Genomic DNA, 70,979 nt, shown 5'->3' with positions numbered 1-70,979 from the left:
TACGGAAGTTAGAAGAGGCAGGCTTTATCAGGGAAGTCATGTACCCGCAGTGGTTAGCAAACCCTGTATTAGTCAAAAAAGCCAATGGCAAATATAGGATGTGCATAGATTTTACTGACCTGAATCAGGCCTGTCCTAAAGATTGTTATCCCCTCCCTGATATTAATAAAATGGTCGACTCTACGGCCGGTTTTAATTATATGTCGTCTTTGGATGCTATGTCTGGGTATCACCAAATTCCAATAGACAGGTCGGATGAAGAAAAGACCTCGTTCATAACAGAAGATAGGACCTATTGTTATAAGGCCATGCCTTTCGGGCTGAAGAATGCCGGGGCAACATATCAAAGACTGATGAACAAAATCTTCAAAAATCAGATCGGCATAAATGTAGAAGTGTATGTAAATGATATGGTGGTCAAGAGCCCAACCTTCCAACATCACATGGTAGATCTAAGGGAGGTATTCGAGGTGCTCGAATAGTACAGAATGAGGCTGAACCCAGCGAAATGTGCTTTCTTCATCAGGGGAGAAAAATTCCTGGGGTACATGGTAAGTGGAAAAGGCATTGAGCCCAATCCTGAGAAAGTAGAAGCTATCCTGAGTATGCCAGAGCCAACTTGCGTAAGAGATGTCTAGAGACTTACCGGAAGAGTGGTGGCGTTCAATCGCTTCATGTCGAGGTCGGCTGAAAGATGCTTGCCATTTTTTAAGAAGTTGAGGAAAGTGCCGGACTTCGAATGGACCGAGGACTGCCGAGAAGCTTTCAAAGAGTTCAAAAGTTATCTTAGCTCGCCTCATGTGCTCAGCAGTCCGAGGGAGGGAGAAGAGCTCCTGATTTATTTATCAGCCTCAGAACAAGCCGTCAGTGCCGTGTTGGTTAGGGTGGAAGAAGGAGAGTAGAAGCATGTCTTCTATGTCAGTAAGGTGATTAAAGATGCCGAGATCAAATATTTAAACATCGAGAAGATTGCATACGCTTTGTTGCTAGCAGTTCGGAAGTTCAGGATCTATCTGGAAAGCCACCAGGGAGTAGTAATGACAAACCAACCTCTGAAGAAGATTCTGCACAGGCCGAAAACCTCAGGTCGGATGCTGGCTTGGTCCATTGAGATTAGCCCTTACTGTCTAGAGTACCGACCTCGGACCGCTATAAAATCTCAGGCCCTGGCTGATTTCATAGCAGAGTGCACATTCAATGAAGAACAAAAGGGGCCAGGTAAGCTAGCTTCTGAAGCATCAGGAGAGGAACAAAGTGCACATTCAATGAAGAACAAAAGGGGCCAGGTAAGCTAGCTTCTGAAGCATCGGGAGAGGAAACAGAGGGGCAGTCCTCTCAGGACTTCGACTGGAAACTATACATAGACGGGGCATCAGACGCCGGGGGCAATGGCGCTGGAATACTGCTGAAGGGACCTGGAGAATTTAAGGTTTGCTATGCCCTACGCCTAGAATTCAAGGCCTCCAATAATGTGGCAGAGTATGAAGCCCTAATAAATGGGATGCTGGTAGCAATGGAGGTGGGGGCGACCGACCTCGAAGTGAATAGTGACTCCCAGCTGGTGATTAATCAGATAACCGAGGCATATTAGGCCAGAGACCCAACCATGCAGAATTTCCTGGCAAAGGTAAAAGCCATAGAAGCCGAGCTCAAGGGTCGGGGAGTCACAGTTAAATCCTGAAGAATACCTCGAGAGAAGAACGAGGAAGCAGACTTGCTCAGTCGGTTGACCAAGGAAGAAATAGAACAACTTCCTGATGAGGTATACATACAGTATGTCAGCACGCCTGCTTTTAATAAAACAGTCACTGTATTTCAGGTGGAGCAAAACCAGAACTGGATGACCCCATACCTAGAATACTTAGAGAAGGGAAAGCTTCCCGAAGATGAGAACAAAGTAAAAAAGATAGCGGCCCGAGCTGCCAATTATCAAGCCATAAGGGGAACTTTGTACAGAAGGGGGAAATCCAGCCCGTGGCTCCGCTGTGTGAGCCCGGAATAGGCAATAAAGGTGATGGAAGAAATACATAGAGGAATGTGCGGAGCCCACGAAGGAGCAGGAATGCTGGCTAATAAGATATTCAGGCAAGGGTACTACTAGCCCACCGTTAAGAAGGAAGCAAAAGAGTTTGTCCGAAGATGTGATGTCTGCCAAAGATTTGCCAACGCCATCAATGTCCCAGCCACTCCTCAATCCAGCATCTTCAGCCTGTGGCCGTTCTCGCAGTGGGGAATAGACATCCTGGGACCCTTTCTCAAGACCACGGGGCAGAAAAAGTTTGTAGTAGTGGCTGTGGAGTACTTCTCGAAATGGCTAAAGGCGAAAGCAATCCCCACAATAACAGCCCATAAGATGATAGATTTTGTATGGGGGAATATCATCTGCAGGTTTAGAGGACCGAGGGTGCTCATCTCAGATAACAGCAGACAATTCGACTGCAGTGCCTTCAGAGCGTTCACAACAAACATGAGCATATGGCACAAATTCTCCTCAGTTGCTCATCCTCAGACCAACGGTCAGACGGAGGTCACCAACAGAGCTATCCTCCAGGGGTTAAAGAAGAGGCTGGATGGGGCAAAGGCAAACTGGGCAGAAGAACTCAATAGCATCTTGTGGACACTCCGAACTACCCCCAGGTCGTCCACTAAAGAAACGCCTTTTGCACTTGCATTTGGCACTGAAGCCGTAGTCCTAATTGAGTTACAAGTCCCTACACATCGGGTCCAGTTTCATGATAAGAACACGAATAATGATAAGCTGAGAAGTAACCTTGATGCCCTGGAGGAAGTCAGGGAGGAAGCCCAAATCCGAACTGCCGCTTATCAACAAAGAGCTGTCCGTTATTACAATCAAAGGGTCAGGGAAAGAAGCCTGAAGGTAGGGGACCTGGCCCTGAGAAACCTAGAAGCTATAGGAAAAAGAGCGGCGGTAGGCAAGATGGCACCGACCTGGGAGGGCCCGTTCAGAATAGCAAAAGTAGTCAAGCCAGGGGTATATCGAATATAAGATATGCAGGGAAACCCTGAGCCTCACGCCTGGAATATCCAGCACCTAAAGAGGTACTTCCCTTAGAATATTTGTAAAAAGAAATTCTTGTACTATGAAAACATGAATGAATGGAATAACACCACCTTTTGACAAAGCAATAATTATCTCTATTACTGTGAGTATTAACTCTCTCAAAAAAAGAAAAGAACAGATCTCAGAAGACCTTAATGAGGTAGGTGACCGGGCTGTCTAAGTACCCCCGCCACCACAAAACTGGCAGAGATGACGAATCGGCAGTAAGGCCACAGAGCCCGAATCTTACAGAACACCTCAAGGAAGTACAAGACCAGGATCCCCAAGATCTCCTGGCACAAAACGGCCGGTGAGATCACCAAGATCTCCCGGAGCAAAAACGGCCGGTGAGATCACCAAGATCTCCCGGAGCAAAAACGGTCGATGGGATCCCCAAGATCTCCCGGAGCAAAAACGACTGGTGAGATCCCCAAGATCTCCCGGAGCAAAAACGGCCAGTGAGATCACCAAGATCTCCCGGAGCAAAAACGGCCGGTGGGATCCCTAAGATCTCCCGGAGTAAAAACGGCCGGTGAGATCCCCAAGATCTCCCAGAGCAAAAACGGCTGGTGAGATCATCCAGATCTCCCGGAGCAAAAAACGGCCGGCGAGATCTCCAAGATCTCACGGAGCAAAAAACGGCCGGAGAGATTCCCAAGATCTCCCGGAGCAAAAAAGGCCGGTGAGATCTCCAAAATCCCCCGGAGCAAACAAAAACAGCAGCATGCAGTGACAACATGCAAAAACAACTCATGAAAATACAGTAATGGGCCCAGAATCACCAATGAAAGACCAGATCATGACCTCCCAAAGGAGCTCGGGACCTGAGAGGAAGAGACTCTGATCTCGCAACCAAAGGAGGCAAAGTGTCGTGCCGACCTCAAAAAGATACTAAGGCAGAAATAAAAAGTCTAAATCCGAACTCAGATTACAAGCTATTAAGACACCGACCCCCAAAATTAACTGATGACACTGAACCAGCTCGACTAGCCTAGAGAAAGGTCTAAGCGGCAAAGGACCCAGCCGAGGCATACCCGAGAACTGAATCCTCAGACGAAAGACGACAAGGGGCCAAAAATGCCGACCTGAAAACACGAACTCAGAAAACCAAGCAAAAGAAAGCCGAGCTCAGAAAGCTCAAAAATCAAACTGAAGAAAACACACCTCCTATAAGCTAAGAAAAAGTCCAATGGCGTGAGAAGATAAGGCCTCAGCCTTAAATCCTGTCGGGACAGAACTAAAACTACGAAGGCCAGCCCTGTTTATCCCCTTAAAAGGTACATGATCCATTTTACTTTGATTATACAAAGGCTATACGCCTGAGATTATATGCATGAAGTAATGAAAAGAAAATTGAGGACGACTGGTCAACTGTTAAAAACCGAGCTCAGGCTGAGGACCTAATGGGGTCAAAACCCGTAAAGGAGCACAGCTCAGAGTCTTATCCTTACGGTAAATCCAGCTCGGAAAAAGCCTATAGGTAAGAAGGCCCCGTGAAATTGAAGAAATTTACAAGACAGAAGTCAAGTCTTGGGCTAAGTCTTCAGCCCTGGTTAGCTTAAAAGCAAGCGGTAAGGGTCTGTGTGCTCAATTCCTTATGAATTACGGGGAATAGTTTGAGTATTTCATTCTGAAAAAATTTTGAACAAATTGTGCTTGTAATAGTTTAGATAGCTCGGTGGAGTATTAAAAAACAGACAAAGGCAAAAACAATTCAAGCATAAACACAAGATATGAAATAACTCAGGTATGAACATGAAGTAAGAGACAGAAATAAACTTCCATTAAAAGAAAAGTATATTACAACCTATTCTCATCACCTACGCGGAATAGAAGGAAGACCGTCCTTAAAGGACTTACATGCCTAAGGGGGCTATCATCTACATAATATGCATTTATACTATCTACATTGCTGATTATGGGAGACCCAGCGCTCTCTGGCTCAGACCTCCCAGTACCTTCAAAAGGAGATTCAAGCTGGATAAAAGAGAACCTTCAACGACAACAGATGGGATATGACACTTGGCAAATTCAATAGCGTTGTCACCCTTTTACTTACTTAAAGCAGCACAAGAAAGTCGGTAAAGCATTTTGAAGGGCAATGGGACAAGTGAATATTGCAAACCTATACGCATACTATGTCGGACTAATTTTTAGCAGATTACCCTTGCTTCCTGGTTTAAATATAGCCATCAACGCATTGTCCTTACTTGCATATTTGTAAGCTAAACTTTGAATATCACGGAACACATATCGGAAAGCATCAACGGAAGCTTGACTGAGTGCAGCAAATCTCTGTTTCTCATAGCACAAGCGCTCTACATCAGAATCAACAGCAAACTGATCATCTTCACCATTCCCAGCAAGAAAATCCTGACACGAATCTACCATGATCTGCTTTATATTACATGTGTGAGTCGCATCTTGTATTCCATAATAAACTTCAGAAATCATGTTATTCCCTGAATTTGAGTCAGGAGCAGGCATCAAAGGCACCACGGGAGCGTCCTTTTTCTTCTCAAGAGGAGAGAGGACAGGAGCCAGTCTCCTAGAAGCCCGGGACTCCTTTGGAATGGGAACCGGGGCAAGCACTTCGGTAGGGGCAGGATGCTTGCCTCCAACCTCCTCTGCTACACTCCCGCCATCTGCAGAATCGGACTCCCTCTCCTCTATAATCTGAACACCCTCGACTGGGGCCCCCTAAATATTCCCCACAGGCGCGATCTTAGTCTCACTTGCAAGGGCCCTCACCTCAGCTGTGGAGGTCTCAAGTCCCCCTCCGAGAGCATCACTAGAGGGCAAGGCAGGCTTCATCCCCGTCAACCCGGAATTCTCGCTCGATCTCGAAGTCCATGGAGACCTAAGGGCCTGAACACCTTGAGTGGTCGAGCCCGACTTACTGCAGCTTGACGACCTTGAAGGTTTAGCATCTCGAGGGCTCGGCTTCGGAGCTCGGGCAGGAGCATGGGAAGGAGGCCGGAAAGACGACTTGGACGATCTTACTTCGGCCACTTGTTTGGAAGTCTCCCTCCTCGATCGCCTCGCTGGGAAGGCACCCGAGGCAGTATTCATGTCTTCCCAGGAAAGCACGAAATTCTTAGAGGGCTTAATCTGATCCATTCATTTCAGAAGCTGCAAGAAATCCAAAATCAGGGCAAGTCAGAAGACTTCTCAGCGAAAATCACAAAAGCAAGATTAAAACGGGCCTCCATGAGGGACAAAGTAATAAGATTTTTTGCTCGTCTTGACCCCCTTGAAGAAGGCGATGAACAGACGCGCCGTGGGTGTGAACCCCCAACTCAGACAAACAGATTCGAAGGAAGACAAAATCAAGCTCACATCTTTTTGAGAGTCGATTAAACCAGAAGGATGAGGATCGAGGAGAAAGATTCTCCCCTTCCGGCAAGGGGCACTGACGTAAAAAAAAAAAAAAAAAAAAGAAGGATATCCAAGTATTCCCTGGAAATGAAGTTTCAGATGTTAGACGAGGTGATGCTAAACTCTAGGTTGATGACACCCGAGAGATTAGAACTATCCCTGGTAAAAGAAGAAACGTACCGTGAAAATAAAGACAGGGGAACGCAGATAGCAGCGTGCACGAATGATCGAGGAAAGCAGGAACTGGGAGAAGACGGAGAAAATTTGGAAATAGATATGACGATAAGGTGAAAGGGTGTTATGAGGCAAACTGTATTTAGATGGCGCGGTCATAATGATTCTCGGTATTTACCCCCTCATCAGTCGGGCAATAACTGATGAGAAGGTAAAGGGGCATTTGATGACCGCTGGATTTCTCCATCCCATTACGAGGCCGGGCCGATAGTAGCAGCCCACAATCAGGAAGCTCCTAAGCCCCCGAATAAGTCAGGCCCAACCCGTTCATCCTCCTGATCGGACTCCTATTTAAGTCACTCAATTAGACCGGCCCGACCCATTCCAGCCTTAAAGCCAGCCCTTTCTTAGGTTTCAGTCTTTTTCCCTCAAACCCGGTCATAAGAAGAAAAAGACTGTGGGTTCTGTCATTTCGCAGCCCTGTCCACTCACACGCCGAAGGAAATTAAATGTTTGTCTGACACAGGGAGGGTCCGGGGGTTACCTGTACGTACGGACCTGCACGAAGGGGTAGGTGGTCCTATAGCGGAGAGGCCATCTCGTGTGAGGGGGAAGAAAGAGGATAAAATGGAGGAAACACTCTCCTCTAAGACTAAGTTTTTTCCAAGTTCACAAAACTCCTGTAAAACCCTATTTATCTGGATCTCAGATCATCTAGTTCGATTTTTAATTTCAAAAATTTTGATTATTTCGATTCGATTCGATTTTGATTAGAAAAAATAAAAAAAATCTAATCGAACTGATAATGATAATAATATATTATTTTCAATAATATGGAGATGATATTATACTAAGGTTAAAATATTTTAATTAAATTTTATAACACTAAAAATAAAGTATAAAAAATAAAAAATTTATTAAAAATTCAAACTGATTAAATCGAATTGAATTGAACTGAATTAAATTGATTCAATTCGATTTAATTTCTAATCAAAATCAGTTCGATTCAATTTTAATAAATATTAAAATTTTAATTTTCAATTTATTCGATTTGATTCAATTCAAAATCAAACTGATCAAATAGTCACCCATCCCACACTCTCCAAGCATTCCATCAAATTACATTATTTTTCCGTTAATTTTTTCAATAATTAAATGAGAGAGAAATATTTTAATCTCTTAAATATTCTCATTTTTCTTTGTATTAATTTTTTAAAAAAATATTATTTAATTTATATAATATGAAAATATTTATTTATTAATATTTTAATTTTTAAAAGTATAGTAAAATATTTTATAAAATTTTAAAAAAATTTATTAATTAATTATTTTATTAATATTAACGGTTAAATATTAAAAAAAAATTAAATATTTTTAATATAAACAAATTAATTAATAGATATTTTTAACACATTATGAATATTTTAATATATTTTTAAAATTAAAAAATTAATTAATAATAAAATTTTCATACTAAAAAAAAGTAGATAGTAACATATTTTTTCCCTTAAAAATAGTTTTAATTTTCATACCATAATTTCAAATGGGCGATAAAATTAAACATTCTACCCAGTAAAGAGGTTTTCTTACATGCTTTTTATCAACAAGAAGTTTACTTCATTGATAACAAAAATTTCATAGTAATAATTTAACAATCAATTTAATTCAGTTTATCACAGGAATCTGACTTGATTTTATTTATATTTATATTTCAGTTTGATTAATAAGTAATTAATTTTATTGAGTTAGATTATTTCAATTGTAAGAATGGATACACAAATCTAATTTGTAATGAAAGCAAATTTAAAAGGGATCAAATTTAAATATAAATATTTAATTTAAATAATATTGTCCAATTAAAAATAGCAATACATTTTAAAAAAATTATGTTGTATTATTTTTTCTAGTCTAGTAGGTAAACGAGTCAATATCAATACGTGACCAAAAGATCAAATAAAAATTCAAAAGACATAAATATAAAGGCCAAAATCTCTACAACTCTTAGCTAAAAAATATAGTTCTAGGAGCCAATAAAAAAAAAAGCTCATAACTAGAATTTATGGTACCGAAATAATAGTATGCATACGCAGAATTTGAACCACCATAAATATAAAATAACCTATCGAATGAGAGGACAATCTATATATTAATTGGCATTGATCACCATTTGGTGAAGTTCTTTCAAATAGAGAAATTTAGATGTATGAATATCCAAATATATTGAGCATGGAATAAAAAAAATTAATAAGTACGGATTATATTCGATAATTTTATTTTTTTAACATTTTAAAAATTGAAATACAAATCAAGACATTAACTATGATTATATGAAATTTTCCGAAATAATTAACTATCGGCTCTCAATAATTTAGTAGTAAATACATCAAAATAAAATTGAGAGATTTTAGATTTTTTACGTTCCCAATTCCCTTGTTTATAATTAAAAAAAAAAAATAACAATACCATTAAAACAATCATTTTGAATTTGAAATTTAGAGTCGATTAAAGATAAAAATTCTTATATTAAGCTAAACAAACTCTAATTTTAGTTTAATTCTCAACGTTTAAATCCAGATGCTAGACCGTGGATATTTTGTTTAGGGTCAATAAATTTGAAAAAAATAATAATTTACTATATATTTTTATTATTAATATCCACCATTTTTGGATAAAAATTAGAAGCGGAATTACCTATATTTAATGTATAAAAATGTTAAACATGAGATTCCCATTCTCAATATTTTAACGTTAATAAGGTTCAACAATAATTTTAAAAATAATTTTTAATATTTTTATTATAAAAAATCCACTAATTAATACTAAAATAGTTATCCACTTGCAGCAGAACCCTAATTGTAATTAGAAACACATGCAACCCAAAGACCATGCAATTGCAAAGACTAAACTATTGGAAACCGTCCAAATTGGGCAGCCTTCACAATGCTTTTACAAAATGGAAATGCACCTACCTCTAGGCTCTAGCCATTGGTTGGTGAAGTGGGTTTCTGAATTCTGCCACTAGTGGCTAGCCACCACATTTTATTAAGAGATTTAGGAAATAATCAAGTAACCTTTTTTCTTCCCACTATAGTTAGTGGATCTGTTCAAAGTTAAACCTTTTTCTTGTTTAGCTTTTTTTTCTAATCATTTTTTATTCTGTAACTAGTGGGTTCTTTTATAAATTGTTTGGAGTCTGCCGTCTTGAAATATTTTGAAACTTAATTATGATATAGCACGAATGAATAAATTTTTTCAACTATAAGTTATTATTAACCTTCATTAATTTTAAATTAAAAATTATATATTTTCAATTTAATTCATTGCTTGTGGATGTGAGATTCAGTATTTTTTACTAAATCTCAAGGAGCTGAGCTCCACAAATTGTTGATAAGCTATGTTTAAGAGATAGTATACCTTTATTGTGGTGCTTATAATCCTAATTTTCTAGTGGTTTTATTGTAATTTTTTTTATTACAATGCAATTTGATTGCAAGTACCAAAAAAAATGGTTAGAACACTTTGCATTATAAATGATGTGTCCTGGTCATACAACTTGCAATAAAATTGCATTTTCCACAAAAGTGGCTGTGATTTCGATTAAGACTAATTAGCTTAATATGAGATATTATGAAATACAGAGAATAGAATTTATGGTGTGAGTGTAAACTAAGATGGGAGGAAGACGTTTCTCCCCTTTTATTTATTTTTTTTTTTGTCTACTAGTGACGTCTAACGGTTTTTCTATTACAGTGTCACCTGTTTCTGTTACCTAGGTTTGTATGTACGGGCGTGTCAGACTCTTTATTCATATCATTCAGTCATTTTATTCTCTCGGCGCGTATGCGGGTAAGGGTGCGAAGTGACTGAACTAGCTCCCTTTCATGTCACATCAAAGAGCTGAATTCCTTCTTACCGGTCCTGAATTTGTGATCGATCCGGTCTGTTCCGTATATTTAGACTGAGACTTTAGATGTTGGACCGGTCAAACGAATGAAAGTTTTATAGGTTTTGGATCAGAATCATTTTTTTGGACCTAATCTCGCCCAGAATATATGAGACAATATCTAAATAATGGATCACTCAAAATTATCCAGTGAGGTTGAATATGTCCTTATAAAATAGTGATTAGATATTTTTTTTCCCAACAAAGTGACTAGATATTTATATTAAAATAAAAAAATTAATATTTTAAAAATTCCAGATTCACTCATCATTAATCATAATTTAGTTTATACTTTTTCAAAAATAAACAATTTACAATCTTAAAAAACATAATTACAATCCAAGTCCGAAAATTTATCGAAACTTATAATTTAGTCTATACTTTTTTGATAGTAAATAATTTAGTTCCAACATTTCATTTTGCTAAGAAAATAATATTTTTGTTAAAGTTTAATCTTACTATTTTAATAAATTAAACAACATCGATTAAATTAAATAAATTTAAAATTTTAATTGAATTTGATTCGGTTAGATTTTAATTTTTTAAAAAATAGTTATTTTATTTAGATTCCATAAAATCAAATTAAATTGAATATTTATTTTTGAATGATTTTGTATGAATTCATATATACTCTTTGAATTTTTTAAATTTTTTTATACTTTTTAATTTAAAATTTATTATCTTTTTTTATTTATATTATTTAGTGGTTATTATTAGAAAAAAATTAAAATTAAAACTCTTCAATTGAATTTGAAAATATTACAAATAAAGTATAAAATTAAAAATTTATTAAAAAATCCAATCAAATCAAATTAACACAGTTCAATATTTTTTATTTAATTTGATTCATTTTAATTTACATAAATTTTTAAAATTTAATTTCACGTATAACCGAATGCTCATTCGCGCTTAAATAAATTAAATCACTTATATAATTTCACTTTTCATCAAATGCTTAAATTAAATTACTTATGATAAAAAAGTTAAAAAAAATAATTTAATAATGAAAATTCAATTAAATATTTTTATATTTTATGAAAAATTCTAGCTATTTAGTTTATTTACCATCAAATAACACCCTTGAGTATAAACACAGTGGTGAAAAAAAATTCCACATCTACATAGTGTTTTTTTGAACTTATAGCGTTTTGAGTGATAAAAAAATGTCAATTTTAAAATAATAAAAAACTGTTATATATATTTTTGAATTTTGTCATTTTTTTCCTATTTCTAATTACGTAATTAGGGATTAAGACATTTTTTGTAAAGAGGTTTGAAACTGGCTTGAGATAAATCTTCAGCTCAGTTTGACTTTTTAAAAAGACAGCAAAATTTCCTTCCAACTTCCACCTATCTCCATCCTTTTTATTCAAAGTATATAGTAGCCCCTGAACTGCTGCGGCCAAAGCGAGTGGCTGCCCACGATTTTTATCACTGATCTCTCACAATCCGTCTGCTTCTCTCGCTCTGCTCTCAGCCAGCCAACTATAGCAGCCTCTCTTTCTTCTCCCCTCCACTTCACCCACTTGTGCCTTCACAGATTCCACTGAAACTGGACACTGGTAGTTTGGTTTGGCTGAATTGAGTTGATTTGGGAAATAAGGCTATTTGAACAAAAGGTAGGTTTATGTTAGAAGCTCTTGCGTCCATTCCTTGTTCAATGGTTCATTTTTTTCTTACTAGTTTCGTGGTGGTTTTATGGGTTTTTGTAGAAATGCATCAGAGAGGACTGTAATCGGTGTTAAAGGAAACATATCCAAATCAAATCAGGCTTCGAGCAGCAGATATTTTTTGAAGCATTTTTGAGGTACAACATAGTCTTTTGCCCTTTTCTCCAAAGCGTCAACACATGGTCTTGTTATTGTGGGTTTTTGGCTGGGAAGGCATGTGGTCTAAGATTATTAATTTTTAAATTCCTTCTCTTTGGCTTTATTTTCTAGGGAATTTGGTTTAGCAATAAACCTGATCTTGGATTAACTGTCTAGAAATGCATTTTTTGACAGATTCTCTGTTATATGTTGCTTTCTCTTCTAATTTTCTGTTGCAAAGTTAGTGGAGATTGCTTGGAAACATAATAAAACTAATAGCGAAATTTAGTATTCAGTTGTTCATAGTTTTGAATGGCGGCAGTGTAATTTTTCATTAGTTTATATGTTCAAATGACAGCCACACATATCAACTCTATTCAAGAACAATTGTGCAGCCATTCTATTTTTATTGGTTGTCTAATGGCATTTTCAATTGCTGTTAATTATTTTAATGAGATAAGAATGATAATTCCTGGTTCATTTAGGTTGTGTTCATATGTCCTGCATGTTTATAAGAGCTACGTAATGGCTTAGGAAAATGGGTAGCACAATTCTTGATTTTTACAGACTATCGTTGAGCATGTAATATTTCATTTTCTACAGCATCCATGGTCTCTGTCATCCATTTTGTGATTTAATTATTTTGTGATTTAATTTTTTTAGCTTAGGACATGGAATTTCATGCTTGCTATCCATATTCTATCTTGAAGTGAAGATCATGTCCTAAGATTCTCCCTGTTATCTTTACAAACAGAATATCATGGAAGACACAAGCAAGGTTGGCCGAAGTGGGGAAAGAGGCCTCAAACTTCATGAGTTAAATGGGTTAGTAGACCAGACAACTAGTCCATTAAGAAAAGATGTAGTTAACAGGTATTTTTTCCCAGTTAACTGATCTTTCCATTCAAATTGTGCTTATGCTAAGTTTTAACATTGTATGATGAATCATGCAAGTTTCTTTAAATGATATTTGGTTCACGATGTTTTCCTGCCAATTTTTTACCCTTTATTTTCATCCCCCCCCCCCCCCCCTTTTCAAGTGATTTAATTGCAAAGAATAATTGAATGTGTGAGACAATCAAAATCAGAACCCTTGGATGTATATTATATTTAGTTGCAACTAGGCCAGTGGACTGGTAATTGAATGCCATGGTGTTCAAATTTTACTTCATTCAAATTTAAATTGAGCTTGAGTTTATCACATATCTAGAAATTATTCAGAATTGGCTTGTTAATTTTCTGCAAGTTTTAGTTCGTTCATTGGCATGGCTGCTTTGATTAAAAAATATAAAAATCTTATGCAAAGTTTATTTATTAATATCTTCCTTTTATTCTCAATAAAATAAAGTTATTTTCATTTCTTTCGAGAGGAAAAGCATTAGGGCCAGGGATTTACAATGTCTAGGAAAAGATTGGGATCTCTCTCTCTCTATCTCTCTCTCTCTTTTAAATGGGTAAGATTGAAGGTTAATAAGAGAGTGTGCACTAACTAGTCAAGTCCTTCCTTTTTTGTTTAATTAGTCACTACTCACTATGTAATATTTTCTATTTTCATCCAGGTCATCTTTTTCAATGAAGTCTCATGAAAATGATGAAATTGACTTGGAAGGCGGCAAGTTAGAAAAGGACAGAGACAAAATGGCACGTAGTAATAGGGTCTTTAAAATACAAAATCAAGCCTTATTATCTGGCCTTGCATATTGCATTTCCTCCTGCAGTATGATACTAGTGAACAAGCTTGTGCTTTCCAGCTATGATTTTAATGCTGGGATATCTTTGATGCTGTATCAGGTATTCCAAAGTTATAAAATGCTTGGGTTTTGGCAGGATTTTTATGTAATTAAATTTAATGCCATTGAAGTTTAAGCTTCTGGAAGCAGATTCTGATATCTAACAAGCGGATGAAAATTTCTATTATTTGTTGCAGAATCTTATCTCCGTGATTATTGTATCAGTATTGAGTTTTCTGGGCATAATATCAACTGAACCACTTACCTGGCGACTGATTAAGGTCTGGTTGCCTGTGAATGTTATATTTGTTGGAATGCTGATTACAAGCATGTTTAGGTATGATGTTTTTATATGTTTTATGTTCTTTATCAGATTTTGGGGTGCCTTGTATTACATTAGTAAACACTTAAAATTTAATTTTTCCACCCATAGTTTTTTTCCTGTTTTATCATCTTACTCTTATCTGTTTGGTTTTTTCCACAGCTTGAAATATATTAATGTTGCCATGGTCACAGTCCTGAAGAATGTTACTAATGTGATAACTGCTCTCGGTGAAATGTATCTGTTCAGTAAGCATCATGAGAGCAGAGTATGGGCGGCTCTGTTCTTAATGGTATGCTCGTAAATTTATTTTTTATCATCATTGCGACCTCTTTTGGAACAAAAAAATTTATAACATGGTACCTATAATAACTTGAGCAACTTGTTATTCTAGTTTTTGCCATTGGCTTGTTGGTTGCATTTAATCATGTCAGTACCTCATCATTTTCCCTAGTCAAGTAGGCCCTTGATACATTCGGACTTGAGAAAGCTGCTGTAAAGACTATTTAAAAGAAAACAGAAATAGATAAAAATGATAAATTCGACTCCAAAGCAAGGGAGATTGATTGCTGTTATTGAGAGAGAAGAAGGGATATAAAGAAAGATTGATTATCAGGCAGGTCGGATCAATTTGATAGAGTTAAGAATTTAATAGAGTCTAAAGAAGGAAAAAAGGCTCTGCTATATTGATGAAAGGATCAGAACATGGAGAATTTTCCAAACAGAGTTCTTGTAATCTTTACAAATAACCTCTGCTCTTTCCAAGCTTAACAGCAGGGAAACAAATACAAGAAAAACTAGATAATCGAATGGAATCCTCCCTCTCGTCTTATTCTATATATATAGCCTTTCAGACATACCCTCACATGGATCATGCTTTTCCTTGCAACGGTATTTCCATCTGTCCCCCAATTGATTTCTTTGATCTGTGGGAATATACTCTCCAAGTGGTCCCAACTTCTCGATTATTCTATTGTTCTTGCGTAGATTCATTCTTTCCTTCCTCCTGTAGATGTGTATCAGCTTGTCTACCTTTGAGAGAGAGACATCCTATATACCATTTAGTTGCATATTTCTTTTGAATGTGACAGCATCTTTAGTAATAAATCTTACATGAATTGATTTTGTACTATAGCAACTTGGAGAACTAACTCAACACTTAACATTTTATGGTAGGATAAACTATTTATTACATAATGGTGCTTTTACTTTCATATAAGCAAAAAAATATATTCAAGGGATGTGGGCTGGGAAATTGCATAGGTGAATAAACTTGTTAGATTGTGGCCACTGTCATTTGGTCAATTATAGAAAGGATGATACAGGCCCTGGTTTGGGATCTAGTTAAGGGTTTCTGAAATAGAAGCTCTGGTTTGTGAAAAGTAGAAGAAGATGAGTTTCCCCTCTCCCTATCTATTTTTACGAGAGAATCTGAAATCTCTTGAATTAAGTACCCAATAACTATTTAAAAAAATTTTCTTATGATTTCATCGATTAATAGTTACTGTTTAAATATACAAATGAGGAAGATAACCATCCCCCGCAATGGAGGGATTATTATCAGAAAATGGAGGATTGCCCTCCTACAAATGAGTAACTAAAAATAAATAGCAAATGGAGGATTAACCTCTTACGATTAAGGAAATAAAATCAACAAAAAATTAATTTATTCAAATAAAAAATCTTGACAGTGGTAGCAGGAAATTTTCAATGATTGACTTGAACTTCTTGTGACTTCTCTTTCTTCTGATCATGAGTATATCTCTTATAACACCTCAAGTGACCTGTAACATTCTCCCTCCTTCGACATTGCAATTGTTCTCAAGCGCAAAATTTAAAAATTTTTATTGTAGGACAGCAGTTGACTCCCACGAAGCACCTGCAGGTGATGAATGTTGCCAATACACTAACACCTCTAATTTCTCAGCTCAGATTAGATGTTCTAAAATTGGCATAGGTTGAGGAACAACAGCTTCAGGTTCAATGAGGGGAAGGGAAGTCATACTTGAAGTTGGACCTTCCTTATATTCCTTTAAATTGGACACATGAAACACAGAGGTGGGTGTAAACGAGAATCAGCCGACAATTCCAATTTATACGCCATGGACCCAATATGTTGAGTTATGGTAAAAGGACCATAAAATTTGGCTAAAAGTTTTTTATGGCGCCGATTTGCTAAATATAATTGCTGATATGGTTGCAAGCAGAGAAGTATCTTGTCACCCACTTGAAATTCAAGGGAAAGATGCCGCATATCATAAACAGTCTTATTTTTTGTTGTGCCCTCAATAATTATTGGCGAATAGAACCCAATACCTCATCTCTAGTTTAGAGAGCTTGGTCTACTGCATCAATCATTGAACTGCCTAGGGTATATGAAATTAAACAACATGGTGACTTGCCATAAACCACATCAAAAGGGGTGGTTTGTAGAGATGTATGGTAGCTGGTGTTGTAGTAGTATTCTACCCATGACAACCAATCCATCCATTTAGTAGGATGCTCACTAGTGAAACATCAAAGATACATTTTGATAGGCGGTTGTCGAAACCGTAAAAATAAAACCTATTATCAATCAACAAATAAATTTGTAGATAGTGGCAATAGGGTTGAACCACAGGGATTTGACACCAAATATCTTCCTAATAATGACTAAGGCAAGGAAATAGCAAATAAAAGGGGGTTTTGTTTTGAAGATGTACTAAAGCTAATTAACAATAGAAAGCAAATAATTTAAATATGAGTAAATCAATAAGAGAAAAGCTTCTAGTTGAAGTATGGATCTATTTCAGATTGTTTAGAATTGATCATTGATTCTTTAACACTCCTATTTATTTCAATAAATTAGTTTAGGATGTGGAAGACGCTTCTCACAATCCAAATTCCTCCTTAGTTCTAGTTTGATTAGGAAACGTTCGCTAATCAAACACTAGTTAACAAGTTGCCAAGGAACGTCCTTGGGGCTTTTAGCATCGAACAACTGTTAACTGCATTAAGACTTAGAGAAACCTAATTCTAACCTTGCCAACCGCGTGGTCAAGTTTAGATTATGCAACTTGATTAAATGTGTGTTTAAATAATCTAAGCAATTACGAACCTAAATTATTCAAACAATTGTTACTCAAGCAATTAAAAGCAATAGGCCTAACTTGATTCTAAAAGCAAAGCAACAATTATAGAAAGATCAAATTGCATAAATATTGAAGGTAAATAAGAGTTTAATAATAGAGATTTAAATCTCCTAATTCATCACAAATCTGAAATTCACCAACTTCAACTAGAAAAGAATGGATTTTAGCCACTCATGGTGGACTAAATCACAAAAGAAAAGAAGGAGACAAGCTGCTGTATTTTTCTGCAGAATTGCTGAAGATGAGATGCTAATCAGAGGTTTGATTGCTGTCCATTTTATAGGTGGAGAGTCCCAATTCAATTAGGGCTTGGAAATCCCAATTTGATTTGGTCTTTGTAGTCTTGATTCCCCTTTTTCCTTTGAATTTCGTTGTAAGTGGAATTTCTTGGGTGGAAGACTCTCTTGAGACTCTTAGAATTGAGTTGGAACTGGTCTTGAAGAGTTTGAAGTGTGGTAGGAATGCAATGCTTTTGAATCTGAAATTTTCCTCTCTTCCCGCGCTTCTGTCTGCCTCTGCTGTCATTTTGATTTGGGCAGTGATTTGCCCAGATCGTTGCCCCCCCATTCACTGTTTGTGAGTTAATCCCAGTTTTCTGCTTTCTGTCTCTGCGAGTGATTTGGGCGGGTGATTTGGGCAGATCGCTTGCCCAAATCACTTCTGACTGTTGCCTCCAGGTTTCTGCTTCAGTTTGATCTGGGCAGTGATTTGGCCAAGTTACTGACCCAATCACTTTTCTGTCATTTTCTGCACTTTTTCAATTTCTTCCTTTTTTGTAAAAACAAGATAAAAACCATAAATTAAGCTGAAAAATGTGTAAATAAGCAATAATAAATATAATAAAAATGTGGTTAAATTATGCTTGATCACATTTTCATCGTTCGATTTACCACCTCTGATTGTCTATCTTTTTGCGAATGGTGGACTGAACTGAAAGCTAACTTAGTGCCACTCAAATGAAATAATTCAGTCTAAAATGAATTTGTAAATGTTACATCATGATCACTAACCATTGTTTCTGGAAACTCATGTAACTTAAAAATATTATCAAAAAAATATTCTAGTCACACTTACAGCAGTGTATGGGTGCGAAATCGGTAAGAAATGAGCAAATTTAGAAAAACGGTCCATCAGTGCTAGCAAAACATTCTTTTCTTCAGACGTTGACAATCCCTCTATAAAATCCAAAGAGATATTAGACCATATCTGTGTAGGAACAGGTAATGGCTGAAGGAGCCTCGCCGATAAAAGATTCTCGGTCTTGTGACGCTGACAGATATCACAAGAACGAATGAATGAATTCTTTTACATGTGTCTTCATTCCTGCCCAGTAAAAACCTATTGTAATTTTGAATAAAGCCTTTTGGTACCCCTCATGGCCCCTTGATTATAAGGTGTTGAAATGATGGTTTGAATGGATGGAGAATTTTTAGGCAAGTAGATTTTATTTTTGAAGAGTAGCAATCCATTATTGATACTCCAAGAAATTGCAACAGTATTATTTTGTATGAGAGATATTTGGTGCTGAATTTCAGAACATCTAATCCGATTAGGGCAATGAAATGGCCATGAGTGTTACTGAATCTTCCTGTCGTTGGGATAGAGCATTGGCCATACTGTTTAAACGCCCAGTCTTGTACTCTACTGTAAAAGAAAAATCTAATAATTTACTAAACCATTTTTGTTGAGGTGGAGTCAATAGTTTTTGTTCCAGAAGAAATTTAAGGGACATAGTAAGGATACGGTCTAGCTGTTGCTGAATTAATTCTTCCATAACTTTCGGCTCTGATACCAAATTGATACAGGTCCTGGTTTGAGATCTAATTAAGGGTCTTTGGAACAGAGGATCTGGTTTATGAAAAATAGAAGAAGATGAGTTTTCCCTCTTCCTACCTATTTTTATAGAATTAAGAGAGAATCTGAAATCTCTTGAGTGAAGTACTCAACAACTATTTGTGAAAATTTTCTGATAATTTCATTGATTGATAGCTGCTGTTTAAATATATAAAAAAAAAGAGGAAGATAACTATCCCTACAATGGAGGTATTATTAACAGAAAATAGAGGATTGCCCTTTTACAAATGAGTAACTAAAAATAATAACAAATGAAGGATTAACCTCCTGTGATTAAGAAAATAAAATCAGCAAAAAAACTAGTTTATTCAAATAAAAAATCTTGACAGCAGCAGCAGGAAATCTTCAATGATTGACTTGAATTTCTTGCGACTTCTCTTTCTTCTGACCATGAGTATATCTCTTATAACACCTCAAGTGACCAGTAAAAAAGGAAAATTTAATTAATGTAAGTTTGGTTCATGTATTAGATTGTGGCCATTACCATTTTGGTTGTAGTAATAGTGCTTGATTTATTTCAATTTATCATTATTGTGATCAGGACTATTGCTATTATTAAGAACAATTTGCTTGTGATGGATATATTTTATATATTGCTACAAATTTAAAATTGAAGTTGAGAAAAAGTTTTTGCCTTTGCCTTGCACAGATAATTTCGGCAATTTCAGGAGGGATTACTGATCTGTCTTTTCATGCTGTTGGCTATGCATGGCAGATCGTCAATTGTTTTTTAACTGCATCTTATTCTGTAAGTATATGTTTGAAAGGTTTTCGTTGTACCTTTTTGCAATCACCTTATGGGACCTAACACACACACACACACACCTTACTCTTGATGTTTAAAATCTCCAAGTATTGGTAATTTTGGGCACTATGCTTCTTCTTGCAAACCCAGTCAAATAGAAGACATCTGGAATGGGGGACGCAATATTGATTTTTCACAATTAAGAAAAAGGGGCATGCTTATCCTAGATTATCAAAATCATTGACATGGTTGGGTACTTGATTCGCAAATTCAGAAACAACTCCCAAATTCCATTTTTGAATAACCAAACTGAAAAAAAGAACACTTGGAGATTGATTAACTACACTTGAGCATGAAATTGCAGTTTAATGCTACATTGAGGTATTCTGGGATTGCAGTATTACTAAATTTGGTTAAGATTGTAAACTTAAATAACTGACAGGGTAAACATCCACATGGATTAGGTTTAAGATTTGGGGAACTTGGAGACCAAGCATTTCACATCTGCAACTTTGCTGCTCTAAGAATTCGAACCATATTTGAAGATGAGAAAATTCAGTTTCCTTGTTTCTTAGCTTTGATCTACCTCTTAGGATCCAGGTTGTCACGTTGGCTCTTTTGCTAGGTTTTTGCTGAAAAATGCAGAATATCAGATATTTAAGCCTCTTTTTAGCCTTGTTCTAAATTCTGTTCAGACTTTTTTACATGCAGTCCTTAATTTCCCTAGATTGCATCAGCACTAAGCAGGAGCTTGTGATTTGTTGAGAAAAAAAAATGAATGATTGAATCTTTCTCGGGCATTTTTAGGAATGACTTGTTTTGGATATATGGTTCTCAACCTAAGACATTGATATGGCAATAGCTTAGAGATAAGGTTGTCTTTTGAAATGTTATTTGTGTTTTCTTTCCTAAAATAATAAACTGTTTGGTTGACATAATCAACCATCAAGCTCAAAGAATTGGGAGGAGCAGTTGCAAGGTCAAAAGCTGATTGTAGATGCACCTAGTTCTTGTGTTTTTCTTTTGGGGATAGATAGTTTCTTAGAAATTTTATTTATTTAATCCATTTAATATGCTTTTCTTTTGTCCAACTGTCTCAGTTAGCATATATTTCATTTCAATGATAGCTGATGGAATTTTCGTCTCTTTATTTTGTTGCTGCAGCTGACTCTACGCAGGGTCATGGATACAGCAAAGCAAGTCACCAGATCTGGAAACTTGAACGAGTTTTCAATGGTTTTGCTAAATAATACCCTATCAGTGCCTTTGGGAATTATTCTAATTTTTGTTTTCAACGAGGTCGAATATCTCTCCAGAACGTGAGTTTTCTCCTTTTTTTGTTTCCCTTTTTTTCCTTTGGTTAACTACTGATTTGAAGGTATTAGCTATCTCTTTGTTTGATAAAAAAAATGCTAAGTTTTGATGTTCATTGGTGGATTGGAGGTTTGCTTATTTTACTGACAAGATATATGGATTGGATGTTTTGTCCTTCAACTCCTTATGCTATATGATCTGGAATTGATTTTTTTTGAAATTCAAAATGTCCTTGCTGGGACCAGCTAACTACTTTTGCTGAAACCATTCATGCCTCACAAAATTTATTTATTTTTTGTTGCTCTTTTATGTATAATCTCATTGCCTGACGTCAGGCATTCCATCTTTAAATTAGCAATCAATTTCATATCCTTCAATTCTCTTTTCATTATTGTACATTTTATGGTCATAGATGAGCAGTGCATGAAGAGTAGACATGTCCATCAGCTTTACCAGTTTTCTTGAGTTGAACATCGTGTTTCTTTCCCTTTTTTTTTTTTTTGGTTATAAAATGCTTGTCTTATTGAACCTCACAAGGCGTGAAATTAACTTGGCAGACCACTCTTGAGGCTACCTCTCTTCTGGCTGGTAATAACATTAAGTGGTTTTTTGGGTCTGGCAATCAGCTTTACCTCTATGTGGTTCCTCCATCAAACCGGCGCTACCACATACAGGTATGGAAAAAAAAAAATAGTCAGTGGCTAATTATTGAAAGATTTATTCAACAATTTTCTCATCATTTACTTGCATTCGGCAGCCTTGTGGGATCACTGAATAAGATTCCCCTGTCAATTGCTGGAATCCTTCTATTCAAAGTACCTACGAGTTTGGAGAACTCTGCAAGCATCTTTTTTGGTATGTTCATCTAACTTTTTGCTTTGACAGTCACATGATTATCTGCATAAACAAGAGTAGACACTGGTTTGCCTCCCACCATCTGTTTGAATTGCATTTTCTAGCTAAACCAACGTAATTGCACTGTATAGGTTTGCTGGCGGGAGTATTTTTTGCGCGAGCCAAAATGCAGCAGAGATCTTAGTCTCGAATACCGTGACATCTATATAACTGCAGTACACTTGATAAAATTGTCTACTTGGTTGAACTGTCTGTTCACTTGTATACTTCATGGCAATGGCAAATCAGTTGAGCAGTTCACATTGATATGGACAAAACATGGAGATTTTTCTATCCATTCAGCCGAATGCTGATACATGCTGAAAACTCCATGGTTCAGTGAAAAAAGGATTCTGCCAGTTTTATTGTAATGAAAGAAGCTGCCACTTCAATGTTTAGCCAGTACTTTGTATGGGCAGCTCATCTTTTTCTTTTTGTATTAGGTGTTCTAGTCTTTGAGGATTCTCCTTGTACTGTTGGTATTTATGATTGAGGTATGGTCAAGTTTTGTAAAATTTTAACTAATTAATTACTTCTGATCTTGTAGTTTCTTGGTGACTTGAATTTTATAGATAGTTTTCTGTAAATGATATTTCAAATTTAATCTGAAAAATCTGTATTGCAAGACTTACAAGAGGAAGAAAATTAATGACTAAAGACATTTTTTTTTCTTTATCTATTCAATTAAACTAAAGCATTGTAATTTCATTTTTCAATTAAAATAATAAATTACACAGTTTAACCGATTAATGTTTTTGTTAAAAGAATCATGAGTTATCTTAAATTGAAAAGAGATGTATGCATCATAAATTAACGAAAAAGCTTAATATTTCCTTTTTATGCACACTTTATCCTCAACATTTGGGCATATAAACGGGTATGTTACTGCAAAAATTAAACTATTGAAATTCAAATTTAAATTTCATTTATACTAGTAATATTCCAACTCGTTTTTAAATTCAATTAAAAATTAATTTAAACTATTTAAATTCGTCATAAATTCAATTATTATTAAAATAAAATCTGAACTCTTTTATTTTATATATTTTAATTAATAATTTATAGAAATTTTTTTATAAATAATTTTTATTCAAAAAACTCAATATTTTTAAAAATATTTAAATTTAAATTTTTAAATAAAAATATATAAAAAATTATAAATATTGTTGTAAAATATAATTTTTATATTAAATTAATTATTTATATAAATGGATTCCGATAGTGTGTATCTAGGGTGAGCAGTATTCGGTTCAAACTAAAAAAACCGACCGAACCGAGTCGATTTAAAAATTTGGTTCGGTTTTTTATATATTTCGGTTCGGTTCGATTTTTAATTTTAAAAATTTCGGTGATTTCGGTTCGGTTCGGTTTTGATCAGAAAAAACCGAAAAAACTGAACCGAACCGATTAGTAATAATAATATGTTTTTTCAATAATATAGAGAAATTAAATCATATTAAAATTAAAATATTTTAATTAAATTTTAAAATACTAAAAATAAAGTGTAAAAAATAAAAAAATTATTAAAATTCGAAACCGATCAAACCGAACCGAATCGAACCGAATCAGACCGGTTCGGTTCGATTTCTAACCAAAATCGGTTCGGTTCGATTTTTATAAACACTAAAATTTTAGTTTTTAGTTTATTCGGTTCGGTTCGGTTTTGAACCGAACCGACCGACTGCTCACCTCTATGTATATCCATCCATTAAATTAGAAAGGTATTATTTTTTAAATATGAATCCGTCCTAAATTTGATTATAACTATTTAAATTCGTTCTATTAAAATTTAATTGAATCGAATATTTAAAAATATCCAAAAATATCTTATCTGTTGCCATCCTATTAATATTATTTACACCATTAATTTTATTATTCTTTATTTGCTGAAATTTAAATTTATGAACTATATAATGATTTAATTCTTTGGGAATTGTGTATTGAAGGGCATTATATCTATACATTGTTTGAATAAATGTTTTAGATTTTTTTAAAAAAATTTAAATCTCTAATAGAAAGAAAATTAATGAAGAAATCATTTGAGTCAAATTTTTTTATCAACTAGCACTTTTTGTAACTTGGCATGATGAGGGAGGACTGAAAAAAAAGGAAAAAGAAAAATAAAAAAAGACGGGCGAGTGGGTAGGTATAGATTCCAGCAAGCTTGAAGACACGGGGAGCAAAAGCGGACAATTTGTATGGAAGGCTCACAGGCTAATTCCACCACCACTGGTGCCGCCGGTTCTGCCGCAACTGGCAACCCTAATTCTACCAGTAATTCCATATTATCATCAGCACCGGTGTGGCCCACAGTAGATGGCCCACTGGGTCTCTCGGAGGACGAATCGTTGAGCCATGCCCGCAGATTCTACAAGTTCGGATTTGCGTTCTTGCCTTGGCTATGGGCAGTCAATTGCTTCTACTTCTGGCCTGTTCTCCGGCACTCCAGCTCCTTCCCCCGCATTCGTCCCTGTAATTTCTCTCTCCTATTTTTTCCTTTGCTTGTAGATTGAATTGGTTTTTCTTATGCTACATTGAATTGATTTTTCTTATAACCTTTTTCTTTGATTTGGGTTTGGCAATTTTTGGTAGATCATAATATTAAAACAATCAAGGCCAACACAAAGATCTCTATTTGGATCTGTTTATCAACATTTTTCTAACTTACCCTGATTCTGTATAATTTGTTCATGCTTTAGTGATTCAATAATTCATTTCTTGCTCTTCTCTGAAGACACCATCCACAATATGATATCTTGAGATTCATTCTGTATATTCTAGCATCAAGCAAAAGAACTAGCTTTCAAACAATTTTATTGTGTTGGAAATGATAACCTTTAATTTGAACCATGAGATGAACTTTTTTTTTTTTATATAATTTTGCTTTCTGAGAAGGATTATCTTAAGTTCCAACTGAGTGTCTCTTCCTGTAAAAATCACAAATATGCACCGGACATGAATATCCAGTCTCATTAGTTGAAGCACTTTGCTCCTCTGTAGGCATCAATTTGCTTACTGAATGTTATTATCGGTTGCCGTCTTGATCCAAAAAACTGGCCTCATTATGTTGCATATCTTTGTTCACTTATCACTCTCGGCATGTTATGGATGAGTAAGTTATCTGGTTACGTTAATTGTTGCACATAAGAAAGTCTAGAAGAATGGTTCTTAAGTAACAGTTACAATTTTTGCAGATGCCCCTCCCCCCTTCTTATAAAAGAAACCAAGTCCTAGATTATGAGCTTGTTGAAATTGAAATTGGGAACTTTTACTTGCTTATTCACATCATTAAGGACAATAGGTACAATTCGATGAATAGTTTCTGTGAAGCAGCAAGAGCCTGATGATGTAGTTTTATGTGTACTAATGAATACATAGAGTTGGAGCTTTTGCTGCTGAATACCATTTCAGCAGCTCAAAACCTGAATTTTAATTGTCGATTTTATTGTTTTTCTTTAGCTGGAAGCATTCTACAATTCGTAAACCTTTCATTTAGAACAATTCATTTTACAAGAAAAGGATTCAAATGAAGTTTTATAAAATCATATATGATTTCAATTCCATCTAAATTATTTTTTAAGATAAGAAGAATTAAATTCTTTCATTTCAAAGAAGAGAATTGATGGAAAAATAAATTAATTGAATTAAAATTTTACGAAATTCTTGATTCCAAAGGGGAAAGTGATATATAGTTCCAGTCCTGTCTATTTGAAAAAGAAATCAACTGTGTGTTTGTTGGGATTGCATGGTGATAGACTTGAATGTTTCGATTAAAAAAAAAGACTTGAATGTTGAATTTTAAAGAATTTTGTCATTTGGTGTTCTAATTCACCAATCAGTCTGACATAATCTGTTGAAGCCCAATTTGGTTATCTCCGCTATCGTCATTGGTTTAAATAATCATCATTTCTTTCTTGCAGATGTTGTGAGATCAGCGGCTGGATTCTCAATATTCACAGCTCTTCTTTGCTCATGGGCCTTGACATTTGCGATCGGAGGGGAGGGACTCTTTGGCCCTCTTTGGGATAAACTTGTCATGTACAATGTTGCTGACAGATTAGGCTTGACGGGGTGGGTATAGTCATTTTTTCTTTTGCAATTAAGAGGTCATGACAATATTCATTCAAGTCTTTTGATTGTCTGGTTTTGAACATATAGTCTTGTATATTCTGCCACTAGCCTGTTATTTGTAATGGAGAAGGCCTTAGATATTACTCTTGTTTTTGTTATTATGTTATATAACTTCATCATCTCTATCTGCAAATTGGGAGAATTTGTATGCTGAAAGGTGTGATGGAGGCAAGTATGCAGATATTGGTTTAATGATATCAAATTTTATATTGAACTTCAGACAGTTGCCGTGACTATTTATGAACTTTGTGAGTTGCAATTTAGACCTCATTGAATTTTCTGTTTTTGTCGTCTGAATTCAATGCTGGAAAGGGCTTTGGCAGAGTGTCCAATTAGGGAAATTGAAGGACGCTAATGGGTAAGAATTATTTGACGATGATATATGATATTACCTCCCTCCGTCCCATAATAATTGTGTGTTAAAGAATTTTTTTGTCCCAAATTATTTTTCATTTTGAGAATTTTTAGGAAATATTAATTTTTATTTTCTGTATAAATCTTTACTAGTTTTAAAGTCATTTAATATCAGTATGTTAAAAAGCCTATCCAAAAGGTATTTTAGATAAATTATTATAATTTTTTTTTAAATTAAGACTATTAATTAGTTTTATTAGTTTGAGTGAGTATGCCTTAAACGACATCTTGTACATAGATATTATCTTTTGCTTAGATGATCGGAGACTGAATGGCAAGTACGTGACTGAGATAAAAAAAAAAATTTAGTGAAGATGAATGGAAGGATAAAGATGTGGAGGATTGTCAAGACTCAACATGAAGTGAAGGTAAGGATCAAAGGATGTGGATTTTTCATCTAGGAATACAAGGCAGTGAAGCAGGATAATTCATTTTCTCTTGATGATCTAAATCCCACTGTAATTTCAGTGTTTTCAACTGTCTGTAAGCTTTATAGATGCATACTACACATAAATACAACATTGACACTGTGAGCTCTTCTAAACATAATCTCAACTTTTAAGTATACCGCATCGAAAACCTATGTCATGAGTTCAGCAAGCTCAAGCAGTTTATTTTTCTTCAGGGTAAAGGCCACACTTGAATCTACAGAAGTTAGAGCGTCATTGATTCTCATTCACAACCATTCTGATTCAGCGATAAGTGGAGCTGCTTCTCTGTTCTTTTATCAGAGAATAGTATACTCCCCCACGACTCAATGAGATAAGTTCATTATGCGAACCCTCCTCTACAATCTTGCCATTTTTGACAACTGCAATGCTATCAGATTTCTGTATAGTTGATAGCCTGTGAGCAACAACTATGCATGTTCTACGAACCATCATCTTCTCAAGTGCCTCTTGAACTAGGCTTTCTGAGACACTGTCAAGTGCACTGGTAGCCTCATCCAAAAGAAGGATTGAGGGGTTCTTGAGTATGGCACGAGCGAGTGCTATCCTTTGTTTTTGACCTCCTGATAGCTGAACTCCTCTTTCTCCGCAGTATGTGTCATATCCATCTTTCATTCCACTGCAAAAAAAAAAAAAAAAAAAAAAAGCACAAAATAGATTGTCAGACAAAGTGAGTAGCATTTACTTCTATGGAGGTCATTCTTTGAGACCTCAATTGTATCTACAACATAAACAGAGGTAAATGTTTTCTTTTGGGCCTCCCTTCAGTATTGAGTATAATGTATTTCTCTTACCTGATAAATTCATCTGCATTTGCAAGAACTGCAGCCTTCTTTATTTCAGATTCTCCGGCATCCTCTTTACCATAAGTGATGTTTTCCCTGATAGTTCCAGCAAACAGGGTTGGCTCCTGACTGACTAATGCAATATAAGATCTAAGCATCTTCAAATTGTAGTTCATTATCTCCTGTCCATCGATTAAAATCGATCCTTTCAATGGATCATAAAATCTCTCTATAAGGGAAATGATTGTAGATTTTCCAGAACCACTTGGCCCTACTAGTGCCACAGTCTTTCCTGCATCAATTTTAAGGTTCAGGCCCCTGAAGATCATCTGATCAGGTCTTGTTGGATATGCGAAGAACACGTTTTTGAAATCTATGTGACCTTTTATCCTCTTCTTAACGTCTAATCCCCATGAATGATCTGGATCAATCTCGCTTTTCCTGTCTAGGATTGCGAACACTGATCGAACAGCATTGCCACCCTTAGATAAATCATTAGTCATACTTCCAGCTTCTGCAATGACATAGGCTGTGAAAAGCAGTATCAAAAATGCTTGGAAAAGGTGTTCTGGGGATATTGACCCTTCTGTCAAGAGCCTTCCACCATACCAGTAAGCTAATGCAATAGCAGCTGTGTTGAAAAATTGAGCACTAAAGAGGCCAAAACCTGAGAGCCAGGAATGTTTAACACTCTCTTCTTTAGGACCTCTCAAGGTATCTTTGAAGAGCCCCAACATTCTCTTCTGAGAAGAGAATGCAGTTATTGTTCTGTGGTTAATGACAGCCTCACTGGCAAGTTGGCTTCCTTCTTTTTGTGCTTTTTGTGCCTTCCCAGCCATACTTTTCATCAAGATGCTCCTTGAATAGTAGCTCCCAACGACTAATGGTTGCACTGCAATCATCACCAGGGCTAGCCTCCATGAGAGAACAATTGATAGTGCATAAGCAAAGAGAGATCCAAAGAATGCTTGAACCAGCAAGGACATTCTATCTCCAACAAGGGACCGAACCATGTTAGCTTCAGTCGCTAACCTGGCACAAATTGATGCACTGGTGTTCTCTTCATCATCAAACCATCCTATCTCAAAAGTCATCAGCTTCGCAAGCAGTTTCTCCCGTACTCTTTTTGTCAGTTTTTCTCCCATAACTGCAAAGTTGTAGTGTTGGAGGAGGCTGGTAGTGAAGTTGAGAGCTCCAATGCCTAGGAAAACTAGGGACAATGTTCTAGACTTATGCTTCATAGCAGATTTGTCCGTGCGAAAGTAATTTGCTATAAGTGAACCCACACAGTATGCATTTATAGGTTGAACTGCCCCAGAGCCTATTGCAGCCAAGCATCCGACCAAAGCTCTGCCCCATTCAGGCGTGTTCATTTTCAGCAGTCGCCACTGAGAAGTAGCAGGATAATTCTGTCGCTTTAAGCCATCATCGATGCTGTCATCATCAGGATCATATGTGACTGAAAAGGAATAGGGGGTGCCCAAGGATAATGCAGGGCTGAAGGGAGATAGCGCTGGACTGTTTCGAGCGCTTGATCTCACACTGATTGGACTTGGTGCAACATTCATCTTATGGAAGTTTTTCACATTGTTGTAAGGACTAAAATCTCTAGGAGATTCATTTCCTGCTGCCATCTGCTGCAACTGCACCATCCGAGAGTATTCCCCACCTTGTCCATAGCTCATTTGCATTAGCTCTTCATGAGAACCTGATTCCACTACTCGTCCTGCTTGAAGAACCACAATCAATTTTGCTGTTCTGATCGTGGAAAGGCGGTGAGCAATGGTAATTGTTGTCCTTCCTCTTGATGCATGATCAATTGCCTCTTGCACTAATCTTTCAGATTGTGTATCAAGTGCACTAGTTGCCTCATCAAGCAGCAGGATTTTGGGGTTCCTAATTAAAGCCCTTGCTATAGCGATTCGCTGCTTTTGCCCACCAGACATTTGGAATCCGTATTGGCCAACCTGTTAACAAACCGAGCTCATGTTGTTAATCACACAAGTTATAACTCACTGAATTTTGTGCAACTATATAGCAACCTTTTACTTTGTAATGTTAAGTTATGAAATTTCTCTGCATGATCATGCATATCTAAGTTCTTTTGAATCAATTCAAGAATACGAGTCTAGAATTTAAACCTTTGAATTGAGATGAGAGTAAAAAGAAAGGTTACTTGAGTTTCATATCCATCTGGTAACTTAACAATGAAGTCATGAGCATTTGCTGACTTAGCAGCATTTATCACATCATCCATTGAAGCTCCTTCCTTCCCAAATAGTATATTCTCCTTTATAGATGTTGCAAAAAGGACTGGTTCCTGATTAACTAGACCCATTTGGGATCTCAACCATTTCAACTGAAGTCTCCTTATTTTGTACCCATCCAGGAGAACTTCTCCTTCAACAGGGTCATAAAATCTTTGAAGCAATGAAATAACTGTAGACTTTCCAGAACCACTGCCGCCTACAAGACCAACAGTCTTACCAGCCGGAACTGTAAGATTCAAGCCGTTTAAGATTGGTGTATCAGGTCTTGATGGGTAACTAAAATAGATGCCCTTAAATTCAATCTCTCCTCTTACATATGACAAAGCCTTTCCTTTCTTGTCTTCTGAGTCGATACTAGGAGTTCGATCGATCATTTCGAAAATACGAGTAGAAGCAACTGTTGCCTCTGTGATGGAAGTTAGATTTGGTAGTGCACCCAAAATGCTCCTGCAAATACAAAACTGAAACTATGAGTTCTGAAGTTGAAATCATATTCATAAAGCCTACCTCTAAGAGAAGTTGACAAGAGCAGATAACTCACAATCCTCCCATGATCACATTGATTCCAGCTACAAAGATGGAGCCACCCTTTTCTCCTTTGCTAGTTACCAAGTAAGTGCCAACCCAAGCCTGAAAAGCCCAACCTACATAAATGATTCCCATGCTTCCCATCATCAAGCCTTTTGCAAAACCTTGCTTTATTCCTAGTCCCAGTGTCGTCTGAAGTGCACGGCTGAACCTATCTAATGTCTCGCGCTCTGCGACATATGCATACACAGTTCTTATTGAAGAAATTGCTTGTTCCACAATCCCACCAGCAACCCCATAAGATTCAATCATCTTCATTGTAACATCCATCATGAGCTTCCCAAATACAAGTCCCGGAACAATGAACATCATTGATAAAGGCAGTGCAGCCAAAGCAAGCTTCCATGATAACACGAAGGAAAACACGAGGCAGAAGACGAAGGTTGACATATATGTAAGGCAGTCAGGTATCTACAATCAAGAAATGATCCTTTTTTAGCACAGAGAAGAAAGATTGTTTTCTTTAGATTTCTTCTTGCATCTATAATTAACCACTGAATTACTTAGCATTCAATCTATGCATGATTTGGGAGTGCAATGATCAACATAACATAGTAACACATTGAAGTGAATGGATTATCTATTGACTGGAACATAGGATCAGACCTATTCCAGGTTTATCTATCATATTTGTCAAGCTTCATTATTATAGAGATGCAAGAATCAGAACAAGATATCCTAGGATATTTTGTGCACCAGGTTGATTTGGTTTGACTCGTTTTTGTCAGCATAGGCTATTCATCTCCTACAATTAGGCTTTGAAGTAAATTTCGTTGAGGCTAGACCTTTTCGCATATTGCAACTTGAATTGCATTGGCATCGTTGGAGATAGTTGAGACAACTTGATAGGTTGTGGAAGAACCTGCTTCTTGGGTGTCAAAGAAACCAACTTCTTGTCTAAGTACAGACTTCAGATATTCTGTTCTCATTCTAGAAGTCTGTCTCTCAGCAGTTCTTGTCCAACACATCCCCTCTGCAAAAGTAATTTCGCCAAAATAAACCACAGAACTTGAAAATCTTCCTCTTTATCTCCTGATAATAATTCTTGAAATTATTTTGTTAGACTGTGAATGAACTTACTAACAAAAGCAGAAACTCCTACGAAAATCGCAACGTACAGCAGCTTGAGTGAATACTGACAAGAGGAATAAACAGAGATTAAGTTAAGAAAGTTCATGACATTATGTAAAATGAATGTAAGAAAAAACTGGCATGTTTTGAAAGAGCTATAGGCTTACCTTGTCTACTGTATCATTAGACAAAGAGCTATTAGGACTTCCATATTCATTGATGACATGGCTAAGAACATACATTGTAAGAGCGTACTGCAATCCATCTCCAATGCTGCCCAAAGCCCCAAATAACATCAATAACTTGTCGGTTCCATCAGCGTATCTAAACATGCTACCTTTGTCCCCCATTGTCTGAATAGGAGAGTAATGATGTTTATTTAAGGCCTAATCAAACTTCATCAATTCATAACTTGAAATTGCATTGCTTTATATAGAATCACCAAGTACTATTAGCCACAGTTTAATTGATTGCAGGCCTCTATCTCTATCTAATATTTTTCGCTTTGTCCATGTTTCATGCCCTCCAAGGCCAATGCCAAATACATGTAGCTAATGTACTTTACAAAATATGCCGGCACAGATTCCTTTTGCTGCTAAGGAATCTATTGCTCTAACTAGACAGTCCAGTTTCCAGCCTTCCTGTTGTTATTTTGTTTACTTTGTCCATATGCAGGTTAAGTTTCTTGCTTAGAATTACTCTATGCTTATTAATCATAGAAAAAAGACAACCTTGATTTGATGATCCTGAGGCTGTTGTCTCAGTAGACTATTTCTGCACTCTTGCTTTGCTAGGTGAAGGCAGTTTCTCTTTGTTTTATGTTATGAAAGTTTTCTATTAGGCCTCCCATTTTTGTTGTTGTTTTTCTTGGCAGCAGATATCATCAAGGGCCAGAGATGAAAATGAGTTTTTCTCTTAGGTGGGGCCATCAGAATATTTTTGTGACACGTGTAGGTAATGCCCAATCATATTGAACGTGTCAACCAAGAATTTATATTATTTATATAATCTAATCTTTTTTTTTTTCTGCTGTTTTTATTTAATCTTCTTTGATAAAAACTTGTAATTGCTAAAATTATCAGACACCTAAGGTTATCTAAGTCACTGTGTCCGTCAGGTGCACTAGAATTCTCTTTCTTTTTTAAGAGAAATTTATGTGTTAATAGAAAAATTTATTAGTGAATATCTAAAATTTAAAAAATATATTAAAATATTTATGAGATTTTAAAAAATTTATTAATTAATTTTTTATTAATTTTATTTATTAGATATTTTATAATTTAATTCTGTGATTTAAAAAAATTTATTAATTTGATTTTTTAATTTTATAAAAAGTCTATTAATATTGATAAAATTTTAGAACTTTTTGCTGAAAGATTAATTAATAGCATTTTTAAAACCTTATATATTTTTTATTCTCTCTATTCTATAAATTATATTCATATTTTTTATGTAATATTATCCATTTTTTTCACTAATATATAAATTAACTATTATAATTCTATTTAATTTTATTTTATTTTTAAAAAATCTCTTAAAATAAATTTTATTATTTAATAAAATTTAATATTTTTAAAATAAGTATATGATTAAAAACTTAATAAAAATTTATTTTTTTTAATGTGTAAAAAAATAAAATAAACAAAATTTATAAAATAATTTTTTTAAAAAAAATTAAGGCAATTAATTAATAAATTTTTTAATAATATAAAGACTAAATAATATTTTTTTCTAATTAATGCAAGTTGTGGCTTCAATCACAAAAGTAAAAGAATCGTTAGTGATATTCTTTCCAGAACCACAACTTTGAAATAATAAAAAAGAGCAGGAAAAAAAATTCCAATGAAACAAACAGTGCAACTACGAAGCAATTTCTATTGGCTTGTCTGTGAAGGAATCTTATCGGAGATGAAGCTTTGGAAAATCTGTTCGATGATGGACAGCCAAACTCTTTGTTTTGTCTTGCTTAGTTTCTTATCTCTCATTTGAAAAACGTTTCCCAATCGAAGACAAAAGATGAGATAAAACTCAGGAAAAACACAGCTACTCTTAAATCTTTCTAGTACTATATAAATGAAAAAGAAAACGACACCGAAAGTGACGCACAAAAGGATCCACACACCATCATATATCCTTTGGAAATAACAAGATTTTGTTTTCCCGAGAAAATAACAAGATTCGATCTAGTATCTATGGATAAATTTTTCTTTTAAAAAAAAAATCATATCTTTATTAGTAGAGGAAAATCTCTTAAATTGTATGACAAATATTTGAATAACGCGATAGGAAGAGTAATATCTATGTGTTAATTTTCCTACAGCCGTTTTGTCTTTTTCTTTCACCGTTAATCTTACATTTTACTTTCCATGATTACCGCAAATGACAATAACTAAATTAGACTGAAGTTTACTCATTAATGCATAAAAAATTAATTCAACAATCTTGTTTACTGAGTCATTGCATTTCTTTTTTCCCACCGCCTGCCAAAATATTTCTAATTCTTCATGTTGGAGGCCTATTTGATATTCTCTAAACTCTCTTTTGGCAACCCAGTGCATCACGTTTGATAATAATCAGTATCTTAACATGTAATTGTCCTTCACAGTTTGCAGACATTCACTTTTAATTGAGTTCATGTAATTTTGAGATTCTTCAATAATGGCGCAAAAATGAGTCCAAAATTCCCATAAATATATTAGAAATGATACTTGGAAGGATGTTATCCAAGCAAATTGTGGATTGTTGGTCGTAAGAGTTGTGAATCAGCAGGTCCAACAGACTTTTTGAGTGTTCTAGTTTATTTATGCATGAAACAACTCGAAGCATGTCAAGCCACAAGCCTGCAGCTCACCTGAAAAGAGAAGCTGACCATCAAAGCAGGACCCTATTCTACTAGTTCGCAGCATCCCCTTGGAGACCTGGTTTATATGTCATTCAACAGTTATCTTGTGGAGGAACCTTGGCTCCTGAGCTACCACCTTGGTTCCTCCTGGAAAGAAATTTCCCATGTAAATATCAGCAAGTGAAGGCAAGCCACTTCTGCAGCCAAGCCAAATAAAGCAAACATTTGAAAAGGTTCATTATCTCTGATATCATTCCCTTAATTGATTCAATGGGTCTTTTTTTCTCCACGCTAGCACTTGTTCTGTTTGCTCCTGTTGCAGTTGGCCTGTATCTTTCTTCTTTTTTCTGAAAAATTTCGGTTCTTGAATTCTCCTGCCTGTGAGTTGAAGTCGAGAACAAACACATGATGACAAGTAGCAAAGCTTAGTTCACTTTTCACAGTTCATTGCTACACAAGCAAAATAACAAGCATCTTATAATCTAAACTCTGTTCCGATTCAGAAGAAGATAGTGCAGAATTTTTTAAAAAGAATAAAAAAGAGAAATTCCCACATCATTGTTTTAGTTAGTCAATAAAAAATTGAGATGATTTAAATTTTTAGTAGAAAAATAAAGCTTTGATTTTCTTTAAGTGTAGCAGAAATCTGAATCTTTAACTATTTATAGAATATATACTTCGGAAAAAACATTGTCTATTAAAAATATAGAAAAGAGGGTTTCTATTTTCTAATTTTTTTTATAAAAGAAATGTATTTTTCTTTTTGCCAAAAAAGAGTCTCAAATACCAGAAAAGGGAAGCAGAAACCCCTAAACCCTCCTTGGTTCCCAAATGCCCAGGCTCAAAGGCTTGAGCTCTCTCTTCCGCTCCTCGGTAAAACCCAAAGCCAAAGCCAAAGCCAAAGCCGCTGCCGCCACTGCCACTGCCACTGCCACCGTTAAAAACTCAACGGCAATGGATGCAGCTCTTAAACAATACGTGTCCTCCCTCGACATCTCATCTCCATCAATTTCTCATTCCGTCGGTAAGAGCTCAGTGAAATACCCCAATCCACCTCCTGATCCTATAAATGCTCATGCTTCGCTCGCCGTTCGCACTGTTCTTCCCATGCTCAAGGCAGAAGGCCCCGTTTTAGGTTCTGGTGCGGCTTCTCTCCAACGGAGGAGAATGTTGTTTTTTCCCCCTTTTATTTTTTGTTTTTTTTTGCCTTTTAGTTTTTAAAATAGCAGTTCTCTTTTGGTTGGTTTATTGCAGAGAAAGAAACCAAGCAGCTAGCGGAGGGCATTTCATCGATATTAAGAGGTATGTATTTTGCGAATTTTGAACCAATAGATTTAGTTGTTGCCTCTTGTGTTCTTTGGCACTGAATAATCAAAATGGCGCGAAGAAGTTGTGGGAAGACTAATTTCATGTAATGCCATGCGTTGGCATTTTAAAAGAAAGGGGAGAAAATAGAGCATAAAAGAAAAAGCCCCAAGATTTTTAGCGTTGCACCAGAAAGGCCTTTATACTTTACATTGCAAACAAGCGGGGAAAAGAGTTCTGAATTAGTGTGCAAATTGCTCCATGCAATTGGCCAGAGAATGTTAGACTTGCTTAAAGAATTTAGAATTTTTAGCATTGGACTTTTAGCTATCTTCCTTAATGGGCGAATTATCAACAATCTATATCTTCATCTATGTTTTTGAAATGTTAAATTATTTTATAGTGTATATTTGGATTGAAGTGTTATTTTTTTTCAGCTATTGCACAATGCAATGCTATTTAGTGCTTTATTTCACTCTGCAGATAATGATTCACATGAGACAAGCAGTAAGAAATCCTCTGAAAAGCAGTTGGAAATACCTTGGATTCCAAATTTCTATAATGAGGTTAGATCTGAACAACGGAAAGAAGTATCCCGCAAAAGAAAACATATATGGGTTTTCAAATCTACTCAGGTCAATCGTTTTGACCGATTAGTTAAAATGTGTGCACAGACACTGGGGGTACAAGCTACAATTGATGCCTTTGGAAAATTGGGGCGTGAAAATGGTTTGAAAGAATACAATGCTTTGATAAAGATTTGCATTGGGAAGGCTAGGGAAAGTGATAATGAAGATGTTATGTTGGAATATATTTCCAGGGCTTTTCAACTTATGAAGTTAATGAAGGAGCAGGGTTTCCAGCTAGAAAATGAGACTTACGGTCCATTTCTTATGTATATAGTTGATATGGGTATGGTACAAGAATTTGACTTTTTCTGTAAGTTTATCAAGGAGGACAACCCTAGTTCACTTGGAAGATTGGGTTACTATGAGATGCTGCTACATATTAGAGTTGATAACAAAGAAAAGATTCAGGAACTCTGCAATTATATTTCTGTCAACGATTTGAATGAACCTATAAGTTTACAAGGTATGTTGCTGTTGCATTATGTTATCATAGAAACCAATCGTTACCTGCTATGTTTGTTTCACTTTCAGTATCAAATAGAGTTAGCATCTAAGAAATAACATAAGCAACCTATGTTCTCTTGTGCATGCTCTACAAGATTAGTTAACTTCCATTATTAGGTGTTAGTGCAACCAACAAATATGTTACTATTTTTGCAGAAAATTATTTGTTAGCACTTTGTGAAACGGACCAGAAGAATGAGCTGTTGCAGTTGTCAGAGATTATAGACATAACAAAAGTCTCATCATTGGGCAATGCAGTCAGCATCTTTAAATCCTTAGGGAGACTACTGTTGGAGTCCCTGGCAGAGAAGTTCCTTTTGGAATTCAAAGAATGTGGTATATATTAATTATGATATATCTTTCTTAATTGGAGAATCCTACTTTGTTAAACTACAAGTGGCAACTGGAAACTGATAATCATTTTGGACATTATAATTTTGTATTATGATCATAGTTTTCATAAATTTGTCTGTTGTAAAGATTATTACAAGAAAATAAGAATTGAATAGTCTTGGAATGATTACTCTGCAGATCATCCTAATTTGTATATTTTAATTCTCTGTAACTGCTTTTTGTGTATAAGCTTTCAACTTGCACTAGATGACCTCTAGTGGGCTTCTTTTTTCTCCCTTTTCTCTGAAGTGAAGCTGAAGCTCTTTAAACTTGCTTGCTACTCTGGGCAGGAAATTGATTGAGAACATATTGATCTGAAGAAATACAAAGCATGAATCTCTCCTTAACTGCTTTCTGCCTTTTGTGCATTTCTGATCTGTTACCATGGTAAAATGCAGATTATGGCATAGAGCATATCTCAACTCTCATCTTTAGTTATGCTACTAGCATCCCTAATTTAGCGGTAAGGAACCTTTCTGAATGCTTTTGCTAATTTCCTTGAAGCTCCAATTCTGAAGCCCATCTGCTTCACATGCTGTATTCTTCTTTGTAATGACTGTATCATCTATTACCTGTTGGGCTTGTCCTTGCATTTGAAATTGTGCATAGTAATAATATGTTGCTAGTGGTTTAATGCCTTGAAACTTTTGTTTAGAGAGGGCACTTTGTTTATGCACACGCACAAATATATATAGGGACTCCTTTTTTATTATTATTTTTTTAAAAAAATTATGCTGGTTGATGCCCTCTTGGTGTCCTATAATACTATATTTCTCTTATCAAAATTAATTAAATAAATACTACTAGTTTGGCTCTGAAGATTTGCAATATGCTAATAATTGATTTGTACTACTGGAATAGTGAAATTTAAGGTTTTTTTTTTAAAAAAAAAAAATCATACATCTTTTTGTATTTTGATTATTTGCATTGATGGGTTGGTTCTGCACTAGTGATGAGGTCTTATTTTATCATGCTTTCCAGTTAATGACCTATTTTATGACTAATTAAATGTTTAGTGGACAATCTGCAAACAGCTTGAGCATTAGTTCAACTTCAAGCTTGACCTTCTAATGATCCTAGCTGAGATAGGACAGCTTGTAGCTGCTAAGCTAAACTAGGCATCTCTGATTATCACAAATAGATAGGTTTAATGAGTGGTGTACACTCTGGTCGGGCTGCTAGTGCAAAATTAGACCTTCTCATCTGGTTTGTGTTTGAACAATATATATATATGTTTTGCTTCACTATGGTATGAATTCTTATCAGTTGTAGATCTCAAATGATTGCTTCTTCCCTGTTATTTCATTCTTCATTGATAATGTCTTCAGCTAGAAAGACCACAATGTTGATGTCTTCAACACTCATGACCATTGGAATGTCCTTTACTTATTTTTATCCTAAAATTTTAAACATTATTTGGTCTTAATGAACTGTCTCTAAAATTTGTAACTAATTGTATTTGAAGTTTCATTATCAGTTGGGTGATTACACAGATTCTCACTTGACCACACCTCCATATTTTTATTCATTGGAAGTTCTGAAAAAGTAACTTATCTTGGCTCTTAGGCTCTCTAAAAGTGATGGTTTCTGTTGAAGGTTGAGGATATCATTTTAAAATTCAAAAGCATGCACACAGAGCTGGAGGTTGCACCTACTTTAAAGTCGTATGAGAAGCTCCTGATATTTTGTTGTGATTTACGTAAGGTATGTCTCAATTGTCTTAAACTTGTTTTGGATATGATTTTATTTGAAATTTGAAAATGAGCTTCCTCCTCTCACTTGGGGGTCTAATTCTTTAATGAGGCTTTGTTCAATCTTCTGAGTTTTCATAGTTTATATGTATTAATGTGCACTTGTGCAGATGCCCAATTGATTTGTCTGTCTATCTTGATTCATGATACAGGTGTATGCAGCTCTTGATTTAGTTGACCAGATTTGCAGAGAGGGTTTAACCTTATCTATAGACATGCTAAATTCTATATTGCTTGCTAGTGACGCAGTCTTTGAGTTTAATTTGGTATGTTGCATCAACTTTACACGTTCAACTGCTGTATGCCGTATTTCCCCTCTTCTATTTACATAGAAACAAGTATTGAACACTGATTTTACAAGCCAGAGAAGTTTTTTGCCATTTAAATTCAATTAGAAATCTGTTAATTTTCCTTGTTATTTTGAGATTTATTTTTATATAGTTGATTGCTCTGAATTCTTTCTTTTTTCCCCTTTTTATTTGATTTCAAGGGTCAACGGATTTATTCTTTGATCTGCCAACATAACTTGATACCAAATAGTGAGACTTTCAGGAGCATGATAAGTTTGAGGGCAAAAATGAAAGATGTAAGTTTTCTTTTTCTTTTTTCTTTTTTTCTTCTTTTCTGGCCAAAGATGTAACTTGTTAAATCTGTTATTTCTGTGTATATGGCACATGTACATGTGCATTCATTCATTAGTGCATTTTTTTTTTCCATTCTCATGTTCTTTGCTACTACTTATGAAATAATGTTTCTTCATTCTTGTTTATAATTCACCATTTTAATGATAATTTTTTTTTGCTGTTAAATCCAGTTTGGTGGTGCATATGATCTGCTTAATGATGTAAAGAAATTAAAGTTAACACCTACAGCAAGCATGTACAATGCTATAATGGTAGCATATTTTCGAGAGGTAACATACTCAGCAACATGACATATATTTGGTGTGTTACATCACTTGTGACGTATGTTGCACCATTTTGTTTGGCACTGTGTAAATCAAATGGCTTCTGCAGGAGAAAGTTTTATTGGTTAAAAAGTATTCCTCAGTACTCGCTCTCTCTCTTCATGCAAACATGTAAACTTCCATAGTTAAGCAAACATATGGCTGAAAATGATTAGAAGCATTCATGAAATTCCACCTTGCTTTGTACACCTGTTAATGGAGCATTATATTCATTGATCATAGAGGACAATTCTGAGGCCATATATTCTTTATGTTGATATGGAGATTTAGTTAAACTTAGATCCAGAAATGGATATATTTCTCAACCATTGGAAATACAAATTATTGAAGGTTAAACTTAGATCCAGAAATGGATATATTTCTCAACCATTGGAAATACAAATTATTGAAGGTAATATATTGTGGTCAATCATTACAGCAAAGACCACCATTGTATTTGTAGGAAGTGACAGAATTTGGTAGGAAACAGCTACGAGGGGAAAAGACAAAGTGTCACAATCGAATGAATGATGTGGCTCAGAATAGTGAGCGTCACAATTATTTTTTCGGCTGAATTGAAACATGAACCAAAATGGAGCTCTTTTTGGCAGTATTAGGATTGAGGGAAGCTGTGGTTGGGTTTGAGAACCAGTTCCATTATCCCCTGTTTCATTGCCATATGCAAGTTTATTCTTATATCTCGGAATTCTGTGTCCAACCTGGAGTGAATTCATAGTCTAGTTAAATGAAGCATGATTTCATGAATCTTATAACTTAAAAACCTCATACTATATTTTATGTCTTGCATCCTTCTGTGCATTAACATTCTTGCTTTCCTTTTATACGTATTGCTTTAGATATGAAATTCTTCTTTCCTGTGCATTTTGTTTTTTGACCTCCTTTCTGCTTAATGCTCTGCAGAAAAACATAAATGGTGCATTAACAGTTCTCAAGGAAATGGAACGGGCAGAAGTAAGACCCGATTCTCAAACTTACAGCTATTTAATAGCCAACTGTGACAGTGAAGATCAAATTATCAAGGTAGTTTAAAAATAAATGTATTAGTCATGATGTCATTTTCACTTGTATGTAAAGCAAGTGGACCTACCAATGTTCTCATATGGTAAAAGCAAAAAAAGAAAGGCGTCTGTTGCTACAATATATGAAGGCTTAACCATGTGGATTTATATCTGGTTGTTTCTTGTAGTATTACGAAGAGCTGAAGGTTGCTGGAATTTCAGTTTCAAAGCAAATTTTCATGGCACTCATTAATTCATATGCAACCTGTGGGCAGTTTGAGAAGGCAAAGCTGGTATTTATGCATGCAGCATGTCTTTTCTTGCGGATACGTTTACTTTCTTCTAACCAACATCATTTTGTAATTTCAAGATACACACTTTTGTGTACTGTTGATACTATTTACTCGATTTATTTAGTTGTGATTTACCACTGAATGCTTGCTTTTCTGTTACGCTTGGGTGTAATATTATGTTTATATTTTTCTCATATGTTAATTTTTTTCTCATAGAGGCCATTCTATGTGTTAGGTACTCTTAGAAAAAGGGATTCCTATTAAGAACCTTAACGAAATCAAAAGTGTACTTGTCTCTGCTCTTGCATCACATGGTCAATTGTGTGATGCCCTTGACTTGTATGAAGAAATCAAGGAAGCTGGGAAGTATTTGGAGCCAAAATCTGTCATATGCCTTATTGTAAGTTTTTGATGAAATGTTTCATTCTCTCCATTTTTTACACATAATAGCATTCTTTTCAAATCCTTTTAGGATCATCTTCAATCTGAGGACGAAATAAGTAGATTGCTTCAGCTACTGGAAGAATTGCAAGATCCTGACTATTGGGTGGATGGTTGCTACAGAGTTATCTTGTATTGTATACGCAACAAGCATACAAGGTTTTTTCTTTTCTTATCTTATCTTTCTTTTTCTTCTTTAATTTTTTTTGTACTTCCCCTCTTTGGTACAGGAGAAAATTTTTAAGGCCCAAACTACTAACTCCACCATAGTCAACCCCTCTTTTTCTTCTTCCTACCCAGTTGGGAATTTTATGCTTTCTTGAACAATTTTTGGCTGCCAATTGTCTTATGTTGTTTTTTTTTTTTTTTTTTTATTTGAACTTCTTTTCGAGATCTGGATTTTGCTTATGCTCATTATTTTTATATAGTTCTGCTGTCAATCTGCTCAAGCAACTCAAGGATAGATTCAGCAATGATGAAGTGGCCATGCAAGTTCTTTTTGATGAGGTTTGAACTTGTTCCCCTCTTAAACTTTTGAGGGATGCATGTTTTGCTTGAAATACATAATGTATATCTTATCTTCATTTGTATCACAAATCGTATAGCCATATCTAGGCAGTATACTAGTTATGGTGTGGGAATAATTTCTTGGACTACCTTAAAGTTGGGCATACCTTTAGATTGTTGTTTCTTCTTTACTGACCTGCAAATTTGAGCTATGTAAGCTTCAGTTTTCTGTTTTATTAGTCAATCCCACTTTCATCATGAACCCAATCTGGTTTTGTCATCATATTGTGTAGGTTTTCTCATTATTTGCTGAGACGGAGCCTTCGCAGTTGCACATAGGATTGGAGTTGCTTCAAGCCCTTAAGAATGAGCTTTGTGTTACCCCATCTCGGAAATCTCTTGATTTTCTCCTCAGTGCTTGTGGTAGGGCCAAAGATTTGCGTAATTCTAATTTGATATGGAAAGAGTACAAGGCAGCTGGATATCCTTACAATGTCGCAAGTTATTTAAGGTACACACTTGTCTTTTTATCTTGTTTCTAGTAGCAGTGAGGTGGAACGTACATGTTAAATCTGTTTCATGTCACTTCTACTGGTTTTTATTCTTTGGACCTTTGCAGGATGTATCAGGCCCTTTTGGCTTCAGGAGACAGTAAATCGGCAAAACTTATGCTAGCTAACATTCCAAAAGATGATCTTCATGTTTACGTGATCATCGAAGCCTGTCAAAAAGCTTATAATAGATCCAAATCTGCAAAGGGGAAAAACAAGAAAAACAAGAGCAAGAAAACCCAGAAAAAAGAGCCAAAAGTTAAATGACATGAACCCAAATCTAAATGTGGATAAAAATTATAAACAACACTAGCAACTTTATCGTGCTCGTGGAAAAATCCAAGGCAATAAGGGCCCTGTGGTGAAGCACATAAAAGGAGGAGGAAGAAGCAAAGAAAGTAAAAACCATCCATTTGTGAATGAATAAGCAAAATTTTCAAATCCCAATCCAGTTGAGGATGCTGCAAACCTTTCCAGCCCATTTTAACAAGGGTATTTTCTTCTCCAACATTGGTATGATTGCGGTCGGAACTCCTGGAATTCCAGGTTAGTAAAATGATGAAAACCTGCCCAATTTATACAGGTGCTCTGAACCTAGGAGTTGCAATGGCAATAGGACAGAGCCACAGAACCTTTGAATTTTTATCGTCATCTCATCCAGAGGTGGTTTGTTGTATGCGGGTCACTAATTCCCCCAGAATAGCGACTGAGCCTGTAGCGGATGATTCTATATTCAGTAATCATATCTTTCTTAATGATTCTTTTGCATGATATGCTTCGGCGATTTGATGGGGTCTTTTGATCTTTTCTCAAGGAATATTTATATATTTTCCTTCTCTACATCCTTATCAGAATATATATATATATATAAGTCAAGAATTTGTAGCAAGTGTTCGCGTGGCTGTAGTGCTTCTCAATTTTGCAAGTTGATCGGATTGAGAAAAATGGAAACCGTCATACAAACTAACAACCGTTGAAAGTTTGAATTGCTAATAAATCTCTATGATATCCGTTATTGAAATTTAGAAATTTTTAAGAATTTTGTTTAATTATTTTCTATTGTTCAATTTTTAATATTTAAAAATATGATAAAAATAACATAACATAAAATAATAATAATAATAATTTAAACAGATAGCATAGTGTTTGAAGTGGGAAGCTGAGTGGATCTAGATTAGGCTCATGCTTTTAGATTGGATGCTTAGAAAATGGGAATGATAACAACTAAATGAGGGAGGGAGAGTGATTTGTTGGTGGGTCGTCCTCCTCCCCCTCCGATGAGGGTGTAAATATTTATGTTGTTTTCAGTGAGCAGTGTTTCAAGGAAAGGAGGTTCCTATGTGGTTTATATTTGTTCTCACTATTTTTTTTTTTATATGGGCAAGTTGAGTTTCTAGATCGACTTTCTCCTTAAAGTTTCATGGTGAAAGAAAATGGCGGGTGCTCAAAAGCTTGTTCAAACGTATCCTCTCTTCTTCTCTCGCTCTAATCCAAATCCAAAGGCTTCTACTGTGTGTTTTGGAGACGATGGCTAGGTTCCATTGTGGAAGAACTCTTTCCTTTTTTAGACGTCTATCTCTTCGTTTTTAATGGTTTAAAGTGCATATGTTTTATTAGCTATCGATCGTTGTCCACTTTTTGTTTAGATGATTTTCTATTTTTGTTTACTTTTATTTTATTTAGGGTGTGCGATTTTAATTTCAAAATAATTTTTTATATAAATTAGAATTAAAGTAGATTATTTGAATTTTTTAGAATAAAAACCACAATCTAAATTTAATACGATTTCATATATTTTCAATTTTAGTTCGATTCTAAGATTAGTATTTATTTTAATTTTAATTTCGATATAATTCTTGATTTTTATTATAAAATTTAAATTTAAATAAAATAATTAAATATTTTTAACATAATATTAATATTACTTATATGAAACTAATAAATTTTACATTTTTGAAGTATCAAACATTCATAACATCATATAAGCATTTTCATTTAAAATTTATCTAGATACTAAATAACTAAATATAATATAATCTTTCTATTATAATTTTTAAATTCTTAAAAGAATAATAAGGAAAAAAAAAAGAAAAATTACCAAGAGTTTTTAAAAATTTTATTGTAATGTTTTCGCAATAAATAAATTTCAATTAAATGATATTTTATTATAAATTTCTATGATATGTTGTAATTTTTTTTCTTATAATAACTATGTAGCTTAGCTTAATAATATATTTTTTAAATAATTATAATTAATTTAATTTATTTTTAATTTTATCAAATTATATTTCATTAATATATATAGATAATAACAACAATTACAAGTATATATATATAAATTTAATTGATTTTAATAATTTATGTTTTATTAATATAAATTCAATTAATTTAAAAATAGTGTATAGTATAATCTATTTAAATAAAATAAACTATAATTAACGAATTAAATTAGTTAAATTATACATTATAAATTTTTAATAATTGATTAATAACTAAAATATATAATAATTTCATATTATTATTTTATACATATACATATAATTATCAGTAATAATTATAAGTACATTTATATACATATATCGGTATATATAAAATTATTTTAAATCGATATGTAAAATTATTTTAATAATTTATATTCTGTTAATATAATTCTATTAGTACTATCTAAGGTATATACATAATTTATTTAGATAGAATGTATTTAATTAACTAATTAAATTAGTTAAATTATATTATTATAAATATTTAATAATTTATCGGTAGCTAAAAAATATAATAATTTTATATTGCTATTATATATATATATATATTAGTAATTTATTTTAATAATATAATTTTATTAGTGTATATATTATATATATAATTTATTTAAATAAAACAAACTATAATTAATTAACCAAATAAAATTATAAGCAATTATATGTATATATTTTTTTAAAATTAAATGTTAGGTATTATTTAATATATATATATAGGTTTTTCGATTTAATTTAATTTAATTTAATTTAATTTCCACACTATTAATTTTTTTTATTTCGATTTAATTAAGAATCTTCAAGAATCGTGTACCATACTCTTTGTTTGTCATTTGGGTTAGACTTTTGCCTCTATTGAAGAAGTAAATGCGAGAGTCATGCTCTCTATTCTTGTTGGCCGTGATGGTTGGAGGCTTTGCAGAAGAGGGGTGTGGCACACATGTTTAGTGGTTAGGGTCAAATCACCGGCTATCCTGTTGTATCCCTTTGAACAAAAACAAGCAACTATCCATGCTCAAGAAGATTTTGTTACAGCCAAATACTTTATCCTTACAATTAGAAGTTGTAGCCTCATACTTACAATTAGAAAAAGAGTAAACATTGGCAATGATAATCATGGTGAAGGAGAGAGAATTCTTGGCAACCCATGAATTCTTGATAATTAAAAGAGTTTTTAGGATTGCAATAAAAACTAAGCTGGATTCAAAGAAGTTCAACCATTATTATTAATGTTTAAAAGGAATTAGCAACAAGTATAGCTTGCCTGCATCTAGCCTTGGCCTGCTCAAGCCTCTCACCAAGAGTCTCTTCTTTAACAGCAGCTTTAACCATAGCCAAGTCCATTTCCATCAACTTCAAAACCCTAAACAACTCTGTAACCATTCTCTCCTCTACTTCCCCTTCATCTCTCAACACCTCTGCCTCTTCTCTTGCTCTCTCTGCTACTATTTCTCCAGCCTTAGCTAAAAGAGCTGTTGAACCAAACTCTTTTCCCATCAGCTCCTCCAACTTCCCCAAGAAATCCATTATCACATACCCTTTTGGCTTCTCAACCTCAATCTGTTTAGTCCTTTTCCACCCTATCTCAAAATTCGGCGGCTCAGCTTTTGTAAGTTCTTGTTTTAACTTTCTTTCTCTCAGTATTTCAGATCTTCTTCTCTTTTCAATAGGTAAGGTTTCTGAGTTGTTCAAGGTGGTGGAGTAAGGAGTAGGGTTTTGGGGGTCCTCTTCATTAATGGTGGGTTCTGGGGATGAGGTTGAAGTGCATTTGATGGAGAAGAAATGGGTTTTTTGTGGGTTTTGGATGATTATAATTGATGGGTTTATGGAGAATTGAGATAAGTTCTGGTTTGTGAAGAGTGGATTTGGTTGAGAAAGAGATGGAAGGAAAGTGGAAGCCATTAGAGAGCTCTTCAGCAAAGTGATGATAAGAAGAAGATGAGACTAATTATTTTGCACTTCTGATAATGGTTTTGGATAAAGCGATAAATGGAGCAAAATATAGTTGCTAGGAATTTGGCTGTAATTTTAAAATGATTTTAATTAAAAAATATATTTTTTTCATTTCTCTTTGAAATTTCACCAATTTTTTCATGAAATCATAAAATTAATAAAAGAAAAAAAATATTTTTTTCATAAAAATAAAAAAATAAATATATAAATCAATATTTTTTAGTTTAATATTTCATAAAGTAAAAATAAAAAATAAAAAGAATTTCAAAGTTTGGTGAGGTTTTCCGTGTGCTTCAGTGAGCAACGATAGTGACAAAAAAAAAAATAAAACGTTTAACACTTTTTATTAATTTTAAAATTGTATAATAAATTAATTTTTTATATTAATTTAAATTTAATTATTTATCTTAATCGATTTTATCAAAAAAATTTATAATCCACGATGAAATAAAAATTTTTTTCAAAAAAATTATTAAATAAAAATATCTAAATATTTAAATTAATTCATATTTATATTTAACATTTTAAATTTTATATGATAAAATTTATAATTATAATTAAAAAATTAAATTAAATCTAAAAAGTTAATGATAAAATTAAATATGAAAAGTTATATTGTGTTTTGATATTATTTTGGGTTAATACATGAAGGCAAAATTAAAGTTTCTTTTGTAGAAGAATCTAGAAATCTGAGAGTAGCCTACTCTCGAAGAATGGACTTTCGAGTATGTAAACAGACTTTTCATATTTAATTTTACCATTAATTTTTCACATTCTTCTTCTCCTTTGTCTTTTTGTAAAATTTTTTCTTAAAAATTTGTTAAATTTATAAAAATAAATTATAAAAAAATATATTCGATTGTCTTAGAAAAAATATGCATAAAAACATTAATTTTTTTATTAAATTTTAAATACTAATCAAGTAAAGACAAGTAATTATACATTAATAATCCTCAACATAATAATAATAATAATAAATAAATGAAATTCAAATGCATGTCAAAAGTTTGGGCACCAAGTCTTTGTATGCTTGATCACCAAGAAAAGAAAAGAAAAGAAAAGCAAAGAAAATAAAATCCACTGTTCTTGCTAAATTGCTAACTTATTCAAATTTATATAATACATCGCAGCGCACCAAACTATCAGTACTCCTTACATCATAGCCGTTCCATCATACTACCTCTTTGCCATCCACGACAAGAAAACTTCAGCTTAACCGTGCAAGAAACTAAATTCGGAGGAATATAATCGCTTCTGATTTTGGAAATAACATTGCTTCCTTTAAAAAAAAAAAAATCATTGCCAAAATATAAAATAATTATATAATTATTATAATTAATATAATATATAAAATATATTTTTTTCCAAATAATAATTAAAATTTATTCAATTTGTTTTGTAAAAAAAATTCAAATTAATTTTTATAAAATTATGTAAGGATTTTTCTCTCCACTTATTGCTGTCATCGACTTCTCCCTGTGTTATGGATTTACAAAATAGAAAAAGCGCTGAGTGGTTTGTCTTCTAGTAAATTCTTTAATGCTTAAATTAATATAAGGCCTAAGGATAATTTAAAAATAAATATAAGAGTGATATAATAAATTTATTACTTTTTAGCGATATAAATAATAGTGTTATAATTAAAATAATTTTAAAATGTTAAATTTTAATTAATAAAAAAATATAGAATATAATTATAATAAAATATAAAATAAAATTTATTAATTTATAATTTTAAAAATTATATTAATTAAGTTTTTTAAATTAATTTTAGTGATTAAGTACTAAATAAAATTTTAGATATTTTTCATATTAAAAGATATTAATTAATATTTTTTTAAAAATTTTAATATGTTTTAATATAATTTTTAAAATTAAAAAAAAATTATAATCAAGTGGCTTAATAATAATTTTCACGTAGATTTATATATAGCCATCGGCAATCGGAAACTAACCCAACTACTACAGCATTGAAAACTGACAGAAAGAGACGTAAACAGGAGTCTTTTCCATTCCTTGAAATTTCCCAAAACACATTCGTTATCTTTTGTTTTCTTCGTTATCCATCCTCTCTGCCAATTTCCACCTAAAGAACCCTCAATCTGTCTGTATCATATAATTGGGATTTTGTTTTTACATGTATGCTATTTTTATCTCTTTCAATTTTATTTATTTATTATTTTTTAAACAATTTGTTTCAAATTCCAGAGTATTTATTGGTTTTCAAACTTTTTTCAATTTTTGAAAGAAATTGTAATCTATCTCAGACAGGAAATCCTTAATCTCTTTTGTTTTTTGGGTTTTTTTTTTTTTGAAAAGCCTCCTAAACTGGGTTTTGTTTTCCGAAAGCTCTTTTCCATTGGTTTTGTTTTTTTTCTGCAAAACCCATAAATCTATAGGATTACGATTTAAAGATATAGTCTTTTTGGTTAGTTTGTTTTCAATTAGGAGTTCTTTTCTGGTGTTTTATTAGGTATTTTGTACATATTTATTCAATTAAAATAGTGTTGGGTGGAAGATGCCTGTGACATGACACTTTTCAATCAAGTTCAAGGCTGTTTCTGTTTTGGATTAGGGTTACTTCTTTAATTTTATCAGAAGGAACAGCCGCTGTTATGCTTAAAGCGGGACTTGGAGATTTGGGGATTCTAGCGATTTGGTTTTTGTTGCCTCTGTTTTTTGGCCCTTACTATCATGAGGAATAGTAGTGGTGCACAACAGCAACAGCAGCAGAAGAGACCCAACAATGGGTTTTTACCAAGCTCCTTTCGGACGATTTCGAGCTATTTGAGGATTGTTTCGTCCGGGGCGTCTACGGTGGCGAGGTCTGCTGCCTCTGTCGCTCAATCCATTGTTGATAGAAATGGTGATGGCAACAATGATCAGGTAAACTAGTGTTTGTGTGTGTGTGTGTGTGTGAGTGTGTATGCAGTGAAGATTTTGGCTTGCCCTTGTTGAATTTGGTTTATAAACTGGGGCCTGGGAGTTTCGTCTCTTTCAGCTCGCTTTGTTGTGCATATATCTATGTGGAAGATTAATTTAGTTTGAAAATGTACAGGTTTATGGAAACTCTTCACGACTTTTTTTTTTCTTGTGAACTTCTGAATCAGAACCTTCATAATTGATTTTCACATAAAATATGTAATGTCCAGGTTATGTATGTGTTTTGGCCAATAGAGTTATGTAGTTAAGGTGCTATTACTGCAGCACATTTTTTCCCTTCCTTCTTACAAGAAGAGCTAATTGAGAGAAGGGAAAACTGGGAACAAGGACAAGGATGACGGTTCCTTCTGAGATAATTTAAAGGAAACAAAAGAAACAGGAATTCTTCTGATGGATGTTGTCTGGCAAAAATGCCGCTAAAAATACCATAATGAGGGAAAGAAATAACAACTACACCATAATTACATTACTTCACACTTCACAGCTATTAATTTGATGTAAGCTTCATTGTCCTTTGAGAAGCTTGATTTTATTTTATCGAGGATTAGTCTATATTGAAACAATTACGAAGTGAATTAGGTAGCTGTACATGCTTTTGTGTGTTTTTAGTTAAGTTGACTCTAAATGCCCGAAGGGCTCTACTTCAGTTTTGGTCGTTGTATATGTGTTCACAAATTTGATTTTATCCTGCATTTTCAATGTCTGCTTCTTCTTTCTTTCTTCATAGTAGGAACATTTGTTTCCTTCTGAATTTAGGTTGTTCTATTACCTTCTTCATACTCGCTTGCAACCTGTTCTTACTGCATTATCTATGTTAATGCACTTGCCAGTTATGTAAGCAAGGTATTTCAGGCCCTTCATAGAGAATATAAAATATAATGAAGAATGTAGACTAGGTATTGCTTTGGAAGTTTTGGTGATGATGAAAAAGGAGGGTAATGATAAGAGACGAATTGAAAGTAAAGGAGGGTTTTCAACCTTACTCAAAAGAAAAAACAACCTGGGAGGTTAATCAGTATAAAAGAATGGAAACTAAAGAAGGGCTAATCAATGTTTCCCCCTTTGTGAATTTTAAAAGATGTGGAAGGTTAAATAGGGTTTAAATTTTAAATTTTTCATGCTCCCCATTTGGTCCCCAAGCATACTTTAGTGAATATATGATGTTAACTTGTTTGCTTGTAAAATAAACTCCCACCTGATGTTAGCATGTTAGTTTTTCGTTTACATTACACCTTCTGATCTCTTCAAATCTCCTCCAGTAAAAGGCGATAGAAAGTGGAAGGCACGCAGAAGGTGGACTTCCCCACTTTCTTCTGTTGATGGTTAATAGATAACTTAGGGATACATATTTTGTCTGAAATCTGTAAAATCAAGATCTTTGAGGACATATAGTTCTTATTATGTTCCATTCCTGCAATTTCTAGGTCAATTGGGCCGGGTTTGACAAGTTAGAAGATGAGGGTGATGTGATTCGGCGAGTTCTTCTCCTGGGTTGTCGGTCTGGTTTCCAGGTTTGGGATGTTGAGGAAGCTGATAACGTTTGTGACCTTGTTTCTAGACGTGATGGCCCTGTTTCATTCTTGCAAATGGTACCAAAACCAATAGCATCAAAGAGGTCAGCCGACAAGTTTGCAGACAGCCGACCTCTTTTGGTAGTTTGTACTGATGTGACCCTTTCTGGAGGTAGCACCTTTCAAGATGGGTTAACTACACCATACAATGGGAGCACCCCTGACCCCCATGATCTGGGTAATGTTAGTTTTGTGCCCACCATCGTTCGGTTTTATTCCCTGAGATCCCAATCTTATGTACATGTGCTGAAGCTCAGATCAGCTGTTTATTCTGTGAGGTGCAGCTCTCGAATTGTTGCTATTTCTCAAGCAGCTCAGGTTGTTGACTAATGGAAAAGTTTTCTTTTGAAACACTTGTAATTTTAGCCTTTTGGGGGGTTTAAGAATTAAGTTTTATTTTTGCAGATACACTGTTTTGATGTGGCGACACTGGAGAGAGAATATACTATTCTTACAAATCCTATAGTCACTGGTTATCCTTGTCCTGGAGGTACAGTCTATGGTCCTCTTGCAGTTGGTCCCAGATGGCTGGCTTATAGCGGAAGTCCAATTGCAGTTTCCAATTCTGGACGTGTAAGCCCACAGCATCTAACACCTTCTGCAAGCTTTTCTGGTTTCAATTCAAATGGCAGTTTGGTTGCACATTATGCAAAAGAATCAAGCAAGCAACTTGCTGCTGGAATTGTGACACTAGGTGACATGGGATATAAGAAGTTGTCCAGGTATTACTCAGAGCTTCTACCCGATTCCAGTGGTTCCCTTCAATCAGGGAGTCCTGGCCGGAAAGTCAATGGTTCTGTCAATGGCCATTTGCTTGATGCAGATAACATTGGGATGGTACATGCTTCTCCTTTTTTTTTCTTTTCACCTGTATAACCTTTTGTTTTATCACTCGATCTCTTAGGGAAGGCCATTGTTTAATTGATTTTGCTAAATGTCATATCCCCAATGAATTTGGGATTAAATCTTAGTTGGTCTTGTTATTGTTAATTGTCATATATTTGTTTAGCTTTTTTGGGCTTTATAGATTGGCAACTGTAGTCAACATTAATTTTCGGATGTAAAAATATTATGTTGAACTCCGGTACTCCACCTATGGATAAATATGCAGTTGCTGACAGGTGTGAATGTTCTATTAGATATTTTCGTAGTAGTTATGGATAAGCTTGTCCAGTTTTGTTCTTCTTGTTCTCTATGTTTCAAAAAATGAGCTGGTAGCAAGCTTGAATCTTTTGTGTTTTGCACTTACTTTTCTCTTTTCTCATTTACTCTTGTTCATCAGGTTGTTGTCAGGGATATTGTCAGTAAATGTGTCATTGCCCAATTTAGAGCACACACAAGTCCTATTTCAGTGTTATGCTTCGATCCTAGTGGGACCCTTTTAATTACTGCATCAGTTCACGGCCACAATATAAATGTTTTCAAAATAATGCCTGGACTCCTGGGAAGCACTGTCACAGGTGATGCTGGTACATCTTATGCACATCTTTACAGGCTGCAACGTGGATTTACTAATGCAGTAAGGGCAGCATTATTGATTTGAGTTTTATTTTTTTATACTTATCATTAGTGATCAATGTCATTTTAATTTTTTTTTTTTTTTTGGATTTATATTCCCAGGTTATACGAGACATTGGTTTCAGTGATGACAGCAACTGGATTGTGATAAGCTCCTCAAGGGGGACCAACCATTTATTTGCTATTAATCCCTTTGGAGGGTCAGTGAACTTTCAAACTTCAGATGCTAGCCACACCAGTAAAAATAGTGGACTAGGTGTAATGATGAAGTCATCTGTTCGTTGGCCACCTAACTTGGGCTTACAAATGCATGAACAACAGAGCATTTGCGCACCTGGTCCCCCTGTTACTCTCTCTGTTATCAGCAGAATAAGGAATGGATCTAATTGCTGGAGGGATACAGTTACTGGTGCTGCAGTGGCTGCAGCAGGAAGGTCAGCTTCCCTTTCAGGTGCTATTGCTTCCGCTTTTCATAACTTCAAAGATAACAATGATTTATATGCGGATGGTGCCACTTTGAAGACAAAGTACGACCTTCTGGTTTTCTCGCCTTCAGGCTGTATGATACAGTATGTCTTGCGATTATCAATGGGTATGGATGCAACAACTGTTGTTTCTGGATTAGGAACAGCTCATGAATCTGTTCCAGAAAGTGATGGAAGATTAGCAGTTGAGGCAATTCGTAAGTGGAATATTTGTCAGAAACTAAACCGAAGAGAGCAAGAGGATAATGTTGACATATATGGTGAGAATGGGACTTCAGACAGCAATAAGATATATCCTGAAGGCAAAACAAAGGGAAATTTTCTTCATCCTGAAGGTAGGGGTGCAATTACAAAAGCGAAAATCAGCCTTGAGGAAAAGCATCATTTGTATATTTCAGAAGCTGAACTACAAATGCATCTACCTCGTATTCCATTATGGGCTAAACCTGAGGTATTTTTCTATGTTTGAGGATATCAAAGTGTTAATAGTATCGTGTGTGTTTTTACTTTGGTATGGAACTTGCCCTTATTTTTGTTAATTTTTTGCCAGATATGCTTTCAATTGATGATGGCGGAGGAGATAAAAATGAATGGAGAAACTGGAATTCAAGGGGAAATTGAGCTTGAAAGGATTCCAACTCGTTTGATTGAAGTGAGGTCAAAGGATTTAGTTCCAGTTGTTGACTATCTTCAACATGCAAGGTGTGCAAACTTTTTTTTTTTAATTTATATTTTCCTTTTGAATTTGAGTTTTGCTTGAATGTAAAGGACATACTTCAAGATAAAAGGCAGAATTTGGGAGACATGCTCATAAAGATAAAAAAATAAACTAAGTGGCCTAATTTGAATGACTTTATGCTCTGTTCTGTGGTCAAACAAATCCAATGCCGTGAAAGAAGATTCTAGTTGATTGGTCTTTTATAGAATGTTTTGATCTATGAGAGTATTTCATATATTGATCTAGAGTCCGAAGGGTTGTTTGGGTATTTGGCCGTTATTCTGAGATGCGTTGTTGTCCATCGTGCTGAAGACAAATTTGGATACTTGGTCATGCTTCATTAATTATAAGCCCAAGTACTGTGCTTAATGGTTAGTTGCTGTGCCTGTGAGGGATGGCGCCCGCTTCTTTAACCTTATTCCTTGGTGTTCTAAAAGTTTTTTTGAGCAACAGTTAGGGCTCATGGTAATAATCCTATATTTATCTCATGTACACAGGGTTCCTGCCTTAGGCAGTAACTTTAAGGGGCGTCAGCACCATCAAAGGTCTGTGCCGTCTGAAAGTGGCAGGCTTTCACTTAGGAGCAGCCCTGGCGCCCTTGACTGCATGATTGATTACGCAGCTGTTGCCACTCCCAAACATCAGAATGGGGTTGAAGAAATTGGATGGAATGGTCCTAGGATGCCTGTAGAATCTATGGGCTTTGTAAATGGAAGTAACAGCCCTAAAACAGATACTTGGCTTGAGAATGTAAATAATACAGAGAGCTTAAGAACAGAAGCTCAACTCAAGTTTGTAAATAGTAACAATTCGGGCCCAAACGCGGAGAATCATTTTGAAGATGAGGGTGATGAGTTTGATTAGAGGTAACATTTTCCTTCGTTATATTGAGTTGAATAGTTTATTATTATTTTTTCATGTGCGCAACTATGGTTTTACTCTGCAGGAAGGTTAATTAACCATGTTAATATTTGTGGATGGAATTTTAGACAAGAGTGAGAAGCGCAGAGGGCTTGAACATGAAGCGGAAATGTGGATACAAAGTTTGCTGGGGTTCCAGTCTTCTGTCAACATTGTAGATAACACAGATATATATTTTACAATAGTCAGTTGTAATCTGTAAATAGATATAGCATATCCTTATAGAACTAACTCTTGGTCTCTTTTTCTTATTCAATTAAATTGATTGCAAATTTCAAATGTTATTGTTCATGAGACACAATTTGTGATATAATGTGATTACAGAAAGGCTTGGTTTTATAAGTGTATTTTCTATTCATGTGCAATTGTGTTGGGAAAATTGTAGGCTGGGTGTATATTTGGTTTTCAATGATAAATCTATTGAATTGGAACATTTGGATTTGGAGAAGCTTGAAGAAGGTTGAGTGATCATAGGATAGCAAACAACGGTTTTATGGACTCATGAATTTTTTATAATTGGTTAGGGTAATATTACGTTATAAATAGAATGATTTTTAATCTATAATTCAATGGTTTAGGTTTAGAATTCATAATGAAATTTTTTACAGAAATATTACTTGCACACCAAAAGAGAGGATAGTTTGGGCTAAGACTTGCATTATGTAAGTAACGGAATTTCTTATAATTGGTTAGGGTAATATTACAGTACCAATTAGGGTAATATTACGCATGAAGGAAGGACTTGCACACCAAAAGAGAGGTTAATTTTTTACCTTTATTAACTTACCATATGAAGGAAATGGGAAAGGAAGAGAAATAAACCAACTAAAAGAAATAAATAAAAAAAAAGCTTAAATAGGAATGAAAAATAAATTAAAACATATAATGAAATTTTATTAATTATAAAAAGAAAATAATTAATTAAAGCAATAAATAAATAAATTATTTTTTATTAAAAAAAATATTCTAATATAGAAAGGAATTAATCATAATATAGAAATAAATATTTTAATTAAAAAATAAATTAATCCAATATGTAAAGAAATATTCACAAAACAAAGTAAAACTTAAAATTAAATGTGGAAAGTAAATAATGCAAATATAGAAAGAAAATTAATTAATTAAAATAAGCACAAATTAAGATATATCAATAAACAAATTAAATAAATATATAATGAAAATAAATCAAGTTACAATCATTAATTAATACATTCAGGTTTAAAACTAAAACTAAATTAATTCTAAGATAAAAAATAAATGAAAATCTCTTCCGGAGATGTATTCAGCCAATTCTAACCTTCGGAAACTCTAGCTGCCTTATAATATATGTTATAATACTTAAATATATATTAGTAACATAAAATTAAAGATCAACAAAATTTGATGGGAATATTTTAAACACATATAGTACATAGCAAGAAAAGGAAATATGCTAAAAAAATTTATATCTTTTTAAGACATTTCCATTGCAACAGTGTTGTTCTGGTACAAATTAAAATTTATTCACTAATTTTATTTATAATACAGTATTAATATAAAAATAAAATCATAAAAAACTCAAAACATAAACGTTATAACACATCTCTCAAATCGACTTTAGCTACAAAAATTACACAATTTGGTAATTTAGGGATAAATTATAGGTTTTTGAAGGTTTGATATTGTAATATAAGTGATTAAATTTTTATATTTACCTACTGATGACCGCTGGATTTCACCATTCCGTTACGAGGCCGGACCCATAACGACAGTTCTGATTCTGAGGCCTCTAAGTCTTCTCGATGGGCCGGCCCAGTCCGTTCAGGTGTGGAAGATATTAGTGCGCTTCCACTCTAAGATCGGACCTCCCCTAGGTTTTAGCCTTAATCTCGTCTTCCAGCCCAGTCCAGAGGAGAAGAAGTAGCCAGCCCATCTGTCTAGTGGGTCCATCCGCATGCGTGCCAAGAGAGAATTAAATGGCCGTTACGCATGGAGCAAAGAATCTGATATTCTCGTATGTCCGTATCCATATGGCAAAGACAGGTGGCCCAATGGCCATGGGGCCGTTACACGTCACTGGCAGGCAAAGGAAAGGAATAAAAGGAGAGGAACACCCTCCTCTCATACCAAGCTTACACAACCCTTATAAAACCCTATTTTCTAGATCTCAGATCATCAATTGGCGCCGTTTGTGGGAAATGAAGGAGATCTTTTCATCGCCGGAGTTCCACTCTTACAATACCCACTGAGATCCACGATGGCCAACCATAATGAAAACAACCTCGTAAATACCCCAAATGACCTGAGTTCTGCTCAGGAGGGACAACAGTTCTCTTTTTCCAGTTCCACAACCCCAAACAACTAACCACCAATCCCCTTCAACCCCTCACCGAACTCGGCAGGGAACATGCCCGGAGCTGCCTTATCCAACCAGGACCTCCAAGCCATGGCCCTTCAACTACAAAACACCGCCCACTGGTTGGGGCAGATGATGCAACAGAGGGGCCTCAATACCCCAATGAATGTGTCGCCTGTGGTAGAAGAGCCCCGAACCAACGAACCTCAGCCTACCTTTAACCATCCTCAAACAAACAGCAGAGAAACTGGAGAAAGGGGGAGAAGAGCCGGGGGAGAAGAAAAACCAGAAGCTAGAGTTCATGGAAGAAGGGCGAGGGAGTTGATAGAGAACGACGAGACAGACAGTTATTCTGCCAGAATAACCAGGAAAACAGAGAGTGAAGCGCAAGAAGAGGAGTATCGTCTGGAGAAGAGGCCTAGACAAGAAGAGGAGAACGTGGATCAGAAATTGTAGAAACTGAGGGAACAGCTCCTGGCTGAGTTGGGGGCGAAAGACCACAACCAAACCCTTTTACCTACATCCTCGCCTTTCTCGAAATGGGTGCAACAGGAGACCATCCCAAAAAAGTTTATAATGCCACCCATGGCGGCCTATGACGGAACGGAAAACCCAAGAGAGCACGTCCTCAACTATAAGACCTTCATGGTACTGCAGACTCTGTCGAACGCCTTGATGTGCAAGGTATTCCCCACGACGCTCACAGGACAGGCACGAGCGTGGTTTAACAGCCTGGAGGCTGGGAGCATTAGAAGTTTTGGAGATTTGGCCACTATCTTCATTAGCCGGTTCATTGCCGGAGTACCTGCGGACAGAAAGACGAGCTATCTGGAGACAGTCCGTCAGAGGAGGAATGAGACTTTAAGGGAGTATGTCGCTCGTTTTAACACGGAGGCCCTGCAGATCCCTGAACTGGATGAAAATCGTGCGGTGGAGGCTATGCAGAAAGGGACGACCTCGCCCGAGTTTTTTGGTTCATTGAGTAGAAAACCGCCAACCTCGTTGGCAGAGCTGATGAAGAGGGCAGAGAAATACATAAGGCAGGACGATGCCTTAGTAACAAGCAGATTCGCCAAAGAGGCGGCGGACAGGGGAAAAGCCCCAGAAGAAAAGAGGCCGGAAAGGCAAGAGAAAAAGCAAGGCAAGAGGCCTGAAGCTTACAGACAGCCTTGGGACCGAAGGGACCAGAGACCGTTCCCTCCTCGGATTCCAGAACAAACACCGCTCCCCCCGCGGGTTCCTGAGAACTTGACTCCACTAAATGCCTCTAGAGCCGAGGTGCTCATGGCGGTTCAGGACAAGGAGTTCCTCCAATGGCCCAAGCCTATGAGAGCAGAAGCAAGCCAGTGAGATCCTGACAAATACTGTCAGTATCGTCGTATGCACGACCATGACACCAATAACTGCTACCAGCTTATTAGTGAGATTGAGAGGCTGATCAAAAGGGGTCACTTGCGGAACTTTGTGAAGAAGCCAGAGGGAGAAAGGCCTCAACCGAACCCTACAGCAGAGAGACCCAAGAGGACGGGAGCAAGGCCGGTGAACGATGGTTCCAGTGGGACCATCAACATGATTGTGGGAGGAATCGGGGGTCGGATGAGCAGGAGAGGAAGAAAAAGGGGCCGAGATGGGGAAGGTAGCAGTGCCGAGGTCATGCAGATAGTTGACCATTCACCAATGACCATCTCCTTCTCTCTGGAGGATGCCGAAGGCATTCAGATGCCTCATGATGACGCACTCATTATTGAAGCCGTCATTCATAACTACCGGGTTAGAAAGATCTTGGTGGACGACGGAAGTAAGGTGAATCTATTGCCATACAGAGTCTTCCAGCAGATGAGAATCCTCGAGGAACAGCTAGTTCGAGACCAGGCCCCAGTCAAAGGAATCGGAGGAGTCCCAGTGCCCGTGAAAGGAAAGGTGAAGCTGGCTCTCACCCTCGGGGAAGCACCCAGAACCCGAACTCACTACGCGGTGTTCTTGGTGGTAAAGCTCCCCCTGAACTACAATGCAATATTGGGAAGACCTATGCTGTTTGACTTCGAGGCCATGACCAGTATAAGGTACTTGGCCATGAAATTCCCAACAGAAGAAGGAGTGGGGGTAGTCAGAGGAAGCCAGGAAGAGACGAGAGCAGTGTACCTGGCCACGGTATCAGAGCCAAGCTCGGCAGGGGAAAGATTTGACTCAGAAGTTCTGAAGGTCCGAGATGAGAAAAAAGAGGCCAGAACAGAGCCGGTTGGAGAGCTGGAAACCTTCCCCTTATCAGAAGCAGAGGCAGACAAGGTTTTCAGTCTTAACGCCGGCCTGACTGAGGAGCAGAAAACTGAAGTCATGGCCCTGATCCGAGGTCACGCATCAAGCTTCGCCTGGAAGCCTTCTGACATGCCTGGGATAGACCCTGAAGTAATGACTCACAAGCTGAACGTCCTTCCAGAGGCCAGACCGGTGAAGCAAAAGAAGAGAGTGGTAGGAAGAGAGAAGCAGCAGGCCACCAGGGAGGAAGTGCAAAAGCTAGAGGAGGCCGGGTTTATTAGAGAGGTCATGTACCCACAATGGCTAGCAAATCCTGTATTAGTCAAAAAAGCCAATGGCAAATATAGGATGTGTATAGATTTTACCGACCTCAACCAAGCATGTCCCAAAGATTGTTATCCCCTCCCTAATATCAATAAAATGGTCGATTCTACGGCCGGTTTTGATTATATGTCGTCTCTGGATGCAATGTCTGGCTATCACCAAATCCCAATGGACAGGTCGGATGAGGAGAAGACCTCGTGTATAACAGAAGATGGGACCTACTGCTATAAGGCCATGCCTTTCGGGCTGAAAAATGCTGGGGCAATTGTAACGACCCCAAAACCGGATCGCTATCGGCGCTAGGATCCAGATCGGCTTAAGGCCGCTGGGACCCGTAGCAAGCCTAACATACATCCTGTTACCTGGTAAAATCCCATACATGATCAACTATAAACATAAAAACTTTAAAACCTTTCATATACCAAGCTTGATTCGCATACTACATAACTGTAAACATATAAACCCCCATGCTAGAGCCCTCATCAAATACTTTAGCTGGGTCAACATTACTTACATCGAGCCTGGTTCACATCTCAACAATAAAACATAACATACATCATGTACAAAAAGGGATTAACTAGACCTTAGGACCAAGCACAATACTAATCCATAAACATGACTCTACTTTACGTTACATTACATTACATTATCTTGCCATACATTATATCAATTTACATTACATTACATGTCCACACTAACACTAATCTATTACAAAGCCATAACCTTTACCCTTGACGTCTTCCTGGGCTACCTCTGATCTGCAAGCCTGGGGGTTAGGGGAAAGGGGTGAGCTAAAAAGCCCAGTGAGCAGAACTAAAAACTGTTAAGTAAAACATGCCATCATGAAATGCATCACATCACAGCAAATCACATCAAGGATGGACTCGTCACCTATAGCCCTCTACAAATCTAATCGTGCCAGAACATAGAATGGGTCCTGGTCTTTCACTTAAACACAACATTCCAAGGTGCCAGAACGTAGAATGGGTCCTGGTCTTTCTCTTATACTGTGCCAGCGAACGTAGAATGGGTCCCACTGGACTTTCATACCGTATCATATCATATCATGTCATCTCATCTCATATTGGGGGCTAAGGATCATCCAATATCCATCCACACCATCATCATATTATGCAATGCAACATATTCGTGAATTCTAATGCAAACAACCTATGATAACATGGCATTCGTGATGCATGATCATGCTAAAAGTTTCATTAATTTAAAAGCATAGTTCTGTTCTACTCACCTCTGGCAGACGCTGGACTGACTCTGCAACCACTAACACTGCTGGCCTCATCGGTTCCTCGAGTCCGATCTTATACAAGTGGACTCGAATGAGGTGCCAAACACATTCTAAACAACTCATAAACAACTCCCCAAAAACCCCCTAAAACAACCTCAAAACATGCATAGAAGACAACCATGAAAAGGCTGGACAGGGCACTTTCGGCGGCCGAAGGTGCCTTCCAGAGCCGAAAGCCATGCAGGTTCGGGGGCACTTTCGGCGGCCGAAAGTCCTTCCAGAGCCGAAAGTCTGGCACCTTCGGCGGCAGGTTCGGCGGCCGAAGCCTCTCACAGATTCGAAAGTCCTGGCCTTCGGGGGCACGTTAGGCGGCCAAAGCTGCCTCCCATGCAGGTTCGGCGGCCGAACATACCTTCGGCGGCCGAACCTGGTTCCCTCCGAATAGCAGGTCTGAATCCGTCACAAGCAAAACCAACCCCGAAACAACCCGAAACCTCACATATTCTTTCCCAAACATGCATACACACTCCTACATGCATATAGGGGCATAAACTAACTTAAACCCCAACACAAACATCATATAAACATACATTGGGTATAAAACCCACATAAACCCTAACATGCACATCTACCCTTACACAAGCTTTATAACTTCCTTAAACTTACTTAAAACTTTATTAAACTTAAAGGAAAGCAAGGATCTACACTTACCTCTTGAAGATCGAGGGTTGGTGCGATTCTAACTTGGAGATGTGGAGAATCCCAGCTCCAAAGGTCTCCAAGCTCCAAAACTTCGATCTAAGCTTTAAAACTCTTCAAGACAACAATAAAACTCATAAAAACCTTGGGAGATTGAAGGAAAGACATGAAATCAACCCAAGGAGGGCATGAACTCACCTTAGCCCGAGAATGGGGAGAAAACTCGCCTATTTTCCGGATAAGGGGCCTTTTATAGATGGCCTGGTCAACCATTTCCGGCGGCCAAACCTGCTTCCGAAACTTCACCACGTTCGGCAGCCGAACTTGGGATTCGGCGGCCGAATGAAAGCCACTTTCGGAAGCCTAACGTGCCTCCTAAACAGCCCCATGTTCGGCGACCGAACTTGAGGTTCGGCGGCCGAACCTGGGTCCTTCCTCCTTGGCCTATTCTTTTCAAAACTCATTTCTTTTCCATTTAAAACCATAAAATCATGTGAAAACATTTTAGAAACACATTTTACTCCTCTAGAAGACTCTGGCATCTTTAGAATTCCAGATTCCAACGGAGATTCCGCCGGAAGGTAGGGATTCCGATGCCGGAATCTAGCCGGGTGTTACATTCTTCCCCCCTTTAAGAACATTCGTCCCTGAATGTTCACCAAACAAGCATATATAGCATAAAACATAAACATATTCACAAAACACATAACACTAACCTTAGAAAAGATAAGGATATTGCTGGAGCATAGACTCCCGTGTCTCCCAAGTACACTCTTCGATGTTGTGGTGATTCCAAAGGACTTTCACCATCGGGATTTCCTTGTTCCTTAGCTTTCTTATCTGGGTGTCTAGGATCCGTACTAGCTGCTCAATATAGGTGAGATCTCCAAGGATCTCCACATCAGGCTCACTAAGAACCTGGCCTGGATTCGACACGAACTTTCGTAATATGGAGACATGGAAAACCGTATGGATTCTTTCCATTGAAGCAGGTAAGTCCAACTTGTACGATACATTCCCAATCTTTTGCAAGATTTCAAAAGGTCCGATGTACCGTGGAGCTAACTCACCCTTCTTCCCAAACCGAATCACCCCTTTCATAGGAGACACCTTGAGCAACACCAAATCCCCCTCCTGAAACTCTACTTGCCTTCTGCGGATATCTGCTTAACTCTTTTGCCTGCTCACAACAGTCTTGATCCTTTCTCTGATAATTGGTACTACTCTGCTGGTGATCTCTACTAGTTCAGGCCCTGCCAAGGCCCTTTCTCCAACTTCCTCCCAGCAGACAGGTGACCTGCACTTCCTTCCATACAAAGCTTCATATGGAGCCATCTCTATGCTAGCATGATAGCTGTTATTGTAGGCAAACTCCACCAAAGGTAGATGCTGCCTCCAAGAACCTCCAAAATCTAGCACACACATTCTGAACATATCTTCTATCGTCTGGATGGTCCTCTCTGATTGTCCGTCCGTCTGAGGATGGAAAGCAGTGCTGAAGTCTAGCCTGGTACCCATAGCGTCCTGCAGACTCCGCCAAAACCTGGAGGTGAACTGGGGTCCTCTATCAGACACTATTGAAACAGGAGCCCCATGCAACCTGACCACTTCATCAACAAACACCTGCGCTAATTTATCCACAGAATAGCCACTCCTAACAGGAATGAAGTGAGCAGATTTGGTCAGTCTGTCCACAATCACCCATATGGAGTCCAATCTGTTGGACGTCGTCGGTAACCCCACCACGAAGTCCATAGCAATATTCTCCCATTTCCACTTTGGAATCGGCAGTGGGTTAAGAATTCCAGCCGGCTTCTGATGTTCCGGCTTCACCCTCTGACACACTTCGCAGGCGGACACAAACTGTGCCACTTCTCTCTTCATAGCTGGCCACCAATAAACTCTCTTTAGATCCTGGTACTTTTTGGTGGCTCCAGGGTAAACACTGTATCTGGCATTATGAGCTTCCCTCATAATGTCTCCCTTTAGACTCACATCATCTGGTACACACAATCTATTCCCATAGCGGAGGATCCCCTTGCTGTCGAATCTGAACTCTTCGTTCTTGCCTGACTGAACAGTCCTGGCAATCTTCACTAACTCTGGGTCCTCATACTGCTTCTGAGTCACCTGCTCTCATCTGGGCTATCAAAGCACCTGTACCAGACAACCCTAACTGTAGACCTTCATTAATGAGCTTGTGAAACTCCTTCACTACCGGTCTCCTTTCTGCTGTGATATGGGACAAACTGCCAAGTGATTTCCGGCTTAGGGCGTCTGCCACAACATTCGCCTTATCCGGATGGTACTGAATCTTGCAATCATAGTCACTAAGCAGTTCTACCCATCTCCTCTGCCTCAGATTCAACTCCCTCTGACTCAAGGTGTACTGCAAACTTTTATGATCAGTAAAGATCTCACATTTTACCCCATAGAGGTAATGCCTCCACATCTTGAGTGCAAAGCTCACAGCTGCCATCTCTAGGTCATGTGTAGGGTAATTCAACTCATGCTTCTTCAGCTACCTAGAAGCATAAGCAATTACCCTTTCATTTTGCATCAACACACAACCTAGTCCCACACGGGACGCATCACAGAACACTGTGAAGTCTTCATTACTGGTGGGCAGAGCTAACACCGGTGCCGACGTCAACCTCTTCTTTAGCTCTTCAAAACTCTCTTCACACTGGTCAGTCCACACAAATCTCTGATTCTTCTTAGTCAGTCTGGTCATAGGAGCTGCAATCTTAGAGAAGTCCTAAACGAACCTTCTGTAGTAACCTGCCAAACCCTAAAAAGCTCTTGATCTTTGTCACTGTAGTGGGTTTAGGCCAGTTAGCTACAGCTTCCACCTTCTTGGGGTCTACTTCAATTCCATTTTCTGACACAACATACCCCAAGAATGAAATGCTCCTCAACCAGAACTCACACTTGGAGAACTTGGCATACAAGCCGTGTTCCCCTCAAGGTTTGCAAGACTAACCTCAGATGATGGGCATGCTCCTCTGCATTCCTTGAATACACTAAGATATCATCTATGAAGACAATAACAAAGTGATCCAGATACTGACTGAAAACTCTGTTCATGAGGTCCATGAATGCTGCAGGGGCATTGGTTAACCCGAACGGCATCACAAGGAACTCATAGTGCCCATATCTGGTTCTGAACGCCGTCTTCGGCACATCCTCTTCTCTTATACTCAGCTGATGGTACTCGGATCTCAGATCTATTTTGAAGAAACAACCCGCTCCTGCTGGCTGGTCAAATAGATCGTCGATCCTAGGTAACGGGTACTTATTCTTGGTAGTGACTTTGTTCAACTGCCTGTAGTCGATACAAAGTCTGAGGGATCCATCGTTCTTTCTCACAAAAAGCACTGGAGCACCCCAAGGTGAGGTACTCGGTCAAATGAAACCCTTGTCTACCAAGCTCTTGCAACTGCTCCTTCAACTACAACTCTGTAGGTGCCATCCTGTAGAGAAGAATAGAGATGAACCTGATGCTTGGCATCACTTCTATTGCCAAACCCTATCTCCCTAGCAGGTGATAAACCTGACAACTCGTCTGGGAAGACATCTAAGAACTCTCTGACAACTGACACTGAGGCTGGTTCCCTGACTTGACTACTAAACTCTCAAACAAGAGTTAAAACCCTCTGACAACCCCTCTTACGCACCCTATGAGTCTGACAGGCTGACATCAAACCTCTAGGCATCCCTACTATGTCCCCTCTGCAGACTACCTCTGACCCATCCTGTCCTCTGAACCTGACTACCTTGTCTCTACAACCCAAGGTAGCACCACGAGTAGAAAAACCAACCCATCCCTAGAATGACGTCCAGACAGTCAAGTCTAGGACCTCAAGATCGGGTGGAAGGCATCTACTCTCAGCTGACACTGAATTGAACCGGCAGACTGCCTCTGCCACAGATGGATCACACTTGGGTCCACTGACCCAAAGAGGACACTCTAGCCCAGAAGTTATCAAATCAACCTCTCGACGGCTCCTAGAGCAACTAACGAAAAAGAAACACCAGGGTTCACAAAAAAAAACATACACATCAGAACATTCAAAAGTGAGCGTACCTGACACCACCGTGTTCGATGAGTTTGCCTCCTGCTGAGCCTGGGTGAAGATCCGAGCTGGAGCTAACGGACCTTCTCCACGGAAACCTACTGAAGAAGAGGCTGACCCTCTCCCTCTCCCTCGACCACTGGCCTGACACATGGCTGGAGCTACTGGCTGAGCCGCTCTCCCTGGAGCTGTCTGCTGGGACTGTGCCAACCAGGGTGCAGTGGGACACTCACGTGCCATGTGTCCCTCCTGACCGCATCTATAACATAGATTAGTCCCATACTGACAAACCCCTTTGTGCGGCTTCCCACACCTCATACATCTTGAACTGCCTGAGCCAGAGCTTGAGCCATCACCAAAACCCAAACTTGCCTTCAACCTCTTCCAGAACTTACTCTTCTTCGACCTTCTGAGGCCTCTGTCCCCCTTCTTAGGGGTTTTCCCCCACTTTACTCCTCTTGAGGTGGCTGTACTCAGAGTGGAGGGATCAATTCCTCCTGAACCCGAGATTCTGGAATCCTGAGTCTGAGCGTCTTCTTGAGACTCTCCCATGCCTTCTTCAAACATGCTCACATTCAGACCTCCATCCCTCCTCTGAACATCCATCTCCACTTCTCTCGCACTAGCTGACATCCTTCTGGGAGCCATTCTTCCTCTGACTTCATCAAAAGACCTCCTAGGGTCCCTTGATGTTCCCCATCTGCTGACTTCCCACGACTGCGCTCTTGGCAGAGTAGGGGGAAAGGTGTCCATACCTTCCCTCTCAGACGGAACTCCAGTCAATTCCACAGATCGACGAGTGCCTCGCATCCTAGCTCCTCTGAAGAACAACACACAAGCATACAAATATTAGCATCATACGGTTCATGTGGAAACACATGAACCTGCATCACATACATTACATAGCATAACATAAATGCGCATGCATAAAATCATGGCATTTCACATCATCATTCTAGACAGGACTCTACATCCTATCCTAGTGGACATGATTTTGCCTATTGTGCTTGTCCTTCTATGACATCTATGAGCTCGACATACTCTAGGTCCGACCATGTGAACCTAGGGCTCTGATACCACTCTGTAATGACCCGGAAACCGGATCGCTACCGGCACTAAGATCCAGATCGGCTTAAGGCCGCTGGGACCCGTAGCAAGCCTAACATACATCCTGTTACCTGGTAAAATCCCATACATGATCAACCATAAACATAAAAACTTTAAAACCTTTCATATACCAAGCTTGATTCGCATACTACATAACTGTAAACATATAAACCCCCATGCTAGAGCCCTCATCAAATACTTTAGCTGGGTCAACATTACTTACATTGAGCCTGGTTCACATCTCAACAATAAAACATAACATACATCATGTACAAAAAGGGATTAACCAAACCTTATGACCAAGCACAATACTAATCCATAAACATGACTCTACTTTACGTTACATTACATTACATTATCTTGCCATACATTATATCAATTTACATTACATTACATGTCCACACTAACACTAATCTATTACAAAGCTATAACCTTTACCCTTGACGTCTTCTTGAGCTACCTCTGATCTGCAAGCCTGGGGGTTAGGGGAAAGGGGTGAGCTAAAAAGCCCAGTGAGCAGAACTAAAAACTGTTAAGTAAAACATGCCATCATGAAATGCATCACATCACAGCAAATCACATCAAGGATGGACTCGTCACCTATAGCCCTCTACAAATCTAATCGTGCCAGAACGTAGAATGTGTAATACCCGGCTAGATCCCGGCATCGGAATCCCGACTCCACGGCGGAATCTCCGTTGGAACCTGAAATTTCTGGGGATGCCAGAGTCTTCTAGGGGGTTAAAATGTATTTTCTAAAATGTTTTCACATGATTTTATGGTTTTGAATGGAAAAGAAATTGAGTTTTTAAAAGAGTAGGCTAAGGAGGCAATTGTCAGATTCGGCCGCCGAAAGTCAAGTTCGGCCGCCGAACATGGGGCTGTTTCGGGAGTGCTTTAGGCTTCCGAAAGTGTGAGGGCAGAAACCAGGTTCGGCCGCCGAACCTCAAGTTCGGCCGCCGAACATGCATGAGTTTAGGAGGCACGTTAGGCTGCCGAAGGTAGTCGACCAGGCCACCTATAAAAGACCCTCAGACCGAAAATGGGCGAGTTTTCTCCCCATTCTCGAGCTCAGGTGTGTTCATGTCCTCCTCTAGTCGTTTTCATGCTTTTTCTTCAAATCCTTCACGTTTTATAAGCTACATGGTTGTTTTGAAGAGTTTTAAAGCTTGGATCAAGGTTTGGAGAGCTTGGAGACTTCAAGGGCTTGGGTTCTCCATATCTCAAACTTTGGGTCGCACCAACCCTCGATCTTCAAGAGGTAAGTGTAGATCTATGCTTTCCTTTATGTTTTAAAGAAGTTTTAAGCAAGTTTGAAGATGTTTTGATGGTTGAGTATGGGTAGATATGCATGTTAGGGTTTATATGGGTTTTATGCCCAATGTATGTTTATGTGATGTGTTTGAACTAGTTTATGCATGTGGGAGAGTGTATGCATGATTGGGAAAGAGCAAGTGAGATTGTGGGATGTTTAGGTGGTTTTGGCCTATGTGGGTCATAAGCTACCTATGTATGCTTTTGATGTTGTTTTTGGAGTTTAATCTAGTTATTAAGCTCCTTTATGCATGACTAAGGGTTTATGCTTGGTATTGAGAAGTTTAGGCATGCTTTAAGAGGTTGGAGGCTTGTTTGAGAGGTTGGGAGGCTTGTATGCACAAGGGCTGAGTTCTGGGAGAACTCAGGTTCGGCCGCCGAAGGTGGTTTCGGCCGCCGAACCTGCCTATAGATGCATGGATTGGCCGCCAAACCTTGCCCCCGAAAGTTGTGTTTCGGAGCTGAAGCAGACTTTCGGCCGCCGAAGGTGATGTTCGGCCGCTGAAAGTGCCTGACTTTCGTCTCTGGAGAGAAGGTTCGGCCGCCGAAGGTGCCCCCAAACCTGCATGACTTTCGTCTCTGGAAGGGACCTTCGGCCGCCGAAAGTGCCGCCGAAAGTGCCCTGTCCAGCCCTTTCATGGGTGTTTTCTATGATTGTTTTGAGGAGGTTTTAGGGGGTTTTTGGGGAGTTGTTTATGTATTGTTTAGAGTATGTTTGGCACCTCACTGGAGTCCATCTATGTAGGATCGGACCCGAGGAACCAAGGTGCTTAGCAGTGTTAGCTGCTTCAGAGTCGGTCCAGAGCTAGTCAAGGTGAGTAGAACATAACTCTTTTAATATTAAAGAAATTGAATGTTCAAAGCATGTTCATGCATCATGAATACCATGTTATGTAATAGGTTGTTGCATTAGAGATCACGAATATGTTGCATTGCATATTACGATGTATGATGATGTGGATGAATATTGGATGATCCATTAGCCCTCAGTATAATGTGATATGATATGACATAATATGACACGATATGACATGTATGGCATGATATGAGATGGAAAGACCAGGTGTGGCCGTATCGCCCCTGGCATAGAGTATGAAAAGACCAGGTGTGGCCGTATCGCCCCTGGCATAGAGTATGAGAGACCAGGGTGGCCGTATCGCCCCTGGCATAGAGTTATGTGAAGTCCAGGCGTGGCCGTATCGCCCCTGGCATAGAGCATTGTTGGATTTTGTTATGAGATGAGATCTAGATGTAGAGGGCTAATGGTGACAAATTCATCCTTGATGTGTATTATTTGTGATGTGATGCATGTCATAAAAGCATATGATATAATAAATTGTTTTTCTCTTTAGTTCTGCTCACTGGGCTTTTAACTCACCCCTCTCCCCTAACCCCAGGTTTGCAGGGTCAGAGATAGTCAGGAGATCAGCAGGTTATGTCCATGGTCATGTTTATGTAATAGACTAGTAGTGGACATGATGTAAGGTAAAGATGTGTATCGAAAGGTAATATGTTATGATGCAAAATAATGTAATGCAATAGATAGAGTTGTGCTTTACCCTAGAAGTGTGGTTAATCCCTTTGTACATGGTCCCTATGTATGTTTTATAATGATACAGGAAAGCCAAGCTTAATGTATGTTGCCCCACGCGAGTAGATGATGAGAACTCTAGTGTTGGGGTTTATGATTATGAGTTGTGCATGCACAGATTAAGCTTGGTGTTTGAAAGAAAGAAAAAGTTTATAGTTTTATGTTTTAAAGTTTATGTTTATGTTTGATCATGTATGGGATTATACCAGTTGTACAGGATGTATGTTAGGCTTGCTACGGGTCCCGGCGACCTTAAGTCGATCTGGATCCTAGCGCCGGTAGCGGTCCGATTTCCGGGTCGTTACAGAATGGTATCAGAGCCCTAGGTTCACATGGTCGGACCTATAGTGTGTCGGGCTCATAGAGGTTATAGAAGGGCAAGCACAATAGGAGAGATCATGTCCACTAGGATAGGATGTGGAGT

The 70,979-nt window shown here is 36.8% G+C and overlaps 6 protein-coding genes across 9 annotated transcripts; 4 read left to right on the top strand and 2 right to left on the bottom strand.

The window, feature by feature from the left end:
* The first annotated feature begins 11,862 nt into the window (after positions 1–11,862).
* Positions 11,863–22,910, top strand: LOC110611465 (GDP-mannose transporter GONST1). 2 transcript variants are annotated; one of them, XM_043954895.1, is made up of 11 exons: positions 11,863–12,175; positions 12,269–12,363; positions 13,119–13,189; positions 13,924–14,155; positions 14,292–14,431; positions 14,579–14,708; positions 20,051–20,149; positions 21,311–21,465; positions 22,018–22,134; positions 22,218–22,315; positions 22,447–22,910. In XM_043954895.1, exons 3-11 carry the CDS (start codon positions 13,125–13,127, stop codon positions 22,497–22,499), a joined length of 1,089 nt encoding a protein of 362 aa, XP_043810830.1. In that variant the 5' UTR covers positions 11,863–12,175; positions 12,269–12,363; positions 13,119–13,124; the 3' UTR covers positions 22,500–22,910. The 2 variants fall into 2 exon arrangements, with proteins under 2 accessions (XP_043810830.1, XP_043810829.1); XM_043954894.1 differs by having other exon boundaries at positions 11,866–12,175; positions 13,119–13,237.
* A 1,516-nt stretch (positions 22,911–24,426) lies between these two features.
* Positions 24,427–26,704, top strand: LOC110611466 (probable gamma-secretase subunit PEN-2). Its single transcript, XM_021751834.2, has 2 exons — positions 24,427–24,826; positions 26,275–26,704. Exons 1-2 carry the CDS (start codon positions 24,553–24,555, stop codon positions 26,433–26,435), a joined length of 435 nt encoding a protein of 144 aa, XP_021607526.1. The 5' UTR covers positions 24,427–24,552; the 3' UTR covers positions 26,436–26,704.
* Positions 26,705–27,069: 365 nt separating this feature from the next.
* Positions 27,070–32,558, bottom strand: LOC110611467 (ABC transporter B family member 15). Its single transcript, XM_021751836.2, has 7 exons — positions 32,230–32,558; positions 32,072–32,126; positions 31,777–31,964; positions 30,945–31,402; positions 30,310–30,850; positions 28,143–30,100; positions 27,070–27,967 (listed from the first exon to the last, which is right to left on the bottom strand). The coding sequence occupies exons 1-7, from the start codon at positions 32,410–32,412 to the stop codon at positions 27,592–27,594; spliced, it is 3,759 nt and encodes a 1,252-aa protein (XP_021607528.2). The 5' UTR covers positions 32,413–32,558; the 3' UTR covers positions 27,070–27,591.
* Positions 32,559–34,756: 2,198 nt separating this feature from the next.
* LOC110611609 (pentatricopeptide repeat-containing protein At4g04790, mitochondrial) lies at positions 34,757–44,011 on the top strand. 3 transcript variants are annotated; one of them, XM_043955288.1, is made up of 16 exons: positions 34,757–35,137; positions 36,159–36,206; positions 36,693–37,301; positions 37,499–37,678; positions 38,134–38,198; positions 39,332–39,439; positions 39,639–39,752; positions 39,977–40,072; positions 40,301–40,399; positions 41,354–41,473; positions 41,640–41,744; positions 41,980–42,144; positions 42,217–42,344; positions 42,614–42,692; positions 42,986–43,203; positions 43,312–44,011. In XM_043955288.1, exons 3-16 carry the CDS (start codon positions 36,872–36,874, stop codon positions 43,508–43,510), a joined length of 2,106 nt encoding a protein of 701 aa, XP_043811223.1. In that variant the 5' UTR covers positions 34,757–35,137; positions 36,159–36,206; positions 36,693–36,871; the 3' UTR covers positions 43,511–44,011. The 3 variants fall into 3 exon arrangements, with proteins under 3 accessions (XP_043811223.1, XP_043811221.1, XP_043811222.1); XM_043955286.1 differs by lacking the exon at positions 34,757–35,137 and adding an exon at positions 35,666–36,045; XM_043955287.1 differs by lacking the exons at positions 34,757–35,137; positions 37,499–37,678 and adding an exon at positions 35,666–36,045.
* A 2,473-nt stretch (positions 44,012–46,484) lies between these two features.
* LOC110610748 lies at positions 46,485–47,488 on the bottom strand. Its single transcript, XM_021750807.2, has one exon. The coding sequence runs from the start codon at positions 47,398–47,400 to the stop codon at positions 46,732–46,734; it is 669 nt and encodes a 222-aa protein (XP_021606499.1). The 5' UTR covers positions 47,401–47,488; the 3' UTR covers positions 46,485–46,731.
* A 1,912-nt stretch (positions 47,489–49,400) lies between these two features.
* On the top strand, positions 49,401–55,961 carry LOC110611310 (autophagy-related protein 18f). The gene is given in 9 exon segments (XM_021751549.2): positions 49,401–50,110; positions 50,112–50,337; positions 51,819–52,283; positions 52,371–52,802; positions 53,248–53,484; positions 53,586–54,419; positions 54,519–54,670; positions 55,184–55,552; positions 55,633–55,961. Coding segments are annotated over 8 exon segments (2,757 nt in total). The 5' UTR covers positions 49,401–50,066; the 3' UTR covers positions 55,551–55,552; positions 55,633–55,961.
* The last annotated feature ends 15,018 nt before the right edge of the window (positions 55,962–70,979 follow it).

Source organism: Manihot esculenta, chromosome 3 (genome assembly GCF_001659605.2).
Source record: "Manihot esculenta cultivar AM560-2 chromosome 3, M.esculenta_v8, whole genome shotgun sequence".
NCBI classification, from domain to species: Eukaryota; Viridiplantae; Streptophyta; class Magnoliopsida; order Malpighiales; family Euphorbiaceae; genus Manihot; species Manihot esculenta.
The sequence above is the reverse complement of the archived record's forward strand: the minus strand, read 5'-3'. Positions and strand labels throughout refer to the sequence as shown.

What these genes read in the sequence shown, in the direction of transcription:
- LOC110611465 (XM_043954894.1), top strand. Translation starts at nt 13,125, where the DNA reads ATGGAAGACACAAGCAAGGTTGGCCGAAGTGGGGAAAGAGGCCTCAAA. An exon ending in AGAAAAGATGTAGTTAACAG is followed by an intron (nt 13,238 to 13,923) that starts GTATTTTTTCCC and finishes ATTTTCATCCAG; the next exon opens with GTCATCTTTTTCAATGAAGT. An exon ending in TATCTTTGATGCTGTATCAG is followed by an intron (nt 14,156 to 14,291) that starts GTATTCCAAAGT and finishes TATTTGTTGCAG; the next exon opens with AATCTTATCTCCGTGATTAT.
- LOC110611466 (XM_021751834.2), top strand. Translation starts at nt 24,553, where the DNA reads ATGGAAGGCTCACAGGCTAATTCCACCACCACTGGTGCCGCCGGTTCT. An exon ending in CTTCCCCCGCATTCGTCCCT is followed by an intron (nt 24,827 to 26,274) that starts GTAATTTCTCTC and finishes TCTTTCTTGCAG; the next exon opens with ATGTTGTGAGATCAGCGGCT.
- LOC110611467 (XM_021751836.2), bottom strand. Translation starts at nt 32,412, where the DNA reads ATGGGGGACAAAGGTAGCATGTTTAGATACGCTGATGGAACCGACAAG. An exon ending in CTAATGATACAGTAGACAAG is followed by an intron (nt 32,127 to 32,229) that starts GTAAGCCTATAG and finishes TCCTCTTGTCAG; the next exon opens with TATTCACTCAAGCTGCTGTA. An exon ending in AAGTTGCAATATGCGAAAAG is followed by an intron (nt 31,403 to 31,776) that starts GTCTAGCCTCAA and finishes TCTTGATTGTAG; the next exon opens with ATACCTGACTGCCTTACATA.
- LOC110611609 (XM_043955286.1), top strand. Translation starts at nt 35,736, where the DNA reads ATGCCCAGGCTCAAAGGCTTGAGCTCTCTCTTCCGCTCCTCGGTAAAA. An exon ending in TTTGTTGTGATTTACGTAAG is followed by an intron (nt 39,440 to 39,638) that starts GTATGTCTCAAT and finishes TTCATGATACAG; the next exon opens with GTGTATGCAGCTCTTGATTT. An exon ending in ATACGCAACAAGCATACAAG is followed by an intron (nt 42,345 to 42,613) that starts GTTTTTTCTTTT and finishes ATTTTTATATAG; the next exon opens with TTCTGCTGTCAATCTGCTCA.
- LOC110610748 (XM_021750807.2), bottom strand. Translation starts at nt 47,400, where the DNA reads ATGGCTTCCACTTTCCTTCCATCTCTTTCTCAACCAAATCCACTCTTC.